At 33.3% G+C, this 69,483-nt stretch overlaps 10 protein-coding genes, 1 long non-coding RNA gene and 2 pseudogenes across 14 annotated transcripts; 5 read left to right on the top strand and 8 right to left on the bottom strand.

The window, feature by feature from the left end:
* Positions 1-7,069: 7,069 nt before the first annotated feature.
* On the top strand, positions 7,070-7,885 carry LOC114367656. The gene has a single exon (XM_028324844.1). It carries the CDS (start codon positions 7,414-7,416, stop codon positions 7,771-7,773), a length of 360 nt encoding a protein of 119 aa, XP_028180645.1. The 5' UTR covers positions 7,070-7,413; the 3' UTR covers positions 7,774-7,885.
* A 2,032-nt stretch (positions 7,886-9,917) lies between these two features.
* LOC114367664 lies at positions 9,918-11,843 on the bottom strand (annotated as a pseudogene).
* A 571-nt stretch (positions 11,844-12,414) lies between these two features.
* On the top strand, positions 12,415-15,795 carry LOC114367673. 3 transcript variants are annotated; one of them, XR_003657257.1, is made up of 7 exons: positions 12,415-12,720; positions 12,885-12,990; positions 13,152-13,196; positions 13,288-13,396; positions 14,106-14,355; positions 15,392-15,696; positions 15,729-15,795. XR_003657257.1 is itself a non-coding variant. In XM_028324867.1 (6 exons), the coding sequence occupies exons 1-6, from the start codon at positions 12,670-12,672 to the stop codon at positions 15,596-15,598; spliced, it is 768 nt and encodes a 255-aa protein (XP_028180668.1). In that variant the 5' UTR covers positions 12,415-12,669; the 3' UTR covers positions 15,599-15,795. The 3 variants fall into 3 exon arrangements, 2 of the variants coding, with proteins under 2 accessions (XP_028180668.1, XP_028180680.1); XM_028324867.1 differs by having other exon boundaries at positions 15,392-15,795; XM_028324879.1 differs by lacking the exons at positions 15,392-15,696; positions 15,729-15,795 and adding an exon at positions 14,455-14,809.
* A 3,526-nt stretch (positions 15,796-19,321) lies between these two features.
* LOC114367687 lies at positions 19,322-20,039 on the top strand. Its single transcript, XM_028324888.1, has one exon. The coding sequence runs from the start codon at positions 19,389-19,391 to the stop codon at positions 19,803-19,805; it is 417 nt and encodes a 138-aa protein (XP_028180689.1). The 5' UTR covers positions 19,322-19,388; the 3' UTR covers positions 19,806-20,039.
* A 1,300-nt stretch (positions 20,040-21,339) lies between these two features.
* Positions 21,340-24,422, bottom strand: LOC114367697 (OBERON-like protein). Its single transcript, XM_028324898.1, has 5 exons — positions 24,332-24,422; positions 23,746-24,106; positions 22,489-23,051; positions 22,321-22,387; positions 21,340-22,086 (listed from the first exon to the last, which is right to left on the bottom strand). The coding sequence occupies exons 2-5, from the start codon at positions 24,089-24,091 to the stop codon at positions 21,671-21,673; spliced, it is 1,392 nt and encodes a 463-aa protein (XP_028180699.1). The 5' UTR covers positions 24,092-24,106; positions 24,332-24,422; the 3' UTR covers positions 21,340-21,670.
* Positions 24,423-25,041: 619 nt separating this feature from the next.
* LOC114367718 lies at positions 25,042-25,964 on the bottom strand. Its single transcript, XR_003657260.1, has 2 exons — positions 25,822-25,964; positions 25,042-25,721 (listed from the first exon to the last, which is right to left on the bottom strand). It is a non-coding gene; the product is annotated as an uncharacterized LOC114367718 (long non-coding RNA).
* Positions 25,965-28,098: 2,134 nt separating this feature from the next.
* On the bottom strand, positions 28,099-31,843 carry LOC114367708 (pre-rRNA-processing protein TSR2 homolog). Its single transcript, XM_028324906.1, has 4 exons — positions 31,605-31,843; positions 31,358-31,449; positions 30,612-30,734; positions 28,099-28,251 (listed from the first exon to the last, which is right to left on the bottom strand). The coding sequence occupies exons 1-3, from the start codon at positions 31,840-31,842 to the stop codon at positions 30,678-30,680; spliced, it is 387 nt and encodes a 128-aa protein (XP_028180707.1). The 5' UTR covers position 31,843; the 3' UTR covers positions 28,099-28,251; positions 30,612-30,677.
* Positions 31,844-39,070: 7,227 nt separating this feature from the next.
* LOC114367724 (preprotein translocase subunit SECE1) lies at positions 39,071-39,938 on the top strand. Its single transcript, XM_028324916.1, has one exon. It carries the CDS (start codon positions 39,153-39,155, stop codon positions 39,618-39,620), a length of 468 nt encoding a protein of 155 aa, XP_028180717.1. The 5' UTR covers positions 39,071-39,152; the 3' UTR covers positions 39,621-39,938.
* Positions 39,939-45,386: 5,448 nt separating this feature from the next.
* On the bottom strand, positions 45,387-47,313 carry LOC114367732 (putative inactive cysteine synthase 2). Of its 2 annotated transcripts, none has more exons than XM_028324928.1 (5): positions 47,110-47,313; positions 46,506-46,567; positions 46,280-46,389; positions 46,088-46,145; positions 45,387-45,816 (listed from the first exon to the last, which is right to left on the bottom strand). In XM_028324928.1, exons 2-5 carry the CDS (start codon positions 46,545-46,547, stop codon positions 45,541-45,543), a joined length of 486 nt encoding a protein of 161 aa, XP_028180729.1. In that variant the 5' UTR covers positions 46,548-46,567; positions 47,110-47,313; the 3' UTR covers positions 45,387-45,540. The 2 variants fall into 2 exon arrangements, with proteins under 2 accessions (XP_028180729.1, XP_028180736.1); XM_028324935.1 differs by lacking the exon at positions 47,110-47,313 and adding an exon at positions 46,725-47,087.
* Positions 47,314-48,039: 726 nt separating this feature from the next.
* Positions 48,040-48,737, top strand: LOC114367762 (ferredoxin C 1, chloroplastic). Its single transcript, XM_028324958.1, has one exon. The coding sequence runs from the start codon at positions 48,121-48,123 to the stop codon at positions 48,562-48,564; it is 444 nt and encodes a 147-aa protein (XP_028180759.1). The 5' UTR covers positions 48,040-48,120; the 3' UTR covers positions 48,565-48,737.
* On the bottom strand, positions 48,537-49,989 carry LOC114399095 (annotated as a pseudogene).
* Positions 49,990-51,459: 1,470 nt separating this feature from the next.
* LOC114367748 lies at positions 51,460-59,163 on the bottom strand. Its single transcript, XM_028324945.1, has 8 exons — positions 56,406-59,163; positions 55,786-55,915; positions 55,566-55,654; positions 55,021-55,259; positions 54,340-54,426; positions 53,399-53,498; positions 53,056-53,263; positions 51,460-52,972 (listed from the first exon to the last, which is right to left on the bottom strand). The coding sequence occupies exons 1-8, from the start codon at positions 58,644-58,646 to the stop codon at positions 52,125-52,127; spliced, it is 3,942 nt and encodes a 1,313-aa protein (XP_028180746.1). The 5' UTR covers positions 58,647-59,163; the 3' UTR covers positions 51,460-52,124.
* Positions 59,164-60,464: 1,301 nt separating this feature from the next.
* Positions 60,465-68,113, bottom strand: LOC114367756 (increased DNA methylation 1-like). Its single transcript, XM_028324951.1, has 8 exons — positions 65,514-68,113; positions 65,173-65,302; positions 64,962-65,050; positions 64,361-64,599; positions 63,438-63,524; positions 62,487-62,586; positions 62,154-62,346; positions 60,465-61,913 (listed from the first exon to the last, which is right to left on the bottom strand). The coding sequence occupies exons 1-8, from the start codon at positions 67,761-67,763 to the stop codon at positions 61,078-61,080; spliced, it is 3,924 nt and encodes a 1,307-aa protein (XP_028180752.1). The 5' UTR covers positions 67,764-68,113; the 3' UTR covers positions 60,465-61,077.
* Positions 68,114-69,483: the final 1,370 nt, after the last annotated feature.

Here is a 69,483-nt window from a genome sequence, read left to right on the forward strand (position 1 = left end):
TTTGTTAGTAGTTGAAATCAATAATTAATTTTTATTTTGTGGGTTTGGTTTACGATTGTGCCGGATCCTCCTACAATTTCCAATCTGCTTAAAGATATTTGCATGAATTAAGTTTCAATGTTTGAGTGTGGGAAGTCACACTTACGTTACAGGAGTTGCTTCTATTAACAGTTCCGTTGCAGGTTGCAACCGGCGTGAGGGTGTTTATTTTTTCTGATAAACTTCTAATTGACTCAAAATCTTAATTTGAATTTCATTACTGTTGAGCTAGAAGCTGACTTAACCCCTTCAAATCAGATTTTTATTTACTATTTTGGTAATGGTTTTATTTTTTTAATTTGCAAATTCAATCTGTTGACGTGATATTTGATTTTTTTTAATCATTACTTATGTTATATACTTATGCATTTAATCACTTATCTTTAATTATTACTTACAAATTTTCAATCTTTTAAAGCTGTCCGAAATTAACCTATTATTTATTGAGTTGGTTTGATTGAAGATTATAAAATAAAAAATGAATAAATCCAAGACAACTCAATTGAAATATTTTAATCAGTTTAGACTTTAGATAATGAATCTTATCAACAGAGAATGGGATGTAAGCTTCTGTCATGGTCCTGCTTTTTAGGTTTGGAAATTCTAGTGCGGATTGGCTTCTGCTGTTTTTGGAGCTAACCATGAAGAATCTCTCCATGTTTGGGTATCTTGCCCATTGCAACTTTTGACCCTCCTGCTTGTGAATTGCATGGGAGTAGTGCATTTTAGACCTGTATGATTTAATTCCATTTGAGTGTCTTTGAGTAAAAAGTTTAAAAAATTGACGTGGATCCCACATATTTACATTTTACTTTAATTAATTCAAATATTTTCTTTTACTTTTATATCTTTTTCATTCCTTTTAACCAAATGGTGTTTTAGTGTTTTTTTTTTTTTTTTTCTGAATCCTTGGTGTTTTGTTTGTTCTTTGTCTTTATATTTCTGATGTAAGAAAAAAAAAGATAATGAGTTTATACGCAACTCCAACAATGACCTTTGAATATTTCAATTTTCATTCAAGAGCCTGCATGGGAGCCTTACCGCGGGGGAGCTGGGCTTTCTCAAATGAGGCCGGCCCAATTATTAAAGCTGGAACTCAACTAGCCTACTCCTAAGTATTTATTGGGCCGATTACTGATTGGTGTGTGGATTAATATAAAATTGTATATATACCATCTAGGTGAAAGAAATTTTCTATCCAACAATAAATTTTAAAAAAGTATTATCAGTTAAAAGTTATAGAATTATGTAATAGTTGTCAAAGCTATACGATATAATTTGATTTGATTTCTCCTTTATATTATATATATATATATATATATATATATATATATATATATATATATATATTAATAAAAAAATATTTGATATGAGATCAAATGATATCGATAAAATATACATCAACTATTACACCATTTAGTAACTTGTATATGACAGAATTTGATGAATAATTCAATTGTTAAATTATAACTATATATTACCTTGAATATTTGTGTTAAATTTTATGAAAATTAAACATCCATAAAAAGACAACAAAATGATTAACATTTTAGTCTATTTTAAAAAGTATATTTTACTTATATGAATGAGGTATCAAATATTTTTTTATTAATATGAAATTTGGTAAAGGTGATCTATATGAAATAAACTTTCAATCTAATGATATATTTTTTTTAAATAAACTTATTCAATTGAAAGTTATTGAATAATATAATAGTTGATGAAAGTTATACACAATACTAACAGACTTATACCTCTTTTTTAGATTGATAATGTTAGCTGTCTACACAACATAAAAATGGACAAAATAACCAATCAACTTTCTTTATTTAATAAATTTAATTTAGGAATCTTAAGAATCATTTGATACTATTGAGGTGTTTGGATACTTTTGAGGCCTTGTGGAGTGACACCTTGTATGTTGTTAGGCTCGTTAATTATTTTCTTCTACATATATGATATATTTTTATAATTAATTATTTTCTATCACATATATTTTTTTTGAGTTACTATGATATTAGTGTGAAATATTCACAAGTTTTATTGATAACTAATCTTTGTCAAAAAATTTAATTGGTCATCTTTAATGAAATATTTTTTCTTAATCATATTTTTTCATCCATAATACTTGAACCCAAAACCTTCTTTAAAAGGATTAAATTTAATATCATTCTAAATAATAATTTTAAAATATATATTTCTAATTAACATGGTCAGATTTTACAACTATTTCTGTATATCATTGACATTAAAGGAGAATATTTTGTACTAAATAGGTAATTTATGAGTAGTATTAAATATATATTTTTAACACAGTTGCACATATTTTTATACCAGTTGTAATCTGTACTAGCCTGTGACTCCCCCCCAAACATTACTAGGACACAACATTTTGTGGTCCCTGCATGGAATTGCCGGACACCTAGCAGACAACATCTTTGGACGGAATGAAAATGATCCTGCGGCATTTCATAAGGAAGGACAATGCTTTACTTCTTCAACTAGATGTTCCAGAATAATAAAGAAAACCAAACTCTCTCCGCCTCAAAAGTCTCGTTTGCATAAGCAAAGAGTTTTGTTCTTATTGGATGGTTCATGCATTGTGTGTCCATTTCCAGCTTTGAACCGAACACATGCATCTCAGTATGTACGAGTGTGATTGTAGTCTTGTAGCGAGAAAAGCTTCGAGATTTCTCTTAACAGCATGAGCTCATATCAGCATTTTGTATATCTATTTGAAAATAAAAATGAACCCGAATTCAAAATTCAGTAAAATTTGATAGTTAATTCCTGCTCAAAGATTATTTTGATGTTTAAATGTACCTAAATGATTGTTTGTTAAGAAGAAAACAAAATGGGAGGAATGAAGTTGATAATGAGCTTAAACGTGATATATGTTCTGTGAAATAAAAAACGCGGTATATGTTATACCTTATCATGCATATTCAGATTAATTTATTTTGCGCTAAGAGAGAGAGAGAGAGATTTTAATCAAAAGCTTCTTAAAAAAATTATCATTGAAACGTACATTAAATAAATTATTAGTCTTTTTTTTCGCTCCATTGTTAAATAATACATATTCGTATATAAAAATAAGGGTTTAAGGCACAAGAAGGAGAATATATATATTCGAGGTGAGAAATAAATTTGCAATGAGGGATTCCACAGTGTCCAGTTATAGAATACAAATCTTCGTGGTGAGAATAGCCGTGAGATAAATACTGGATCTTCACAAGTTCTACACTATTTATTTTGTAATTTTTTGTCTAGATGCTACTTTAAATTCACGTGTCCTATTATGTTCGTAATTTTTACTTAGCTAAAGAGATTTTCCCTGTCAACTGAACTTGATAAACATGCCTAGTTGAGATTACTTAAATCTGAAAATATATGTGATTCCATTAGTCTTTGGTCACCACTCACCAAAGGGTCCTAATTTCCTAAAGGACCTAAACTAATTATTACCTATTTGTTTGGCATTATTGTTGCGAAGTTTAATTACCCTCTCAGCTACGATATGATTCCTCGTATGCATGCCATGAACCAACTAATTAATTTTGATTTTGTGTGATTTAATAAATGATCTAAGCCGTCAAGATCATATCTGATGAAAGCCTGGTAGATCTTAGCCGAGTGGAGAACGACATAAACCATGCTAACGAATAATCTTCTAAAATTTTGGGAAAAAAAAGAGCAAGTAATGAGTAAAATGTTTTTATGACCATCAAACCTAATAAAATTAATTTGCCCAAATCTTAAGGGATAGCTCGATGGTTTCAAACTCTGGGCAGGGCATGCACATGCCATGTTTCATTTCACATATTCAATACGCACCAACTCGATCTGACTTTGAATTGCTTCCCTTTTGTCGTAAAAAAAAAATCAAGGTTTTTGAGTTCGTGGGCAATGACAGACCAATTACGATCTTACACGTGCACCTCCGAATTCGAGAATACCCTCTATATCTATTTGCTTGTGAAAATGAATCAACAACTTAGACCCAACATTGTAGGTGAAAGCAACGTTGAAGGAGGATAACGAGCTTCCCTAAGCCACACACAATATATATAGATTTATAAATTCCAGGAAATTCTAGCAGTACGATCCTCTAATAATTGATTAATTTCAATTAAATGATGTTAGGATACAGTCAATGTCGCGTCACATAAAAGGAGACCCATGAAAGTGAACTAATAAGAAATTGGAGAAATGGTGCAGCATTCTGAAGTGGGGTCCTGCATTATGTTAAGTGGCAAGTTTTGCTAGCGATATTTTTAAATATAAATTGAACGAATATATGTATAGATAGGTCGCTAACTTGCTAGCATTTGCTTAAATTCTTGCATGCTAACAAGGCAAACTTGATTTGCCAAGACAACCAAGCAACGAGGTACATTTGCCATGTGCTGGCTAACTGGCCAAGCAGCACTGCACTTACGTTTTTGACTATAATCACTAAGAGTTTTTGTTCGTTGGACACAGCAAAAGAAAAAATAAAAAAGACATTATTGTTTCCGGGAAAAGAAGAGAAAAAAAAAAAAACAATCAAGAAAAAATTGTTGTATTATTGCAACTTGCAACACCGTAGAAATTTCGGCATTATGTCGTCAATTTATTGTTGTCACATTCATTTGTCAATTAAATTTTTTTAGTTATTTAGTGAATAACAATAATGTTTAGTATCAAATATTAAAGTTGTTGAAATATACAGAAAGTCTCGCGCAAATTGAAAATTAGAGAAATAAAAAGAGATTAAGCAGGAGGTGAATCACTAAGGTCTGTTGGTGATGAGAAGTTTGAATAATTTGTACAAGATTTTAAGTTTAAACTTCATTGTTGTCATTGTTCAAACATACAAAATATATATATTGTGGGTGTTTAAGACAAAGTAGCAATATCAAAATCAATCTAACAACAAGTAAACAATTTTCCTACATTGCAAAACTAGAACCACTCTATAAATTACAACATAATATTAGAGTTCATAGTCTCACGGCCAGTTGATTCCTTCCAGGTTTGGTACGTTGAAAACAAGGGTTCTCTGTTTAAAAAACTGCGAACGGATTTACAAACACAGCGCAGCCCTAGTCATTTGAAAAATTAAGTCCCACAGAAATTGAAATTGAGAGAAGTGAAACAAATATAAATAAGTGATGTAGTAGATGATAAAATAAAAGTGATGTACTAGTTCAAATTGCATTATACATTTTGGATGAAGTATTCATCTGAATTTTGAAGCTTAACTCTACAACAAGACCAACCACTCTCCCTACAATGTTAGAGTTGGATCAGTCTTGTTACTGAAATTCAACATAATTATACTTTTTGTTCCAATGGAGTTATATGAAGTTATAAGGTTAACTTGGTGATTGGAAATGAAAATTTAAGAGTTGAAGGGAGAAAGTGTTGTATTGCAAAACTTATGGTTAGAAAATCACGATGTCATCAACCTGTGAAAATAGGAGAACCTTCAAGAACAAACATATTTTCAGTATCAAATTAGTTTTAATTATCTTCTTTCTGGCTTTCCCCCAAAACTTATCCTTTTGCTTAATGAAAATATATACAAATCCGTTTATCAGCTAAACCAACTATCCCATTCCCCATTCCTTATAGCTCACTAATGAAAATTTATACCCAACTTTCTCTCCTATAAAGCCATATTAACCTTGAATAAGCAGAAGATCAGGGTAATCAAATATTGATACTGACATTGCATAAACATGATTACAACACATTCAATTGATCAACTGAAGTAGGTACAGTTCAGCTAGGGGACATTGCCATCTTGTCAATAAAGCAAGAAGATTTTTCTTAGTTGTGAATGTCACTTTTTCACCCACTATTTTGATATTTGGTTCAAATTAGTCAGTTCGATCGAGAATCGGTCAGGTATCCAGTCCAATACTTCCTAAAAATCGGTGCATTTTTAAATTGGTTCAAAATTGTTAAACCGGTCAAAAACTAATAAAACCCGTAGAGTTAGCCAATTTAATCGATTTTCGTTTAAAACTTAAAAAAAACTTTCAAAATCATGTTGTTTTGATTTTAAAAAAGAGAAATATTATAACTTATTTTTAAGTGAAGTTTACTTTTTATTTTTATCAATTTATGCCCATTATATTATTTTTTGTTCAATAATTACTAGGATATTATATTAAAATACTAAAAAAAATTATTTTATTAAAATTGGTTTGATCGCACTTGAATTATTTATTGACTCTTAAACCAGTATTTTCATCGCTCGACAAGGCATCCGATTATAAGAACATTGTTCTTATCATACTAAATGCACATGATTCTTTACATGACGATTGGTAGGAATATAATTAGTCAGCACTCAAAATTCATAGAATTAATTAAGCTAACTTGACGAAAAAAGACTAGCCTTTGTAGCCATGTGCTTGGAGCTTCTGAGAGTTTTCTTCCTTTATTTCTCAACAATGGAGGGGAGAAAAGAAAGAAGGATTAGACAAACATAGTCAAGTAAAGGGAAGCTAAATACAAAAGCATTCAACTTTTAAACCGAAAGCAAAGGTCAACAAAAAAAGAATAACGAGAGTCATACAACTCATATCCATAGACCATAATCATGCACCATTTAGAAGGTGCTTCTGTGTCTCAGTTGAGTAGAATTGTCATTAGTAAAAAAGAAAGAAAGAAAACGAATCCCTCATACTGATAATCATAAAGTTGTGAAAATGAAATTTGCGTAACATCAGTAGAACTACTGGACAAACTATACCAAAAGCGACGACAAAACAACATGAATAAACATGCCATAAAAGAATTCATCCACACATAGTATAAGCGGCCCCCACCTTCATGTGGTTTTTGGCCCTTGCTTAGTTCAATTTATGAGTCTTGGAGATTGATTAATAACAAGGAATAGGATAGATATTAGATACCAGAATATAGTTAAGTTAATTCATGTGTTTGATTAGATGCTGATGTGTTTGACATTATTAATTGTATATTACATGCAAAGTAGGGCCATAGTAGAGGCCCCTCCGACCACTCTCGTCTTATATTTCCACATCCCCATGTCCCTTAGAACATGGAGGAAATTATGGTAGTCTTCCCTACTTAAATTCCCATTCTCTCTCTCTCTTCCTCATCTCATCTCATCTCATCTCGAACACCATAAAAGCTCTCGTTGAACAACAGACACTTTCTAGTTCTTGAAGCAACAACTCCATCAATCCCAAGTTAGAAACCAAAGCAACATGCCAACATAAAGTAAATAACCAAGACTCGCTCTGTCATCATTGCGCTTGAATCCAACCAAAACAAAACCACTCGTGGCTTCCATTATCGGAAGATTCTCATTCTCCTCCCTATAAGACCTTATCTACACAGCTTGCTAGAATAGATATGGAAATTGAATCGGTCAAGTGTGAGTGCTGTGGCCTCAAAGAGGATTGCACCCAAGAATATATCCGCGATGTGAAGGCTAAGTTTGACAGCAAATGGTTATGTGGTTTGTGCTCAGAAGCAGTGAGAGATGAAGTTAACAGAGCGAAAAGGCCTTTTGCTATGGAGGAAGCTGTGAAGGCTCACATGTCATTCTGTGGGAAGATCAAATCGAATCCCGCAGTAAGAGTCGCTGATGGCATGAGGCAGATGCTAAGGAGAAGGTCAACTGACTTGTCTTCATCGTCAAGCAAGTACAGTGGCAGGTCAAACACCACTTCTCAAGTCACTGATTCCTCCACGTTCCCATTGCACCCATGAAAACAGAGGAGGCTGGAAGTTGGGAACAGGGAAAACCATATAACTCTGTTTTCTTTTCGTTCAAATAAAAGTTTATACTTAGCTTTTTGTGGCTAAGCTTCTCATTTTGTCTTGTACAGAGCGTGCTGTTTCACATGAACCGTCTTTTTCTCCTCTTTTCTCTTTGTTTTCCTTTCTTGGAAGCAGACATCTAGTTTTCAAGAATAACTATTTAATCCCAACTTTATTCTGCATGAGACAGATCAGCAAAAACAAAAACAAAAAAACCATTCTCCTCCAAAACTTCTACTAGTTCACACAATACAACGTTTTCTGCTTAAGATGAAAATAAATAAATTATATATCAATCAAACTATATGACTAATCCCCTTGTTAATTAAAAAAGTTGTTTATCTGTGAGTTATCTGCTACTTTGCTTTCCATGCTTTGTCTTCCTTCTAAGAAAGGGTGCAATCTGCAATAGTAACCTGGGAATGATTCACATGAAAACAAAATTTTGCATCCATTTTTTCTTTCCAAAAGATCTCAAAGAAGCTAACGTACTTTGCAAGTCAAGTGACATTTGATGGTAGGTTTAATGTGCAGTTTTTGAGCACTCTTTTTCATCTCGGTTTTACTAAATAATAATAAGGGACCACACTTTTAGTGCGGCAGGTATTAGATTTCACTCAATAATATTCGATTAAAAAAACTGTATAAAAGTTTGACGTTATCATTTCTTGTCCATAAACATATCTGAGCATTTGATTGATATATTAATAAAGAAACTCCTATAGTCAACTTCTCACCCCGTAATAGTAATACCGAATTAGTTTATGTCACAACTCTCAATTTTCAAACACAAAAATGTGAATTTTAGCAATGCCCTATGGCTATAATGAAGAATGTCATCATCACAACTTGCGTTGAATAATGATAATATGCATTTTTTTTCCTTATTATCTTACTACGTTATGTTATGTGGCTGACCATAGTTTTCTTGAGGTTGAAGCATAGAATCTCCATACAGCTTCGTTCAACCAATAAAAAATCAAGTGGTGAAGGCACTAATTCCATTTGTTGCAGCTAAATATGGTTTATGAATTGTGCTCATGAAGGTACTGAATTAGCATTAACATTTGTCTGAATAATGTAACCATGATTAGCCTACTGCCATTTAGTAGTTGGTGGTGTCGTGCTGAATCGTAGTCCCCACTAGGCAACAGAGCATGCATTCCAACTCTTGGAAGTGCTTTGATTTTCCTTAGGCAACAACTTATAAACTACTGATGTTAATCGAGGCCAGGCCTTCGAATGATATTGGAAACTCCTTTAACATGCACATCTTCTCTCTATTTATGTAAATCATTCATCAGGGTTGACAATTTTTTCTCTTCTTTGTGGTCATGATTTATTTTTTAAATAACTTGCTTCATGAAAAGAAAATCCATAAATAATAGAAAATTTTCAATTCATCTCATTCATCCATGACTATTAAGCATAATTTTGTAGTATTTTTTATAAAATAAATAATTTTACTAACTAAGATCACATTTGAAAATGTCACTGTGGAAGTACTAAATGGCTACAATTGTCGGACATGATATTCACAAATGACCTGTGGGAGCACCACCAAAAGAAATTCCAACTTAAAAACTTCGCATTGATCTTTAATGGAGCCATGTGTGCACAAGTCTCGCTATTTAGTACTTCTGTCACGCCAATTAGCAGCCTGAAGTTATTGTTCTGCCACTAGCATTGACAGAGTCTGAAATATTAATTTAGCCAACCCCATTTGACTATTTTATTCATCTTATCCATGACACCCATTCGGTCAAACCATATATGATCGTTGGGAAAATATATCATTCTCAAATCAAATGGAAAATGAATATTTATAGTGCAACTATAGGCGGAGTGCATAAAGAACTCTGGCAGTTGGATCACGTTTGATGACAACCTAATGGTACGAACAACGGGCATGGCGTCTGTAAAAAACGTGGTCAAATTTTCAATGAACAAAGTATCAACTGCCCAATAAATTTATGAAATTTTCAGCAAAACTAGAAATAATGATCAACTTTATAGTAGTGAAGGGTGAACCTTCACCAAGCTCAAGTACGTGCTGTAGAATCTATATGGCAGGCCCAAAAATAAGGAATTGCTAGTGTCATTCAATTTACCAATAGAAATAATTCACCAATAGTCTCTACAAGAACAAATTCCACCATTAAAATGGTGAAACCAAGTCCTATCTCTCATGACAATCTCTATTCGATACAACTTTGAGACCAATTTCATAAAGGAATGGCAGTCCTCACATATTCTAAGATTTTTAACTATGCGAATGCATGATTCTTTTCTCTCACCAATTAGCCCGTAGCACAGTGCTAATTTCTCACTATGCCAGAGAACTACTTTTTTCTCTTCCTCTTCCAAATCAACCAAGATGCCCAAAGTACTGGGTGTGTAGCCAACCAGCTTCAGTTGACTGACTACCGCATCCAACATTTTGTATATTTCATCTGATTGCTTATGATATCCATCTGCCATCATAAACACATGCACCTCTTTGTTCACTTCAATCTTACTACATGCCTTCTCCTTTGAGATTCCTTTATGTTTCATTAATTTCCTGATCAGCCCAACATCCTCCCACCTTTTTTCTTTGGCATAAATGTTTGACAAAACCACAAGGGCCCCATCATGATCAGGCTCCAACTCAAGAAGTTGTTTGGCAGCAAATTCTCCTAACTCAACCTCACCGTGATTTTGACAAGCAGACATAAGGGATCCCCAAATGATAACATTTGGCGGGAAAGGCATTGTCTCAATAAGCTCCATGGCTTTTCTCAAGTGATTGGCTCTACAATACAGGTCCACCATGCAACCATAGTGCTCACGTTGGGGAGAAATGCCATGCTCATTGATCATGGAGGAAAAGAATTTCTGGCCCTCCTCAACCAAACCTGCATGACTGCAAGCATAGAGGACACCTATAAACGTAACCCCATTGGGCTCAATATTTTGTTCTTTCATCCTATGGAAAAGAGCTATGGCACTGTCAGCATCCCCATGCATGGCAAAAGCATTGATCATACTGGACCAAGATATCACATTTTTTCTCGGCATATTCTCAAATACCTCTCTCGCTTTAACCAAATTTCCACATTTAGCATACATATCAATCAGGCATTGTTGATAGGCAGAGCTCTTCCAAACCCATTTTTATCTGCGTATGTATGAATCCATTTTGCTTGAACAAGTGCACCAACATTAGTACAAGCAGAGATGACACTCAACATCGTGATCTGATCAGGCACTATTATTCGCCGTTGCATTTCATTGAACAATTGAAGAGCCTCCAGAGGCTCATCACTTTCGGCATAACCAGATATCATAGCCCTCCAACACACCAAGTCCTTTTCAACCATTTGGTCAAATATGAAGCGAGCATCTAGGACCATTCCAAGTTTCGCATACCCCGAAAGCATCGCTGTGGAAACAACTATATGTTTGGACGGAAGTTGATCATAGACCTCCCTAGCCAAATCCATAGCACCACAATTTGCATACATGTTAACAAGAGCAGTCTGTAGATGAGAGTCAACACGAAAACCATTATCCATAGTGAACTGATGAATTAATTTGCCATAGCTTAAATTTCCAGCGTGGCCACAAGCAGAAAGCACAGTACAAAGGATAATAGCATCTGGCTCCGTACCAGAAGTCTTCATTTCTTCATAGAGCTTTAAAAGATGGGCATAATGACCATTCTGGGAATAGGCATCGATCATAATATTCCAGGTAACGACATCTCGATGAGACACTTTATCAAACACCAAACGGGCATCCATGATGCGTCCACATGCATCATACATGGCAATCAAGGCAGTCTGAATAAATGGGTCAGCGTGGAAGAAGCCGAACTTGGAAGCGAGGCCGTGAATCTCCAAGCGGAGACTGAAGGCAGAAAGTTTAGAGACGGACTTGAACAATGGGGGGAAGCTGAACCTATCGAGAGGGCGGTGTGGGGCCGCGAGAGAATTGACGGTTGGAGAAACGGGTGGGAGAAGAGGGAGAGGGCGTAGTCAAGGGCTGAAGGAGAAGGGAGAGTGCAACAGCAAAGGAGGGACTTTGAATTCTCCATTTTGGAACCGAGGATTTGAGCATCAACTTGCTTCACGTGCCTCTGTGTTTTGCATCATGCCAACACAGCCTTATCATATAATAAGTAGATAACTTTATCACTTTAAGTATGTTTTTTTTATAAAAAAAATAAAAATTAAACATATGATTATTAATTCGATTTATAACTTATACATGTAAAAAAGCATGTGACCAAGGAATATATCGATTCACACAAAAAAAAGTGTTAAGTAGTTTTTTAATTTTCCCAAAAGTCATACATAAAATGATTTTTAATAATCGAAAATATGAAAGATTTATATTGATAATGTATGAAATTAAACTCAAAATATAATAAAATTTATATTATTTTATGAAATAAAATAAAGTAATAAAAATTGAAATAAAATATTATATAAACATTAATGAAATTTGAATTGTGTTATTTATACAACAATTTATTTTAACCTAACTTTTTTCTATTTATCTCCCTATGAGGCTATTGCATCAATGACATTTTACACTCTTCTTTTTCTATCTACTATTTTTTTCTCTCTTTCTCTTTTTTATTGCAAAATGGGTCTCGTTCAAAAATATAAAAATAAAATTTCTCATTAAACGTATGTGTAGAAAAAAATTAGAATGAAAATTTGTGCTATACATTAAAAAGAAAGTAAAGTCTAAATAAGAAGAAAGTGATGAGAGAGGAAAGGTGTGGCGTGGGTAGATAAAGAGTGTATCTGGATTCTGATCTGAATATATTGGCACGCATAAAAGGGAACGAACGTAATGGCTGCAGCAGCGTTGCTCGAACTTGATCGAGTTCTCAAGTCCAAGAAGGTGCCCTTTTACTCTTTTCTCCCTATTCGCTACTGCTAGGGTTTTTTATTTTCACTGCCATTTCAATTGGAGATAAATGCTTTCACATTTTGAATTAAAACTAACTTGATCATGGAAGGGCGTGTTTTGATATCCGATTTATGACCAAATATCTGCCTTTCTAGGAAATGTTGACGCCTCGGGAAGCAAATATTCTTCTATCGTGGAAATCTAAATCTCTGATGGATCTCGCTGCCGGTGCACTTGGTGGGACCGCAGCTGCAGGGGCTGGTTTGTCATTTCCGTATCCTTAATGAAAGAAGATGCTTTCTTCTTTCTCTTCTAGTTATTGGCTTAACCTGGGAGATTTATATGTATTTTATTTAGTCTACCATAGTTACAGCAGATTATCATCAGTGCGTATGACGATAACCATTATACCTTCATTGCAGCAACTTGGAAACTCAATGGACTATTTCGAATATGCCTTTCAGCAGGTATGAGAAACCACTTGTTGTATCTTTATTCCTACAGCTATACTAAGGCCTTCCTCCCTTAGCCTTGTTTGTTGTCTTATCCATTTTGCAGGATTTGGTACTTACTGTGGACCGTGGATGTTTAATAGATCCTCGTATTCTCATGCAGATCAGATTCTTACAATGGATGGTAGTATATTACAGAAGGAGTTAGCGAATATGTATATTTTCTCCTCTCAGTTGCTCACACTTGTTAAACAGTTTTGGTTTGCACAATAAGTTCCAAGCACTATTCTCTGGTAGTCTTGAGTAGGCTCTAAAACAAATGCTCTGTCATAAGCATAGTAAGTCAACTTAGCTTTGGTTCAATGTGCTGTGTACAATAGGTGGTTGGGGAATTAAAACTACAAAAGTTTTTGCGTGACAAGATCAATGTGAAGTCACTTATTCTGTCTGAATAGAAGTAGAAAGTAGCTTATTAAATAAAGGGATACTGGCAACCTGTTTCACATAAGATCAAATAAAATGTAGGATGCATTTGATAGGAATGATAATGAAGAGTTACTATTGCTTAGTAGAGGAGTATTTAGGGTAATTTGAAAATGGGGTGATTGTTATTTAGAGTTGAGATCTGTTTTGGCAAATTTGTCACAGTAAGCAGTTGAAGTTTTATGCCTCTCACTAAGTGGTTATTTTGCTTCAAAATATGATTATCATCTCTGCAGTTGGAATTATCTTTTTCCCCTTGAAATTATGTATTTGTCCAGTCCAGATTGCTTTGTCACTGACTACATTCCTAATCTGGGAAGAAAAGTTGGGGTGACAAGGGAGAAAAAAGAACTTCATCTCCTGTGGACTCTCCTATCTATACTTATTTTCATACAGTTGAGTTTATTTATTTTACATATTTTAATTGTTGTTAAATGACAGAACGGTGACAAAATACCAGAATGATCCTTTGCTAATGCGGCTTATATCTAAGCATTTGTACTTGGAGAGGATTTTTGATGATTCAACCTCTAATAATCCTACATTAAGATGGAGATACCGGAATTTCTTTAGCGATAATGCAGTCAATGGTCATAGGACACATGATCGTGAATCTAATGATAAATCCCAAGGCAGGTCTGAAAATGTCACCGACAGCAAAAGAACAAATCTTAAGACCAAGCGTACTTTTGTAAGTATTCTTAGACTTTTTCTTTTTTGTTCTTTAATTAAATGAATTAGGTGTTTTGATGGAACTAAAGCAACTAATTACTTACTAATTTAAGGATAGAAGGGCATGGACTGTGTTGGGGGACACCAGGGGCCATTTTGTGCCTTGGCCATCTCAAATGTCTTGGGGAAGGGAGTGTTAAACTTCAGTTGTGCATGCTGAGAAAGTTACTTACATGCCCTCCTTGAGTACTGTGTATTCAAGGAAAAATAAAGTTGATTTAAGTCCAATTTATCATGTTAATGGTTTCAAAATGTCTATCTATGCTTTGTCAATTGTTTTCTTTAAGGAAAAAAAATAGTAGCCTCACTAGCTGTCTCACTAGTAGTAAATGGTCATTACTCCTTACACATGTAGATATCGATCAAACTGGTAGGAAATAAATTGGCAAAACTTGTTTCTGGTTTCAGTTCAACTCGATGCTAGGAAAAGTTTAAGGAGATGCTGAAAATTAAATTATTTCTGAATGAGAATAAAAAAATTGCTGATTTATTATAACTTAAATGGGTGCAGTAGCATAAAACGACCACAGGAAATATATCATTTTCTGCCATATTTTCTCCTATGGTTACTTAGGTAATATTAATAAATTCAATCAATTATGAATTCATATGGTTTCCTTCCCACCGAATTAAGCAAGAAAATATTAGAATATTATTATCACATTCAAACTGAACAAATGAGTAGTTGGTTTAAGTTATACACTTTCGATTCCCTTCAAGGTCTGAAAGTTCAAGCCTTTATAAAGGATATTTATAATCTTAGTTAGACCAAAAGAATATTTGGCAAACGGACGCCGTTTTGAGATAGTAATGTGATCGATAGACATATTTTTGATAAATTTATCAATGAATGGTGATTTCTCTAACTTGATTTCTATATAACAAATTCTTGTGCCTAAAATAAAAGGTTTTATGCCCATATGTCTTATGCGAAATGATCGAATCACAATGTGATTTTCTTTCACACAATTGTTTCCGCACACATTTCATTGCAGAAAAACGCGAGTCCTGATATTATGTCGGAGGGTGACCCTCTTGATTGTCTTTTTGGTTATGCTCCTCCGGTGGAAGAGATCCATCATTCAAATTTCCCAAATAAACCATCAGGAATACATAATCGGGCTCGTAGAAAATCTCACCGTAGGCGTCGGATGCATAATCATGAGGACCTTTCAAACTCTGAGTCTGCAGCAGCTGTTTGACTATCATTTAACATTTGCAGACGTTGATGTTAGGATTATGCAAATTGTGGTTTTCTTAATAACGTAGGATTATGTAAATTGTGGTTTTTTTAATAACGTTCTGATCAATTTCCTTCTTGTCAAACAACATTTCAGAAAAGAACAGTGTTATTATTATGATAAGTACCATTTAATATGCCACATTATTATGCGTCTGACTTTCTCGGGGTTTTTTATGCTTTTCCTGATTCGTTTCATACTTCACCGGTCAGAAAGTGTATGTATTTGCAGACAAAATTAGCTAGCAAGTTGATTTAAAGTTTGTAAGTTGTGAGCTGAAATTTTATAAGCTAATTGATTGAAGTAACTAGTAAATGTATAATTACATAAAATGAAATATTGTATAATCTTCAATATAAATTTTATTTTCTAGTTTGTAGAGAATATCTTTTTGGATAATTATAGTTTTCAATTTTTTGTTAATTTTAGTATTTTTTAAATAATACATATATTTAAGGTAATCCCCAATATATATATATATATATAAAATAAAAGGCAATTAGGAAAGAAGAAAAAAGTGAAGTGTATTAAAATAATAAGGATAAAATAGAAGAAAAAATATAAGTAGGAAGCTCATAAGTTAACTCAGTAACATGTAATTACAATAAATTAGTTAAATATATTAGTTTATGTTATGAATTAAATAGATATTGCACAATGGTATTGAAAGAAAGGAACACCTAGACTAATCAAGAATGTTTAGAGAAGATGAGAAAATGATTGGGAGAGAAGCTTTTTTGTATTTTTACATGTCAATGGTTAGTTACAAGCCTTATAAAGGCTATTACACTTCCGCGATCACATACGAATGAGAAGTAACATTACTATTTCCAAAAAATATAAGGAAAAAAAAACGAATAGTTGTTTAAGGTAAAACCAATTCTAATAGTTTACTATTTTTTGGCAGGAAATATACTAGTTTACTAAACACTTGATCTAACAGGCTTATTAGTCACATTACGTGATAAATTAACATTAAATTAAAATAAAGAAAAATGGGAGGGGGAAGTTAAAAATTAGAGAATAAAATAATATACGTTACTTAGTATAATTTTGCAGATGACTATGAATTATACAGACTTGAATCAATAATACTTTTATCATTTGGAGCCACAAAGTGGTACTCTGTATGTGCGGTTGTTGAGGATAAATGAGTACTTTCATTTTTTGGTGGTCAGGGTAGGATATGCAAGTAAGTGCAATAAAAATCATATTAGTTTCACCTTCAAATTTAACCTACCTCTACCACGACAGTGGTAAAAAACGACTCAAAATTCTTTGATGTCCATTATTGGGTACACATGAAAAAATTTGCGGATTTGCATCATATTAGGTTCACGAGACCCAATCTTATACAAGTCAACTCATGCCTCATTATAATTTGAAAGCCTTTAAGACAAATAAATATATTAATATTAAATACTTAAAAGAATAATAGACCAAAAAACCCAAGACAAGTAAGTTTCTTTTGAAATGCCCAAAAAAATTATAAGAGTAAAGATTATCTCAATCAATATACTCATTAAAATATTAATTTTTTTTGTTTATAATTAAACTGTTAGTTTGCACATTGTGAGTTTGTATAAGAATATAATATAATTATAATAACAAATAATTTTGTTAACACAGAACATTGATATAGATTATCAATATAGAAAATATTAATATAATATATCATATTGTTATATTAATAATATATTAATAAATTAATGTTAAAAATAATTCAAGTTCATATCAACTAACAATAAATTTTTGAAGTTGAGTTAAGCCCAAACTCACAATTCTAATTCTAAGAGTTAATTCTTGTTAAACAAAAATTATACTACTAACAAAGATAATTCTGATATTTTTTATTTGTTAATAAATAATATTTTTTTATAATGTTAATTTCAATCGTGAGTAAAAAGATGGTACTAGCACAGGTTGCAAGGGCAGACCTAGGCATGGAAGAAAACGTCTTCTTTACATTTATCTCTGTGCTTTGTTTTTGGTGAAGTGGAGCCCTTTTTATTTTCTTTTAGTTTCCAGGGAAGGATCATAGCACCTTCCTTATCTGTCTTTAGTCTTTACATATGAAATCTTTATATATAATTCATTTTTCAAATTTTCTGAAAAAATAAAAAGAAGTATTAAATGCTAACAAGTTTTATGTTTCATTAACAGACTAAAAAAACATTTTTATCTTTCAGTAAATTATCTTAACTATTTATTTTAAAGTAAATTTTCAAATATAAATTTTGTTTAATAATTTAATTTTCTTTATTTATCTTAAGACGTGTACTTATTAGACAAATCAATAAAATGTTTTCTTTCATGAAAATATGTTTTCCCAAAATTATAATTAAGGGAGGACAAGAAACGTCAAACTTAAGGAAACCACACAGGAACAAAAATTTGGAATGGTATGCAATGCTTTTCTCTTCTTTATTCATAATTCAAACAAAATCTGTCCGTAACTTTCTTCCTTTGTTAGCTTAGCTCCATCACTTTTTCTTTTTTTAGGGGATATCGGATTTGCCTGTTTTAAAATACAGAAATATGTTTAAAAAATACACGGAATAAATATTCATTTTATAAAACTAAAATTTATAATAAATAAATATTTTTTAATATATAAATTACTATTATAATTTTAAAAATTATATATTGATAATATAAAATAGTTTTATATTGTATCATGCTAGTATGTTTTTATTGTTACAAAAAGTATCTTAAAAATTATATTAATTTTCGTTTTTAATTCATAGATGATGTAAATTTCGTTACACTAATATTATATGGCATTAAATTTTAATTAAAATTCATTATAAATAAAAAATTTATATTTATGATTATATATTACTTTACATTAAATGTACAGTTTCAATATTGAATTTTACAAATATTTTATTTCTTGTTAACGCACTGACGATTTTGATTTGAAATTTTATTTTTTAAGAAAATTATTTATTATAGTTGTTTCTATAAGGTTTTAAAGATAACACATTGTGAAGTAATGTTAAATGCTTCTCTGTTATATTTAATAGGTTAAATTATAATTTTCATTCCTTATTAATTTCTTATATACAAAGATAAAGTTAATTTTTTTATTAAATTTTATAAGAAACATTAGATAACTTTTTAATATATTATTTATCTATGTAGTTAATAACTCTCTTTTTTTTACTTAACGCTATTACTACTAAATATCGATTAAGGTAGTGTTAAAAATATTAAATTTAACATTGATTTTTGTAAATTGACATCTATTTTGAAACAATTTTTTAATCTAAAATATCATATAATTTGAAACGGAGGAGTATATAATATTTATCTTGTGATCCAAGTATTCATATAATTTTTTATAATTATTTTAGAGAGAAAGGGAGTTGTGATTGATAACAATATATACACGTTAAACTCTATTGTTTCATATGATATAAATTTCCATTCTTATAAAAGTAAATATTAATGCCTCAGATAAAGTTTCTCATCCCTTAGTAATATATTATTTTATATTCATATATGAATGAGATATATTATTTTATATATTTGCTTTTATAACCTCAACAACAACGCGTATCGATAAATAAAATACTATAATATTTTAATTAAATTAAAATTATTTTATTAAAAAATTTAACCCTATACATATAAATATTAATATTATTTTCGTTAAATTGAAATTTTGCTCTCTCGTTAATTTATAATTCATGTTTTCACAATCCTCCAATTTAAAAAATTGATAATCTAATCTTGATTGAATCCTCCAATGGCGAGAAAGCGCAAGCCTCTCTGGGGTCTCTCCACCAAGAAGCTCGGAAGACTCCCTCACGTGTTCAGCAGGGTTCTCCAACTCCCCTTCCCCGCCGACACTGACGTTTCCGTCCAGGAAGCTCCCCACTGCTTCCGATTCGTGGCGGAGTCCCCCGCCGCCGGCCAAGTGGAGGCCCACATCGTCGAAATCCACCCCGGGGTCACCAAGGTTGTCGTCAGAGAAACTGGCTCCACCGCCTTGAACGACCTCCACCTTGATGTTTGGAGGATCCGCCTCCCGGAATCCACGCGCCCGGAGCTCGCCACCGCCGTCTTGGCCGCTGGGGAACTGGTCGTCACGGTGCCCAAGACCCAGGATGTCTGGGCTGCTGTACCCTCTTTTTGCAGCATAGCAACTAACTTACACTGTTGAGGGTGTTGTTTCCTGCGTCTTTATCAATGCTAGTATTGGCTAACGTGCGCCTTCTGTTCTTCTATCCTATTCCTTTGTGACTTTCTCAGTTCTTCCATTCTTGTTCTTATTCTCCTTAGAACCTAACCTCCCACAAAAACTTCTCTACGGGGTTCTTTCGATAGGAAATAAAGCCAGAAAAAAATATGGAATTTTTAATTGAAGATAAAAAATATTTTTTATTTTGTTTGGCTATTTTACTCTTTTTTATAACGATATTTCATCTTTTTAATTGCAATCAATTTCAATTATTTTTTTATCTCTATTTTTAAATTAATTTTTAATAGTTTATTTTAAAATTTATGATTAATTAAAATAAATTTATATCAGCATTTAGATTATGTAATATAAATTTAAAATCATTTTATATATTTAAAGATATTTATTATGTATTTTAGACATAATATAATATATATTAAAAATATTTATTTAACAATTTAATTATTCCAAAAATATATTTATCTGATACAATTAACAGACTTAAAATACTAATATCACAAATGTGAAAAAAAAAATATTATGGTGCGTTAAGTGAGAGGAGTTTAATTTTAAATAGATGTAAACTATCATCTTTTTTACATTTCTCTTTAACTTTATTTTATTGCTATTTTTTAGAGAGATAAGTTATTTTATGGTGGAAAGTTATCAAAACCTTGGCGAACAAATGGTAATTTGAGTTTTCTTTATGATTAAGTGTAAATACAAGTTTAAAAACTTAAGAGACACAGGTTGAAGACTCTTGTTTAGCAATTGATTTTGTTTGTTCTTAATGGTTTTATACGACTAAAGTTTACTCATTGCTTAGTTTTAAAAGGATTCAAGAAAAATAAAAGAATGAATTGGATTGAAAATTAGTCAATTGCATGCACTTGTGTTTCGATGTTCTCAATTCCTTTTTTATTTAATTGTTTACATGGGGACAAACAAAGGTCCAAGTTTGGGTTGTGATAAATTCATATTAGATGAATTTATATGCATGATTTTAAAGGAAGATTTGGATAAAAGAAACCAAAAAAATAAAACTTGGGAAAAAACTAGAACCAAAATAGTATTATTTCGAGCATAAGGAAGAAGAGAACTAGAAGAAAACCTAGGAAATAAAAAATTAGATCGATATTGGATAATTTATTTTGGGGGGGGGGGGGGGGGGGGACTACTTTTACAACTGAATTTCAATCCTCAAGGGTTAATGTGACTGCAAAAAAACTAGTAGTTATGCTTTAGAAGACTAGTTCAAGAAAAAAAAATCTAGAAGGAAATCAAGAAAATACAAAATAAAACTATATTTTTTTGGTAAAATACATAATTAAATATAAAAAAAAACATTTTTACAATAAAAACAAGTTAATGAATTTCATGCTTTCAGTACTTCAAGGGTAACTTAAGTGAAAAAAGCTAGCAATTATGCATTAGAAGACTAGCCACAACGGGAGATGAGGACAAGAATTTTCTGGTAGACGGATAAATATGTTATGCAGGGCGTATTTTAAAAAAATTATTTTCAATGCAACAGGGAATTTACTACTGAAAATGAAGCCACTGTACAAAGAGTGTTTGCTGCTCAGTTTTAAAATCCTTATCAAAATGTTTCGAGAGAATATTTTAGTAGCTGACATATTACAGCAGCAAAGACCAGCATTGTGCTTTCTACAACACTGAACTTACTACATCTTGTTTAACAGACCAACTTCATATAGTCCCTCGAGCAAATGTCACTTGATTTTGCTTGGCAAAATATCCATGTGGGCCGCAATGAATAAGGCTAAGAATAGGGAAATCGGTGCAAAAAAAAATCAAATTGTCACAACCTCGAATGATTAGTCAATTCAATCTATCACTTTCAAGCCAAAGTGTTCCTTTACAATATCATTGGATGTCCTGCCAAAACCATTGGCAACCTTTTTCATGATTTCAAATTTTGCCACCTCCCGTCTTATCTGTTTCTTTCTTTCTCTTACAGCACTAGACGAGACATCTGAGGTAGATGAGTTTTGACAAGCCAATTCATACTTCTCACAGTCCAGTTGCTGATACAAATTTTTTAAGTAAGTCTTTTGGTCTTGAAGTGTTTCTTCCGCTACCTTATATTCAAGCTCCTGTGACTTTCTCAGAGCCCGGAGAACCTGATCAACCTCAGACTCAAGTTTTATCGAACGAGGTAGAAAATCATAAGATTCCAACCCTGTCCTAACTTCAAAAGGGTCGTCATAGACCATAACTTCCATCACATCATTGCCGTTATCTGATAAATAAACATTCAATATGTTAAGTTAAATGCACCCAATTAACTGAATGTACAAGATTTGTCAGAAGTCAGAGATGATAAATGGTCACTGTGTTTCTAAGGTCTATCAGAAACCAGACATCTGCAGTTCTGCGACTGCACCTCTAAAAGCATGTAACCAATGCTATGGTATTGGTAGCCGTGGAAAGTAGTTAAATTAGACAAGTACAGATAATAGGAGAGGACATTTACCTGCAGAATGAGCTATAAAACTGTCATCTTCCTTCCAGATATCTTCAAGATTAGTTCCACATTTAAGCTGATATAAACTATCAAATTGGTCATAAGCCTTTACAATATGCAAGAGAAAACAAGCAAGATGATTTTTATTTCTATTACCCTAAAACCATTCAAAAATACCTTTGAGATGGCCAATTCAATACGACACAGCAGCTCCTTTGCAACAGGTTTCTGTGAACCACGCAGGAGACAAGCACCAAGATTCAAAATCTTCTTCCGAATTTCATCATCCAAATCAGCAGCTCTACATGTTTGTAGAAGATTATTAACATGCCAAATCATATCAGTCCGCCCATCACAGCGTCGGCAGTGGTACTGGGCATCTAGCCCAATATTTCCTCCAACTTTGCCAGCCAATAGACATCGAAGAGCGCATTCCATATGAGCAACATGGCCACAGATGCCCCCACCAGAGTTCACTTGGCACTTGATATAATTATAGCCACCATAAGCTGAAGAAACAGTTTTGCAACAAAGAATGCAACAACAATCACGGCAAAACCCAGGTTCAGAACAGCAGATATCACAATGCATGGCTGGTGAATATTTTTCTATTTCTTCTAACACCAGACTTGTGCACTTCTTATTTCTTGCTTTACACTTGACAACATCCCCAGAGTCGGAGTCATAGGCTTCTTGTGCTATCTGTTGAAGTGGTACAGCAGCTATAGGCAACGCATTGCCTGTGATACAGAACAGTATAGGTAGTTAATTAACAATCTGATATCATCTTAATAAGCAAAATAAACATAACAGTCTGGTGCTGCATGCTGAGGGTCACTGAAAAATATGAGAAAAGAAAAACACCATAACAACTAAGATGAAAAATAATGGTTTTAAGAACCAGTTGCAATTGCATCTAGACCGCTAGAAAGCAAAGGTTTTTTATAACTCACCATGACCGTATCGCAATTGCAGCTGCATCACCACAATTTAACACCAATACATTATATTGCATATAATCTCGCACGTCCCTTGTAAGACGTTGGTAGCAAAAATCGTTTAACTATCGCATAAATAAAATTCATATACCTGTACACTATCATGTCAAAAACTTTAATCTTTATTCTTAAGTGTTTTGTAGTCAGATTTCAGCTCCTAATTAAATAAATTATTATCTGTATGCATTCATGACTGCGTGATCACAATTAGAATTACACATATAAACTCAGTTCAGAAAAAACGACAGGGCAATTGAACTCAGCAGGGAGCTTATTACCATGAAATCAACATCGTGAAAAAACGAAACTCACGCATTTTAAAGCAAGAAATGAGAAAACCTCAACCACAAATGAAAATGAAAATGGCGACATGTCCTGGTGTTAAACTAAAAAAGAGAAAAAAAGTCAACATCTGAAAAGAGAGAGGAGAAAGGACCATTGGATCGTAGAGCGGGAATCTTCCAGGAGAAGGAAGCAAAAAAGGCATCAATATCAGCATCAGGAAAATATGTCTTGATGTAACGTTCAACAGCAAGCTTGCTAGCAAAGATGTGTTGTTGCCTGCGGATTGAGCTAGAACTAGAGCCTGAGTCAGCCCCTGACCCTGGGTTCTCTTTCTCCTTTTCCTCTTTCAAGGCACGGATTAGTCGATTCGGCAGATAAAGATACCGATCCTGAAAGTGGGAACGATTTGCGACAATTCTCCGCCCAGTTCTCCATCCCCAAATGTCACCATCTTCCGGCCAATTTTCCGGTGCATATGGAAATCCCTCGCCGGACATTTCCGGTGCCACTGCCTGTAAATTCAGGAATCCATTATTCTCCATCTCCATCTCGAACGCTACTTAGCTAGCTAGGGTTTATGGTTTGATCGAATCAAAACAGTAATAGGATCAGATCAGGTCACAGGCCAAATTATATAACGGACAGCTGAAGTGAAAATAAAAAATTGGGTTTTCGTTAATTGTTTTTATTAGTCAAACATTGTTAATAAAAAAATGTTACAATCAAAAATTACAAACACTTGGGTCCGAAAGTTCCAGAAAACGCTGCCGTGAACGCCTAGAACGGGAGGGATGTGAAACAGGAGTGGGGATATTCTGAGATACAAAATTCTATACCTGCAGCAATCTTAACCTTACATTACATCCAACGGTCCAAATAAGTCAAATTACAATCAGCTCTTTAGTGACTTTTCCCTTATTATCTGTTGTGATGATGGAAAGTATTATTGCAATTTTAAAGAACCAAATTCTACAACAATGATTATCCTAATTCATGAACCATCTTCAAGAACCCCGTGATTGGAAGGAGGACAAATGAAAATTACTATTTACTTGGTAAAAATAATTTTTAAATTTGTGAAAGCCTTTACTGTTATTTCTCTTATTTCTATTCAATCAAATACCATTGTTTTACTTTATTTCTTACATATTTTCACTAATTCATTTTATTTTCATCTATACTATTTTTTTCGTCTCTACCAGACAGTATTTGCATAGGTCCGTGATATAAAACTCAAGAAAATCAGCAGATGTCAATGTTAATTAAAATGCCCCATCAAAGTCAGTATTTGCATACATCCATGATATAAAACTCAAGAAAATCAGCAGATGCCGATGTTAATAAATTTGACTTGTATAGACCGTTAGCAGTGCTCTACTGTTCAGCTTGTTACAGGAAAGAACCATAAAGAATTTTGTGCGGTGGAGGAAAGAACCATAAACAGTACTTGACTCAGAGATATTAAAGACTTGATAACACAACTACAAGGATTGTCACGAGGTCTAGAGCCACAACTACAGGGATTGTCACCAAGTCTAAAAGCCACATTATATAGATGTAAACCCATTGGTTAGAAATATAGATAACACGTAAATCACTGCCGCAACTAGCTATGTTTCTATCAAAATGATAATAACCTCTAGAACTGTTTGATTAAAATGTTAACCCTCTTAAAGTGATTAACTTTTCTTCTATCTCAGCTACACGCTTGGCATTGCTGGCTTTCTCCTGCTCCCATTTTGATATTTGAGATAATAGAAGCTGAATCTCGTGAACAAGGGTTGGAATTGAGTTGGCAGTATTTGCTAGCTTAGAGGTCAGCTCAGCTTTTCTCTTCTGCACAGTTTCAAGTGTACTGGATTTCTCAATCCGTTTTGATTGAATTTGATCATCAATTTCTTGGATGGTTAAAGCCAATTCGTCCATTTCAGCCTCTCTCCGCGTTACTTGCATCTTGATCAAGTGTTAAACGTGGATGAACACAAAATAGTCTTGAGATTTTTGAGTTGGTTGACTGTAGCTTTGTGTTTTTTGCTTTAACTTTCTTTGGGTGCCAATCTCTTTTGTGGCAACTTCTTCAGTCTCCAGTGACTTCACTAGAGGGGGTAATGGGCAAAGATCGTATAGCTAAAAGGCCACATACATCAAACAAGAAGAAACATATAAAACGAAGAAGGGACAACAAAAGTTGCAAGGATATGAGCTAGATGAGAGAGAGGATCCCAACTTATCTCACAAACTTCAGACCAAAAATATTCTTGATTTGCTCCCTTCTAGGACTTAAATATTCATCCCATCACCTCCATAAGTGATCACTAGCATACTGTTGCTCACCCTCATACAAGGAGAAGTATGAAGGAAGAGAGTCAGTCAAAAAATAGTAAACGTCTCGAAATAAAAAAGTAGAAAACTAACTTATGGGCTCAAGACAGTCATGGAGGAAAAGCATCAACAAAAACTAGTTAAGTGAGACAAATAAAAGGACTTTAATGTAGGGGGAAAAATAGAAAAACTTATACAGCAAATCAAGACAACCTCAAAATGCAAACAGAATAACAGGGCAAAATTAATGAAAAAGTAGCAAAACTGGAATGAAAAGAAACTGTTTGGGGCTAACCTTTTGTAGGAGTTTGCTTAGTTGTGGGAACCTTCCAGCTAAATAAAGCAAAGAATTCTTCAATTTTGATGTTGGGAAAATTTGATTCAATATACCACTTAACATCAGGCTTGCTTTATGAATTATAATGACTGTTATGATGGAGGAACTAATGTTAGGCGCAGTAGTATTACCTTTCTGCACAGGTAACCAGCAAAGTACAAATAATTACGTCTCGAATGGGTAAATTATTATTGATAATTTAGGTTATGATGGAGTAGTCATTTTAGTTAGTTTTTAATTTTTTTATTTTTAAATTATTTATTGTTCTTTTTAAATAGAATATAATTTTTTGAATAATTTTATATTAAATTATTTATGTTTCTATTATTGTGTTAATTAACATAATAAAAATATAATATTTAAGTGTATTTTTTACTCTATTTTAAATTTAATTAAAAAAATTTAAGACACAGTATAAAATTAATAATAAATACATAATATGAAAAATCAAATATAATAATTGAAACTTAAAATACAATGAAAATAATTTATTTATAAATAATTTTTTACAAAAGCTTAAAATTAATTAAAAAAATTATAACACCTCAAAATATATTTTTATACGTAAAATAAAATTAAGATTTATATAAAAATGTCATATAAATATATCTATTCTTTTTATTTTTAATAAGCTAGCTTGATATCTGGTTTTAGCTATTAGTTAACTTTTTAATTAGTTTTTTTTTACATAGTCTTTAAAAAATGAAAAATTATAATTTAATTATTTAATGTATAAAAACTATAAATTACAACAATTACATCATGTTGTTAAGTTTCATATAATCATTTTGTTATTAAAATATAATGTTTAAAAATTAATTTCACACTAAATTAAAAAGTTTAGAAATTAATTTGATATTTTATATGACAAGACATAATTATTATACTTTTTACACATTTAAATATTTAATAAAAAAATAATCATTTATAGACTAATGAAAATTTTCATTTTTCAGAAACAAAATATCAATTTGACGTTGTGTGACAAGATATCATCCTCACATTTTTTTACCTATCGAACGACTTAATAAAAAAAATCATCTTTCAAAGACTAAATAAAAAAATCATTTTAGGGACTAAATAGTCAACAGTATATTATTTTAGGAATCAAAATAATCATTTATCCTAGTTATTGCTAAAAAAAATAAGTAGAAAAATACTAATACACTTTATCAAATACTATCTTTATTACTTCATTTGTTTCATAATAATCGATCTATAAGAAAAAAATAAGTCTTAAAATAATTATTATTTTAATTTTTAATTTAATATTAATTACTTTTTTACTTATATTTCTTATAATATTAATGATGGAAAACAAAAACTAAAAAAATTAAATTAATGAGGATAAAATTAATTTTATACTCTTACTTAATTTTAAAATGTTATTAAAATTTAAAAAGTATAGCAATTTAATACGTACTTAATTAAATATATTATGAATTTTCAAATTACTTATATTTATTAGTTCTCATCTGTTTTTTTTTTTTCAAGAGTAAGGGAAATTCTTCTATGTTGCATATTCTTAGACATTTAACTCTCATAATTATTTTACCAGAAAAAATCTCATGATTAGATGAACTGATACTATAAATAGATTAGAAATAAAATATTGATGATTTAATACACATTAATGTCATGTAATGTATTGATTTAGAAATTGTTTTAACAAATTTAATTACTTGTGTTGTGACATGTTTATGTTCTCAATTGTGTTTTTAGTTTAGAGGAAAAATATTTCTTAAGTATGTTGTAACATAACATGTGCTCTTTGATAGTTCTTAGAATACTAGGTTTCAAACTTTTTACCTTGTTAGACAAATATTTTTAATTTCAAATTTATAATTTGTTACCAATAAGGCCACACTTGAAACCAATCCATATTAACTTTGAAGCAACACTTGTTTGTTTCACATACAAGTTCTTTAAAATTACTCTAATTTTTGTTAAACTTCAATCTTCAAAGCATATAGGTGTCCAAAAGGGTGGTTTTGCAACCTACAAAAGCACAATCAAATTAATTATCATACTTATATCAATGATAAAAGTATGCAAAAGGTAATCACAAGATAATTTCAAATTAAATGATAATTTAATATTATTAATATAAAAGCAATTTATCTTATTTTATCTATTGAAGTTTAAGTTCCATTTATTTATGGAAAGTTACATTACATCAATACATTGTATGCCTTTTTAATAGCACAACAATTGTATGACCATATGAATGAATTGAAAATAAGTGACAATGTGAATACAAATGTACAAGATGACTATGACATTATTTGCATTTTATTCTAATGAATTGTTGGAATTGAATATAAAAGAAAAGCTTTTACCATCATCTAATGCTCATGAAACATATTGGACCTCTTATTCAATCTTAATATTAATTTAGACTGAAATTTTGATTGCTATGTTACATAATCATATATAGTTTTTATTCTCTATCAATAACATAAACACAACATGTGACTAACTTATTTGTTCATATATTATTCCCCTCATTTTATTTTAAATGATGTTTAAAGTTTTAACACATGTATTAAAAAATGTAATTAATATTTTGAATGTTATAAAATATACACAATAAAATCTACTCCCACTAAAAATATTTCATGAAAAAAAACAAATGTTTATTGATTCATTGATTTTGTAAAATGACAACTTGTTAATTCAGAAGTTTTATTAAAATATTACCTAAAATGGGACAGAGGAAGTATTTGAAAATGGTGTGTGACAATCAATTTTTGAACTAAAATTTACCTTTTCATAGAAAAATTTAGTTGAGATCATTTTGAAGTTATAATATTTTTTTAAAATGAAGTTATAATAAATTATTCACTAACTATGTATAACAATGTTTTTGACTAATAAATTAATTAAGATTAATGCTAGTAATATTCTCTATAACACTCTTTATAATACTTTTTTTGCTATTGGTCAAGATTTACTAAAAATCATAATTTTTTCATGGATCTCACTTCTTATTTAAGGAGTCTCTCTCTTAGCTAGTTTAGAAGTTGAACCACCAAAATTTGTGACTTTCAATAAATTATAGTTAATAATAGAGAGAGTATTAGAAAAATTATTATTGGGACTCATCTTAAAAGTACATGACTTACCCATCACCTATAAATTATTTCATTATCTTCTATTTTGACTAAAGTAATTAATTTCTAGTACTACAAAAATTATTTTTTACGACACACCAACAAAGACAATTAACATAAATCGATTTTTGAAGACAATGTGGTGGCAATTTCATAATCAAGTTCATTAATAACGAAGATGATTTTCAAATAATCGTTTTTACTTTTGGTAGAAAAAATGTAAAAAGAAAAAGGTATTTTTTGACCAAATCATAAATTAACCAAGTAATTGTGACAATAGTCATTCACAATTATTGGGTTTGTTTACAATTGTCTAATACTTGAATCATTATTTGTAGTAAATATTAGATAACACAACTATTTTATTTTATAGGTTTAAAAGGTACAAGTGGAAGTTCCAGATTGCCCGAGAGACTACTATATGAAGAGGTTGGTATTGGTACTATTATTGGCTACCATTTGCTCCTTTGATTGTATGCACATGCAATGCTTTAATTAGCTTAATTAATTATAGCCTCTCCTAATTAAAATGCAGATTGTTGTATTGAAATGCCAGAATATTCCTACAGATTGATTCTTTAATGATATTGTTCTTATCAAATCACACGATAAATAAAAAAGACACTAGATACATGAGCATTTTGTGTCTTAGTTTCTTTCACACAAAAAAAACCATTTTTATTTTTATTTAAAAAAAAACATTTTGAGAGGATCCTCTAAAAAACTATCTTAGAAAGTCTACTTTCTAGAATCCTCAATTTTTAATTTTTTTCAATTTTTTTTAAATAAAATTTTCTAAGATGATTTTCACGTAAAAATCATCTTATAATCTTCATTTTTTCATTTTTTAAAAAATACATTCTAAAACGGTTTTATGTGAAAATCATCTTAAAAAGTTACGCTTCTAAGACGTTAAGGAACTTTCGTGGGAAGTGTTGACTTTCCACGATATTGACTTCAAAGACAGTTTAAAATCGTCGTCACATGCCTCAAATAACTGTCGTCAAATAGACTTTTTCTAGTAGTGTTTGCTCATGTAAAGTGACATAATGGTCTAACTTAACTTATGGATTAGTTTGACTAGTATTAAAGGTTAATCTCACTAATTCAATGAACAACAATCATTCATAAAAAGAAACCAATGAAATAATATATTAAAAATATTATTTAAAAGTCAAAATTTCCAATTGGTCACTATATATATAATAATAAAAAAATAAAGATAAACAGTTTAATGAGATTTACCAAAGTCATGTGTTTGTTGAGAAGGGGAAACCTTCTAGCTACTTCACAATCTAGCTCTTTAAAGTACTATGACGATTGACGAGACAAATATTCTTCATGGATAGCTAACAATTGTTCTGCTACCTTTTTTTATCATAATAAAGCATTAGCAAAATTCAAATGATGTTAATCTAACAACATAAAAGGGCATAATATTTTTTCTACATCAAATTAAGCACATGTGATATAGTTAAATTGTATTAGATTCTTAAGAATAAGTTTTATTTACTTAATACTCCTAACAACATGACTCTACATGCAAAATCCCAAGAAAAAGTATCATTTCTTAAGCTTTTCTTTGGCAACCTTTATAAGACTTGCTGAAATTCATATATCATAATTTAAACAAATTTTGTACATGAGGATGTCATGTATGACTTATTCATGTTTATGCCTTGTCAAGAGACATTATGGAATTAGTGATGTATAATTCTATCAATTATTTCTCAAAATAAATGAAAAGTATATAAGGTTTACAATAAACCAATATGCAAATAGAAAATATTTATACACACAAAAATATTATAATACAAAATATGAGTTCTTGGAAAAAAACTTCAAGAACATGAGAAACCATGTCAACTGGTTAAAAATGTAGAAGACAAGAAGCCATAGTTATTAAGTTTAGTATAAATGTGGATTTGACATTCAAAGACATTAAACCAAACATACACAATGAAAAAACTAAAAGACATATACATATATACCTGTTCAATACTGCCATCTTCTATCTCTGTGTTAAATGTAAGCAACATACATTCATGGAGTAGGCTTTCTAAATCTTCAATAGGAATCAATGCTGCAATTTAGATATTAAATCATATTAAAAAAAAGACATTGGTGAAAGGTTAGAACAACCAAGGAAATTGGAAAACAAAATGTGGCTAAATGAATCAACTAATCATGGAATTGAAAGAAAACGAGAAAAAATGAATTGGAAAATTAGTCTACAACCATTGGATTTGGAGAGCCATGAGAATAAATCAGCGGCAAGTTGGTGCGATTTTTGGAGGGAGTCATAACCCCCCCATTGGTTTTCGACAGCCATTTGAAGGGCATACCAATGAGAAAGAAGCAAAATGATACTCTTTTGCAAGAAAATCTTAGGGTTTATTTCTTTTCTTTCAAAATGGTTCCTATTGATGAAATCCATTGAAAACACCTCTGTGTGTGTTGACAAAAAAACATTCATACAACACACAGAGGTGGGTGATGAACAAAAATACATAGCCATATATATATGTGTGTGAAATTTTTTATGGGATACACAGATGCAAAAAATAGTGAAAATGATGAAATAAATTAGTTGGAGATAGAACTATTATGAGTAATTGCTTTTATTTTTCCATATATAGAAATCTTTAAAGAGAAAAAATAGTTTAACATTTATTATGTTTTTTCTTTTTATAATTAATAAGAGACAGTATATTGATAAATTTGATTATGAAACCTCTTAAAATAAATTATAAAAAAGCATACTTTTATAACCTTGTCTATGAACTTTTTAAAAAATAAGCTAAAAAAACCTCATGAGAAAACTATAAGACATATATAAAAATACAAACAATATAAATATCTATTAAAGTAAGTTTTCAAATAAAATTCCAAGAGACAAATCAATTTTTTGAAAAGATAAAAATATTTCTTAAGAGAAAGGTTAAGACATTTTAAAATTAAAGTATAGTGGAACTTAAACTAGTGTTGTCGTAACGTGGGCCACGACAAAATGACGATAAAAAAGATAGAGGTTTCCCAAAAAGAGAAAAATTAAGAGAGTCGCTACCAACATTTATTTAAGAAAAATGTCAAAAAAAAAAAAGATAAAGAATGGTCTACGATTTAAGAAAAAGGATTCGGGAATCATTTATACACAAGGAAGTTGTTAACACCTCATGCGTCTGTCATGAAGATAAACAACCTTTAATTGAGTGTGCTAAAAATAAAGTGACTTTTAATTATTTATCTTTCTTTGAGAACATGAATTATGTTTGTTATATTTTTGTTTATTCAAAAAAAAAAAATTATTTTTTAGAAAAAAGGATTTTATTTTTTTAGCTTTTGTAGGTCGATAAGGGGTTTATCCTCACTCCTACGTACATTGAGGTGCAATGAGAAAATAAAACTTACATAATTATTTGGGTAAACAATAACTTGTGTGTTGTGTTGATTTTATCTTTTTTGAAAAGATTTATTTTAATTGTGTGAAAAAGAGTGATTAAGGCGTTGAACCTTGAAATGATCTCAAGTAATGTGTGATTTTTATGGAGAAAAAAAGGAGAATTGAATGATCATTTGTTTGAATATTTTTACATTTTTTAGAAAATATTTTAGTTTTGTGGTAAATTTTGTGAAGTCCAGCGAGTTAGAGACCCAATATGACATTTACAAAATTTTACTCACACGTTATTGAAACACCACCAATCAAGTCGGAGATCCAGCATGGAATGCACGAAATTTGAAAAAGATTTCGAATTTGCGATAAACTTTATGAAGTCAAGCAAGTCGGAGACTTATCATGTGATTCAAGAAATTTATCCACTCATTATTAAAACACCACCAAAAAAGTCAGAGACTCAGCATGGAATGCACGAAACGTAAGCACGTACTAAATAATACTAACGTACAATTACAAAATAAATGAATAATTGACGTAGCATTACACAATTAATTAAATGGATAGAATGTGTACAAATAAATTGAATGGGAATAGAAATGGATAAAATAAATAAGTGACAAAATATTTACAACACATTACTAACTAATTACGCAATGATAAATCAAATTGGAGAATAAAATAAACAATAAAGCCATGCAAAAAAAGGTGATGTAAATAGAAATTTTTATTTTATTTTGGCTATGCCCAAAAGTAGTGGGGTTTGTGCCTAAATGAGGGATGTGACTAGTAGTATTGATTTTGTAGTTTTTTGAAAAAAAAGGGTCAGGCCCAAAGTGGAAAAGACATATGTGTAAAATTGGTGGTGTAAATAACATTTTTTTATTTTGTTTTAGGCTCACAATATCATGCCCCTTTCAACTCTTTCTTTTCCTCATTTTTATAATATATTTTTTAAAAAATGATGCGCAACAAACATTAATTGAATACTCTTAAGGATCTTGTCGACGAGCCAGGGGTTCACAGGCAAGATGTAACGAATCAAAAAGCATACCCAAAGAAAGAATGAAAAAAATGAAAGAGAAGAGAGGAAAGAAAAAACCAAGGAGAATAGAAGGGAGAAAGAAAGGGATTAGAGAGGATACATAGAGATGTCACCGTTGGCTCATTTTATCTTCTCGGGATTCATCTCTCTTCTTATTTTCTATGTTTATGTGATTTTTGTGTGTAATTATATGTGTAATTGTATGTAATTTGATATTCAGACCTCCTCTTGTGTTTCTTCTCCTCTTGTCCTTTGTAATTCTTTCCTTTCTTATTATTAGTTTTTTCTATTTTATTTTTGTTCTTTCTTTCCTTTTGTTTTTTTCATTTTGTCCCTAGATTATGTTTCCTTTATTATTTTTTTGTTTTCCTCTCTTCTTTCTTTCCTTTTTTATTTCTTTTTTCTGTTCTTTTTTTTTTTCCTGTTTTTCATTTTGTTCTTACTTTTTTTCTTTTCTTTCCTTTTTCTTTTTCTCGTCTCTTTTTTTTTTTATTTCTTTCCCTTTTTTTTAATAACTTGTCTAGACAGAATTAGGATCTCACCCGTGTTATTCCTACACTTATTAGAAATAAAATCTCTTTATGACATTTACTTTCTATTTAAATAAAATAAAAGGAAATGAGAGATTAATAAAATAGAAAACAAGAAGCATATTTTGTTTCTATTTAAACAAGAAGCATAGAAAAATGTTAATTTTGTTTTCTTTATCATCTCTTTTTTGCTTACTTTCTATCTAAACATAATATTAATGAAATTTTTAAACTTAATCGTTTGCTATAATAATTGTACAATAATGGGCTAATGACAAATTCTACTTTATGGTTCGTTGGAAATTTTTATTTTGAACTAAATTCGTTAGTAATCTTCTTATAAATGGAAAATGTGCAGTTTAAAAAAGATTAATAACTTCTAAATGAAGTCGTTATTTCTTTATATGGAATACGTACAACTCATGACTAGATAAGAATCATAAATTAGGCCAACCGTATCAATAAAAATCGCAAAGCCAATAAGAATATATATAAAAAACCATCACGTAGGATAAGAAATCAGATAATTAGTTTCAAGCGTAACTCTCTGAAATCTGACAGCTTAAGTAACTTTCCAGCATGCAATATCCAATACTACACCCATCTCACATTCAAACTTCATAATTGTTAATCTCTTTTGGAATAGGCTGTCTAGGTTTACATGAATTTGCATTATATCAGGTTCTGCATTCACTGCATTGTTTATATATATTTTTCTCAGTCTCTTCTACCTTACATTTTCGTTGAGGGAAAAAACGCAGCCAAACCCATCTCTTGCCTTATGCAAGCGTCACAGTTTAAATATGCTCCAAGAAATTTATAGAAATAAGGATATTAAGCATTTAATTAAAAACTTGTCAAGTTTGGGTTGGCTTCTATCTTTTTTTTAAGGAGTTTACAATTAAAAATTCCAACTTCGTAAACTAAATGTTCGAACTAAGCTTTAAATGTGAATTGTGGAGCATACAATTTCCACAGATTTACCATAACATAACTCATGCCAGTACAAGGGAAATAATGGAGAAGGAAAATTGAGACTAAGGAACTTTCAAACAATGTCTATATTGAAGTATTGCGGCCTTTCGTCAAGATTACATACCAAGTCCTAACTATGCTGCATAATGTTGTCCTCCAGAAGGGAGATTTTACACTAGCACATTGTGCCAATCTATTCTTGTATAATATAATTTAAGGAGACAATTCAAACTCGTAATAATTTGACTCAACTAAAGAATTTACACATACAAAGAAACAAATTTCTAGTTCTATGTTCAAACTCAGGCCATGCTTGCACTATATAATGTTATGTAAATTAGAGGAATAATCACGAATTTAACAGTATGGGCAAATCATGTATTTGGCTCTGATTCTTCAGAATTCATGAATTTGCAAGGCAATTGACTTGGTGTACACCATAATAGAATTTGTTTAGATTTGGCTTGTAGTAGCTGAGACATAAGAAGGTGATGAAAACAAAGTTATATATGCACAATCAAAAAAATAATTAACGAAAGAAATCTGTATGAGAAGCACAAGAAAGGAGAATATCCCTTTTTCTTTGCATTTATGACTTCATTGAGTAGAAAACTCACTTATGCATTTAACGAATAAACTAGATAGGTTGTCACCATAATCAGTCTCAGCTTCTCACTCCCGGTTCACCAAAATGCATTATAAAGAAAAGGCACAAAATTTGATATTTTCCCATTGATAAAAAAAAATTAACACAAATATGGGGGAAATGTTAGAAAGCCCAAAATAGAAAAGATAAAAGAAATAAGCAGAGGAATGAAACATGATAATAACACATATGGTTAGAGGAATGGCTTAATGGTGTATAAAGTAATGATTTTTATGCATGATTGTGCTGTGAAGGAAGAGGGTCAGAGATTTAGGTAGAAGAAATGGATTCAGAATCAGACGACAATGAGGACGATGAGGATGAAAGAGAAGGGTGTAAGTCGAGGTAGGAAGGATCATCGGCAATAACATCAACTCAGACAGAGAGACATGCAAAAAACAAGAAAGGGAGGCTCAGAATAAGAGAGTGCGTTCGTGGATGCATTAACATCCATCACCGACAAGCATTTCAAACACTCCCCACTCATCGATCGGAGACGCTGGGAAGAGCAAAAAGGACGGTGCCAATAGCACCCCTATTCCACATTTGCTAGATCAGCACCATCAATCCCAACATACAACAAGACTTAGCATGCATGTAACCCATACATTCGTATGCAATCCAAATAGAATTATGCTTTTGTTGTGCTACTATCCATTTCGACCATTCATCAACTTACACATTCTGACAGCACGAATCGACATACAACACTGAAATATTATTGAGGCACTGCATATTTTATGCAGATCAATGGATTGGACGACCACTCAGAAAGAAAATTTAATTAGTACCACTCATCTTGGCATATTTATCCAACTCCATGCTTTTACCTTTAAGCAGCTCAAACACATCTTCTTTGTGAGCCCTCTGATTTCTAAAATAATTTCATTCTTATGATTCCACAAAGCCCACACAATTGCTATCCGTACTACCTTCCAAGCTCTATCACTGGTTCGGTGATAGTGATAGCCCCCAAAGTATGCTGCATAAAATGATTTAGGATCCTCTGGTAACACTGTTTGGACCCCTACCCAATTATAATCAGCAAAATTATAATGAAGCAACAAATGAGATGATGTTTCCTCATGTTCTAGACAGAATGGACGAATCGGATTTCCACTTTGAATATTGATACCCATTCTCACCTATAAACAATAAGAGTATAATTGGAAAAATATACAATTACATCTTGAACTCTAAAATTATCAAAGTTTTGAAAAAAAAATGCTAAGCAAGAATAGTGGGAGTATAATATTACCCATAAGTAAATATATTTAATGTTTCGGAAACTTAATATTCATTCAAGTTTCTTTATCTAGTAAGGAGGAGGATTATAGTAGAAAGATTTAGAATTATACTTACATAAATGATTTATTATACTATACAATTGTATCTACTACTACATTTACTTATTAAAGATATTATTGGGGGAAAAATTAAAGCGTTCTGGATATAAAATGAGAGATAATTTGAAGAGAAATAAAATGAAACGAAATGAGTATGAATAATATAATCAATTGATTTTTTTTCATAGTTGTTAAATTTAGTTTGAATTTGTATAATTATAATGTTTTTCAAAATTTCATATAATTTATCAATTGTGTTATGGAGAAATGACAAGAATGAACACGTGGCTCGTTCCTTGATTGTGTAACTCAATGATCCACTTTGATCACCACCCGCTCAATTGTCCTCGTCACAAGGACCGCCTAACCACACTGTCATTGCCATTATCTGATAAATAAGCAAAAAATATTCAATATGTTGACTTGAATGCACCCAATAACTTAATGTACAAGATCTGTCAGAAGTCACAGATCATAAATGCTCGCTTTGTTTCTAAGGTCTTGTAGAAAACAGACATTTGCAGTTCTGTACCTCTAAGCATGTAAATAATGCTATATTTCTATGGTATTGGTAGCAGTGGGAAGTAGTAAAAATAAACATGTACAGGTAATAAGAGAGGATATTTACCCAAAGAATGAGCTATAAGACTGTCATCCTCCTTCCAGATTTCTTCAAGATTAGTTCCACATTTAAGCTGATGTAAACTATCAAAATGGTCATAAGCCTTTACAATATGCAAGAGAAAACAAACAAGATGATTTTTATTTCTATTACCCAAAAATCATTTAAAAATACCTTTGAGATGGCCAATTCAATGCAACATAGCAGCTCCTTTGCAACAGGCTTCTATGAACCACGCAAGAGACAAGCACCAAGATTCAAAATCTTATTCCGAATCTCATCATCCAAATCAGCAGCTCTACATGTTTGTAGAAGATTATTAACTTGAGAAATAATAACAGACCTCCCATCACAGTGTCGGCAGTGGTACTGGGCATCTAGCCCAATACTTCCTCCAACTTTGCCAGCCAAGAGAGATTCAAGAGCGCATTCCATATGAGAAACATGGCCACAGATGCCCCCACCAACGTTCACCTTGCACTTGATATAACTATAGCCACCATAAGCTGAAGAAACAGTTTTGCAACAAAGGCTGCAAACACAGTCACGACAAAACCCAGGTTCAGAACAACAGATATCCCAAGGCATGGTTAGTGAATATTTTTCAACTTCTTCTAACACCAGACTAGTGCACTTCTTATTACTTGCTTTACACTTGACATACGCTTCTTGTGCTATCTGTTGAAGAGATACAACAGCTATAGGCACTTCATTGCCTGTCTGTGATACAGAACAGCATAGATAGTTATTTAGCAATGTGATATCATCTTAATAAGCAAAATAAACACAACATTATGGTGCTGGAACATCTGAAAAAGTGGTGATGTGGGTCTTCAAAGTGGCCTTCCTGTTACACAAAGACTGAGACTTTTCAAGTTGTTCTTGTCAAAATAAACAACTAAAGTGGTATTTTGTTGAGAATAATTTATTGTGAAAAATGTTAATTAATATATAATGAAATTTTTTAACGATAATAATAATAATAAATCATTTAGAATTTTTAATTATTATATAAATTAAATTTTATTTGATATTTATTTTTCAAATGTAGATATTTTAATTTTAGAAATTTCATCAAATTATAGAATTGGGTTGGGGCTAAGTCTTAATTTATGGGCCTATGAATGAACTGTGTCCTTATAGAGGAGTAAGTAACATAGAGAACAGAGCGTGAGTCACAGTCGTATGTTATCCACAAAACCAACAGCAACACAAATCGTAATTGATGGCTGTGCAAGCTTTCTATCACTTAGGGTCACCGCTGACGTCACAGTCACACTTTCCATCACCCCCTCTCCGACTCACACTCACTGCTTCCGCGCCCTTCAAGCCCCGACCCCTCGCTTCCATCGGAATCTCGCCGCTCCCGGAGAGGCGCCGGATGCCGGTGGCCGGCGCCGTGGAGGAAAGCCAAGAGAGTTCCGAACCGGAAGCGGAAGCGGATTTGGCATCGGAACTGAAGAAGGCGATGGCGGAGAGGAAAGAGAAAGAAGAGGAGAACATGTTGAGCGGAGTGGCGCGTGAGATCGACGAGATTGAATGGCCCGCGTTCGGGAAAGTATTGGGTACCACCGGCGTTGTCCTCAGCGTTATTTTTGGTTCCAGCGTCGTTTTGCTCAGCGTCAATGCCGTTTTGGCCGAGATTTCTGATCGGGTTTTTGCTGGCAAAGGGATCCAGGATTTCTTCACCTGAACCTCGTGCAATTTTTGTGACTAACCTTTCAATTGCTACAATTTTACTCATTATGTTCCCAAACTGCTTTCACCAAAAGCAGCTCCTGCTCCTTTTCTACGCATTCATAGAAATTTTTATTTGCTTGTCTGTAACCTATAATGCTAGAGTTTTGATCTTATTGCATTATTTTTCACCAACAACAATGTAACTAGCTTATGTTAAACCCCTTGCTGTAAGAAATGTTCACATTATTTACGTTCCTGCACTGTATTTATCTTTGAAAAAATATATCTGTCGTGAATAAAAAAAAAATACATTGCTTTTTTCCATTCATCATTTCCTTAATGCACATCTTTCCCGCGAATTCCCCTTCACTTGTGTTTGTAGAATACTCTGCTCATCGTAAAGAAGCTGCACTTTTTTCGTAGGCTTTGATTTAGAGCATTACTAATAGATTTTTTAAGGTGCACGCCGTACTTTTCACATAACATACACTTATTTATTCCCTCTTTCTTTTGATACAATGTTGTCTGGTCTGAGTCTTTTGGAGCAAGTTTTATTTTAGAAATCACAAACAGTACTCTTTTTTTTTTTTTTTTTATCATTGAGAAATAAACAGAAACAAAGCAAGAAAGCTAAACTCTCAAGGAAGAATTCCCAAGAGCTTCAGCTAACGTTTTCCTTTATTCATTTGCAATCACTTTTGATTGTGCTTCATGTGATTGCTGTCTATATAATTTCAAAATCAAATAATGATGCATATATATATATATATATATATTTTTTTTTTTGAAGGGCATATATATATATATATATATTATAAAAGATAAAGATAAAGATTTGGCCCCTCCAAAGTATAGGATGCACCACCTTTGATAAGAAGGTATTTGATTTTTCCAAATTCATACTAAGCCACCATATTGCTTTGTTGATTAATAATAATGGAAACTCTTTACTTTAGAGGATCCTAATCTTAATACAAGGGACAATGTATAACACCCAAAGCAGATCACATCTAGTCATCTGAATTGAACTTTAATGGAACTGATCTTATAGAAATATGGCGTCAGAATTAATACCATCTTGATGATGAGGGTTCTCAAGCTAAAAAAAGAAAAGTTGGAATTTATGTTTTAAGTTTTTAACTCTACTGGAGTTTGTTATAGAGAGACTTTGAATTTAAGATGTCATTGTACTCTGAGAAGTTTCAGCTTCTGTTGGTTTCAGCACCACTGCTTCCACCATATGTGTTAGAAATTTGAATATATGCTCATTTCTTCTTCATTACATATTTGACTGATACAAATCTGTTCAAAATAATGAAGTCTGAAATGCTTCAATTTTACTGAATAATACTAACTTTATTGGTGGTTCTGCACTAGTTCGCTGCTCTTTTCTTTCTTTGGATTTGTTATTCTTGTGTTGTTGCCATCATCATCATCATCAATGTGATTATTTGCTTCCTTGACTGATACAAATCTGTTCAAAATAATGAAGTCTGAAATGCTTCAATTTTACTGAATAATACTAACTTTATTGGTGGCTCTGCACTAGTTCGCTGCTCTTTTCTTTCTTTGGATTTGTTATTCTTGTGTTGTTGCCATCATCATCATCATCAATGTGATTATTTGCTTCCATCATTAAATTTAATCAATTAGGAATCTTGTTCCACTAACATGATTGCAGCATATTTTAGCAAGATCCTTATTTTTCTCCCACTGAATTGTGGGAAATCTTTATTTGAAACAAGCAGGTATTTTCAAGGACCTAAATCTGAGGGAGGTGAACATAGTTTCTTGTCCAAAACTTTAGGAAGGAACAAGGTTCTTCGCATGGAGTCACAGATGGATAACACTTTGATGCCACCTGGTGGAGTTGCAGGGTGATTATCTGCAGCCTTCTTTCTTATTTATTGAGTATGCCTAAGCAGAAACTGTGAAGCAAGAGGGTCAGTCCGGTCGACCTTTCTTTGATGAATGGCCTAAAAGCAGGGACTCATGGTCTGGTCTGGAAGATGAGAGATCCAACCACACTCAACTCTCAATATCCATTCCTATGTCAGCATCAAATTTCTCTACAGCTAGCTCTCATTCCCCACATGATGAGATTTAAATTAGGCCATGTTGAATGAAGCATGTACCAACCACCTGAATCCTGTAATTATATTGTTGCAGACAACTAAGAACCGCACCTTTGGGTTCTGAAAGTACCAAAGACACCCGCTTTGTTGTATTTTCTCTAGTTTAGACTCTAGCTCCCGGGTTTTAATAGAATCCCGTTTTGTGCACTTTCTGTTGAGCAAGTTGTCCTCCACTGTGGAACTTCATCTAGTGGGTGGATTTTAATAGAATCCATTAACTTCCTTGTTTTCCATCTAATGAACAAACAACAGTATTTTGTCCTGATTTAATGGATGTTGAATGAAGTTACTGATTTTGTTCATGAATTAACGCATCCCTTGGAGTTCTTTTTATGAGTTTGAGATGGAGAAAAACCTTGAAATTTGGTACTAGACTATTAGCTGGCGGCATAAATAAGAAAAATTTACCATGATGTTTATCAATTCAATTGAACTTAACAAAGTGTTATGGAAGCTAAATATGTGCCATGAATACATTTTATATAATATTATAGACCATTGAACATTTGGCTTTCTCAAAGAAAGAACATAAACGCGTAGAAAATATTCCTGGCTTAACGCCAGTCTCTGGGAGGCCAATGGCCACTAATACCATAAAAAGTAAATTGAGTTTTTGGGCCAAAAAAAGTGAATGGGGTTAGATAACTTTCAAGGCCCATTGGCATAGCCGCAGCGCAGCTTGCATTTCAACGGCGAATTTTAGTTATATCTTCTACTCCGTTGCTATAGAAAATGAGGATTGAGTTTCTTAAGTGCCCGTTTAATTTCAAGTTTGGATAGAATTGTTTCTGATCAAATTAATTTTAAATTCTTAAATGTGATTGAAAAACTTGTTCAAATTAATCTTACATTCAAGTTATTTCTTCTAGTTCAATCCATTTTTTTACCGTATAGTAGTGGTAACAAAGGTTGAACATAAGACTTGTACAAGTACAAATCATACAAACTCCTCCACTAAGCTGACCTTAGTGGGTTTAGTTCAATCCATGTTTTGGTTGGCTTATTGTGGCTTAAGGCTGGAGGTGTTGAAAGTGCTCAAGCATTGTCCTAGACTTCAAAATATTGTCATTGTCCTCTTCAATGTCTTAATTATATTTCATGTACATTGTTAACAGAGATATATAGCCAAATTCTCCTTTTACGATGGAAAGAGAAGAGATTGGAAAAATCCACGATGTGTTCCTAGATGCATCTCGTCGCACCTTAAAACATGCCGTATTAATATGTATGGTGGTACGGAAACAGAGTTGGAATTTGCAAAATATATTATACAAAATGCAAGACTGTTACAGGACATGGCAATCAGCTTTTGTGACAAGACAAAAGATTGGCAAAAGCATCACATGATAAAACATTTATAATTGAGCACAAGGATCTCTTCAACTTGTAAATTTTCGTTTAATTGATAAAAAGATCTGAGTGGCTGGTTGCAAGTAGTGATGTTTCCAATTGATAGATTGTCATGTAAGTGTTGTTATTTGTATTGGAAAGTTGGTTAAAGCTTTTGTTATGGCTTTAGTATTGGTTTGACCTCTGGCTGTTGCTGTATTGCGGTCTTGTGCTTTGTCCTTTCACTTGTTTATTTATCGATAAAATTATGTTTGCCTTAAAAACAAAATAACAAAGTTAATTAGTCGTAGTTTAAGAAACACAATATCATGACATATTGCATGCCAGTGGCCAGTGGCCGAGCTTTCTGATCGGGTTTTAAAACACTGCGGAGGTGGTTTCTTGTGTGCACCGCTTAGAATAAGTTTAATTAGGTGATTATGATTCTGATTATTATCAAGACTTACCTTGCTCTTGAAGCTTAAGCATACATTTTAATAATTTAACAATCTATTATCAATTCATCATTATTATAAATAGTAAAAAATTAAATGAGTTGCATAATTATCACTGTTATTACTCTGTCAAACAAATCACTGTTGTTATGATCCTGTGGCTCAATACTTCTCTCAGCCCATCACGTGGCTTCCGTAACCACCACGTTCTGGATCATGCAACTCTACCTGATGTAGAAACGCATCATTAAGAACTATTTTGGCTCCGTTGAGAAAACGGAGGAGGCAAGAATAAGGAAGAAAGAACCTATATTGGCTAGTATAGGTGTTATCCGTGGATTAAGGACTCAATTAGAAGCAAAAACGTTGGATATGAGATAAATCACACACCTTTGCTAACACAAGAAATTTAATAAGATTCTACCTAAGTCACATGTCTTTCAGATGAGATATTAATTTTAACATTATACTCGTTCAAGGTGTTGTTGAGAAGTAAATGAAGAAGAAACACAAGCGTAAGAAAGGACGGATGTAGCAAACCAAACTTTGTAATTCCCATTACATATCCGAGATGAAAAACCACGTTTACTGAAATTCATTAAGTGATACATACATATTACTGGTATATAGTTTTTCTAATTCGAATTACATATTCAAGAATTGATGCAGTTGTTTTTGCCAGATTACTCGTATAGTTTTTCTGATTCAAAAAAATGTCGGGTAATATAGGTGTATGCTATGTGATGGCTTTGATGTTGTGGTTCATTTTAGTTTTGCTCTGTACTTTCTCTAAGTCTGCTGCTTTGGAACAACTTGTGACAAAGCTCAGCCTTTACATGTAACTAGTGTTCTATCCCGGTTATGCTTGTGTTTTTTTCTCTTTGTTTTTAAAATATAAAAAAATCTGTATTTAAATAAAATTCAAAAGAGTTCATATAAATATTGAAAGATTTGCAAAGAGAGACCCACATAACTTTTAGGATTAATTTAGAGAATAAACATACCAGCTCGTATTATAACATGTTAGCCTTAACGAATAACTTCCTGGTACTGCAAGGTATCATCTATAACATTTTTCTGATTATTTCCTTTTCAATATTCATTAATTTGGTACTGCAAGTATCTTCTTTGGTCCTTGTCGTGTTTAATAATAATTCTCGTTCATTCTTACTTGATAGCACTTTCTTTAATAAAAATTCTAAGTTGAAAGCATTTTAAGGCTTTGTCATGTTTGTCTTTGACTGTATTTTATCATTTTGTTGGCTTATTTTTTGTTTCTACACGAGGTATAAGGTATTTGTTATATTTATGAAGTTTAAGATGGTAAATTAGAAGGATGAGTGACAAGGTATCTATAAACCGTAGCAAGAGCAATAAAGTGTTTTATGTTGTTTATAATAATAGGATAAATAAAAGAATGATTAAATTTATTATGACTACTTTGTTAGGCTTATACCTTTATATATAATATTATTATTAATTTTCTGCAAAATATAATATTCTATAATAAGCATGATTATTAAATAAAAAAATGATATAAAAAAAATAATGATGGAATTACCGATGGATATTTCTATCGGAAATATATAAGTTATGTTCGTTCAGCTCCAAATCCGTTGGCAAATACCAACTGAATGTAAAAATTACCAACGGAGTTTTTTCCCACAATCAAATTACCGACAGATCTTTATTCTCGGAAATTCAAATATACCTACGGATTTTCATGCTTACCAGGTTTTGGCCCATTGGAAATCAACCTTTTTCTTGTAGCGGTAAGCTTTTCAAGGTTTTCAACGAAAAGAAAAAAAACAATTATAACATGTTCTATTTCAACTAAAAGGGACAATTGATCAGAATGTGTTGTTGGAAAGATCATTTGGTTAAACTAATTTTAATATGTGAAGTTTTCAATAATGGTAAAAAGTAAATTATAAAAATAAAAAAGAAAAGGAATCTGCAATGACAATGACAATGTACATGTGTCAAGAATCAGTTGTACCAGTTACAGAAAAATTTACTTAAATACCTTGGGATTGGCAGGGTTTTCAAATTGTTGAAGTATGTAGGCATTGGGTGTCTTAGCCAATATCTCTTCAGCCTTCTGAACAGCACCTTTCATTCCCTTAGCAGGATCTGTCAGAACCAACTCAGCTCCAAAAGCTAACAGAATGATTCTTCTCTCGAGACTCATAGAAGCAGGCATTGTAATTATGAGCTTGTAACCCCTGGCTGCTGCCATAAAGGCTAATCCAATGCCAGTATTACCACTTGTCGGTTCAATGAGGACACTCTTCCGTAAAATAAGATACTCAAATATCAGTATTATAAATTAAATTGCCAACTCGGAGATACACTAAATTAATACCAAGAATTCCTTTTCTCACTGTACCACTTCCAAGTATTGTAAATATCAGTTTACATGCCCAGGTTTAGGAACATCATGATTCACACAAACACAAACAATGAGTTAATCATGATATAACTGTTTATACCATTCCAATATGACACCTTACTAGTCTATTACTAGCTTCACTTCATTTTAATTATCAAGGTATACCAACCTTTCCAGGTGTGATAAGTCCCTTCTCTTCTGCATCAGCAATCATACTATACCCAATCCTGTGTGTCAAAAACAAGAAAACAAGCACGAAATAAAAATAAAAAATAAAAAAAAGCCATGCAAAGCATAATGCTACTGAAAGCATTAACTTAAACTCAAAGAATCAATAGTCATGACAATGGAAAATAGTTACCTGTCCTTCACACTAGAGCATGGCTCCATCAACTCCAGTTTAGCAGCAACTCGGGCAACACAGCCATCCGCAAGTTTATTTAGATATACTAAGGGGGTTTTACCAATCAACTACATAAAACACACATCAGACAACAGTACATAATCTAGAAAGAAACACTATCAACAGGGGCAAAACACAGAATGAAAAAGCATGCAGAAATGGGCATCATGGTACACAAACTCACTTCCGTAACATCTTTGGCAATTCCAGACCTTTCAACAGCCATTATATCTGCTCACTACAAAGCTGACAAACAAACACAAACTATTAGCATAGAACCTACAAATTCCATATCCCCAACCACAAAGCTACCAAAACCCACACACCCAAAAAGAACTAAGAAGAAGAAGAAAATTCAATCGTAATAAAATTTCAATCTTGTATGGCTAGAAAGAAATACTACATTTCAACATTTTCTTGACATCAACTTTCTCGGAACCAAGTAGGAGGAACACAAAAACGAGAAAATCTACTGCTTTTTTGCGTGAAATATCAGTGCCTAAGTGAAATATAAAGAACAGTAAAACTAAAATAGGAAAATGACAATCTGAATAATAAATTAAAAATATTCTAAATTGGGGTTTGCATTGGCCATCATCAAGCGTCGCCGTTTCAACTCCGACAGCCGTCATACAAAAAGAAAAAAAAAATATTAAAAAGAACTAAACAACCACTGATATTGATGAATTAAGATTGATTAGAGGCAAATAAACCCTAATTCAGATGAGTAATTAGCAAACAATAGTTTGATTAATGGAGTGGAGGATCATAAAGAAACAAAAAATGACCTTGAGGAACAGGAATGACGATAGTGAATAACAAACACACTAAGACAAACACAGCAGCGATCTATGAACAACAAAGTACTGCGAAGCTAACGACACTCGCATTGCAGTCATATATTTACCGAAAAAGAAAACAATAATAATGATTTTTGGACCGTGCTAGTCCCGCGTTTATCACACGCAGTGTTTTTTTTTTAATTGTTTTTTCGGCTACACAGAGTTATGTAGCATAATAAGAAATAAAAAAACTAGTCGGACACCGAGAGGTATTTAATTCGAATCCTAACTAAATTTTAAAGTTGAAAAAACATTGCATAATTTTGTAAAAAAAACGCATTTAATTAATTAAATTAATTCTTATCCATATTAATTTAAGAGTATGTTTGGATAGAGAATTTTAGCTGAAGAAAGTATTTTATCAGAATTTGAATTTCTGTAATATAGAATTCATTGGATATATTTTTTTAAAAAAAATTAAAATTTTAAAATTTTAAAATTTTAAAACAGAATTTTAAACAACAAATTTCAATTTCCTTCTAAAAGGTGAGAAATTGAAATTCTCTTCTTACAGTCTTCTTCCTCAAGAAACAAGAAACCACCGATTGAGATTGTAGAATGATCGAGTACGTAGAGGAATACGTATAATTAACACACCAATCTAATTTTTTTTTTCACCCTCATAATTTTAACTTTTTTTAACCAAACACAAAATTTTGAAAATAAAAGAATTTTAATTGAAGTATTTAAAATTCTTAAAATTAAAATTTTTTCAAAATTTTAAATTCCTCCATTCAAACACACTCTAAGAGTTAATGTTTAACATGATAACATTTACATTTTAAATATTTATACAATATTTTTTTATTTATGGAAAAAATATTAAAATATGAATCTCTCCATTTAGCGTGACTTATTTTTTGTTGAAAAAGGGTCTCCTCATCTTTCCACCACAAGTCTTATCCATTCATTTCATCCATCCAGCACGCGCACTTCCTTTGGAGTCTCTGCCTGAAGATGGCAAGCCTTCAGTTAACAACAACACCCTTCACTCTTTTGAGACAACAAAGGCAGCACCCCACAAAGAAGAAGTCCACTGCTTCTCAGCTGAACCCTCCTCGGCCACGTCCCCTCAGAGTGAGTGTGAGGTCCTATAAAGTGGTGATTGAGCACGATGGAGAGTCCACTGAGGTGGAGGTTGAACCTGACGAGACCATTCTGTCAAAGGCATTGGACTCTGGCTTGTCTGTGCCTCATGATTGCAAGCTTGGAGTCTGCATGACATGCCCTGCTCGCCTCATTAGTGGATCTGTTGATCAGAGTGATGGAATGCTAAGTGATGATGTGGTGGAGCGTGGCTATGCTCTCTTGTGTGCAGCCTACCCTCAATCCGATTGTCATATTAAGATTATCCCCGAGGATGAGCTATTGTCTTTGCAGTTAGCCACAGCCAATGACTAGTCTGTTTTTGAGTTTTGAATCTAGTGTAATTAATTCCATGCTGCTGCTGAGTCTTTGCTTGTTTCTTAAAAATATTTGCTGATGTCGCTCTGGTTTTATATATACTACTTCTGTTACTATTATGTAGCATTTTATTGATGCTTGAAATACAACATTTGACTCAAATTAGAATAGACACCAACTGCCCAACACTGCTGATAAATGGTTATCTAGCACAATGAACTAAATGTGGATACTAGTTATCATTTTGCAATTTTATTTAAAAATTCTTAACTTTATCCACATATTACAAGGGTGCAATCCAAAATGGAAGTAGAATTTCACAGCTGCCAAATGATTCAAATCCTACCTAGGCTAGCCTTACCAAGGTTTTAAATAAAAAAAAGAAAATGGTGCATGAACATGATCTCAGCCGCAACGTCAAGGTTTGGTCACTGTGACCGCACCACAGCCACATTTGTGTCCGTAATTTCTCACACCATCAAAGATTGCAACGAAATTACATTACAATCGCAACTGCAATCTAAAACCTTGAGCTTTAAATAAAAGGACCGAATTCCCCTTCCATTTGTGTAAAACGTAAGCTGATATGCATCTCATATGTATAACCATGGGACTATAGACAATGCCAACTGAATGAGCACACCTCAGGTCAAATGGGTTGAATGACTTCTTGGGCCTCTGCTTAATCTTTTCCTTTACGTTGATGCCATTATCAATGATAAACTGAAGAACAATCTAAAGCTTCCCCTCCACCCTTTCTTTCCTTGGAGTGTAAATTACGTCATGGATATCATCAGCCAATGCTCTCTGAGCCAGAATTGCCCCCACAGCAGCACAAGTGGTTTTGTTCTTGGTAGAAGCCAGGTCAAACTTGATGCCCTTGGAAATGGAATGTGCCACAGCGACAACCTTGCTAGTTACCCTATGAACAATGCAAGCACGAACCCAGGCTTTTGATACGAAAATGTCCAAACAAAGCGGTTCATGATAAGGCCCCGTAAGCTGGTTAAACGTGGGTGTCCTCTGCCTCTTGTTCACAGTAGACCCATCATTGATTTCTTCCACCCGGGGCACAACACTTTTACTTCTTGTCAATTCATTAACTCTGGGAAGCTTGTGATCTTTGGAAACCACATTTGGAGTTGTTTTAGCTTTGTTTACCTCCTCTTTTTTCTTGAAAGATTTCTTCCGGTGCAAATCTAAATTATACTCTTCAAACTCCTTGGAACTGCGTTCAAACTTGTAGAATAGATCGCCACAAACTCTCATATTTTCTATGTCCTCAAAACCTAGTTCACCCTCCACACGGTCATCAAGGGCTTCATCAGTCACTTGCGGACCAAAAGAAGTAATAGCTCTTGATGCTAGTTCTCGCCAGGCTTGTGCAACCCCAGATGAGACCCCCCAAGCATCATGATGTTGTCATTAAATCCAAATACTAGTGTGGAAATGGCATGCTACCTAACATTCAAACTAAGGCTACTCAATTTAACTTCTGGAAAGATGTTCAAAATGGGCTTGTTTGGCACCTAGGGAACGACCTTAGTGTGCATTTTTTGGGTGGATAAGTGGTATTCTTCATCATAAGGCTATGATTGCGCTGGATTCTTATGAGTTGCAGAGGAAAGTTTTTGAATTCAAGGTGGTTGATGGAGGCTGGGATTTTCAGTAACTCCAACAAGTGTTACCCCATTATGAATGTAGATGAGGTGATTGATCTGTTATTCAAGGGTGATGACATCCCCGCTTGGAAATACACTGCCAACGGAGAATTCACCGTCAAGAGTGCCTCCTGTGCTATTTCCTCAATAGATGAGGTGATTGATCTGTTATTCAAGGGCATTTGGAAATGGCAGGGTCCAGAGAGGATCAAGATTCTTTTATGGAAAATGGCTAACAAAGGGATTCTCACCAACCAGGCTCGTCTTCGAAGGGGCATGACAGATACTGCATTATTCCCGATCTGCAATAAGAATGATGAATCTATATCCCACTGTCTTAGGGATTTGAAATATGCTCGTGAGTGCAGAAGCCCAACCTGATTTTTTTCACTTGTGAGTTGTGTTAGTGGCTGTGGAGCAACATCGAGAATGCTAGACCAAGTACGAAAGATGTTTGGAGTATTATTTTCGGTGTTTCCATCTCGGTCTGGTGGAGGAATAGGAATGATGTGGTGTTTAACAAAACCAATTCTTTAGCCCTTAGTATTCATCGTTGGATTGGAAATGAAGTGTCTGATATCCTGCAAGCTGAGGAGTTTTTTAAAGGGATAAAGAGGCAAGTTGTTTCTAACGCTAACATGGAGTCCATTTGTTGGGATCCCCCTGCCGAATCCAAAATCAAACATAACTGTGACGGCACAGTTGCCAGTGATGGCAGTGCGGCTTATGGCAGAGTTTTAAGGAATAATGCAAGTGAGGTGATCCTTCTCCTTTGCTTATAGTTTGGGAGTCTGCTTGTTTACTCAAGCCAAACTTCATGCCATTAGAATTAGTCTTAAGATTGTAGCTATGAGAGGCTTCTCTGATCTTGATATTGAGTCTGATTCGTTGACAACTATCAACCTTATTAAGTCAGGGTGCCTCCCTGAGCATCCTTGCCATTGCATAGTTGACCAGATGAAGGATATGGCCACTTGCCTTGCTATTTCGTCTTGGAAGCATGTTTTTCGCAAAACTAATCAAGTTGCAGATGCTCTTGCTAAATATGGTTTGTCTATAGATAATGGTTGTATCTTTGATGTTAATCCGTCCTTTATTACTCTGAAAATCATAGCTGATGTAGCTTCGACGACCTTTTTTAGAGGCTTTTAATCTTTCTCGCGGGGGTTTCCCCCCTGCATCATAAAAAAAAGAAATACCAAGAGACCCAATATAGAGCCGACCAGAAAAAAGCACATTAAGACAAAATTCTATAGAGAACTTTGGCAGAAATGGACCACGAGCCGAATACAAGGAGCTCAGATTGGAATGAAAGAAACAAAATTTCTTGCTTCCCTCAATTACTCGTTAAATATAGTCAAGCCAGATTAAACACATGCTACAAATCTATGTAAAAAAGAAAGAAGAAAACAGAAGAATCTATGTAAAAAATTGCTCAAAGTACAATCGCCTATGTCATATGATGATTGATGAATTACTGGGGACATTGAGTGGCACAAAGGGATTGAGCAGAAACCCGCATCTACTCTACCAGATTCAGATATATACAATAGAAACAGCACAATCAGTATTTGCTTCTGTCGAAGAGCCGCTGTATATTCCCCCCAGTAACTTCAACTATTCTGCTACACATGATTATACGGCAACAGGTCTGGTGCCAGATGCAGTTGAATCTTTTTGGCAGAAGAAACATTCACATAAAATAAAATTCACTTCAATGACACGGGACAAAATAATATTTCCCTCAAAATCAATAGACCTTATTCATAATACCCAGATGAAAGCACATTGCAGCAGCTTCAAATGCCTTGAAAATTGACTTGCATACAAGGCAATGAAGCTCTGAAAAAAAACTTAAGGAGAGTATCACGAGAAGTACAGGACTCTGTCATTCTGTTAGACCAGAACAGTCTCGGAACTATCACCGAAAGCATTTATGCCACTTTCATCAAAATACATTTCATTTGAAGCAACTATTGGGTTCAAACTTAAATCCTTTTCATTCTCACATCCAATTTCACCGTTGGAAACAGATCCTACTTGCAACAAACTTTCATTAGCATGATTGAGAGCAGAACTGGATTCACCTACATTTCGATTATTCCCCTTTATAATATTCTCTTCAGATATATTTCCTGAAGGAACAACTTCAAGAGTGTCATTCATACAAACCTCTTTAGTAGGCAGAGTATTGTTCGCCATTTCAGAATCCAACACTGGATTAATGTCAAGCTCCGATGAATCACAATTCATAGCAGTGGACGAGTGACACTTCTTGTCAAGGTTTTCTTCTGCTGGACATGGATCAGAACAAGTAGTTTCCTGAACCAAAGTTTGAACTTTCAGAATATCTACTGGGTGACTACTAACAGAAGTGTCAATCGGAGAAATGGATTGACATTTGGCCGAAGAATTTAATCTATCGACAGGAGGAGCAGCCACTACTTTATTCTTCATTTCTAGTTCACTGTGACTAGTTCTAGAAAGAGAAATACATCTATCTGAAACTGGATCAGACATCATTTCCCCAGAATGAGATTTGGAACAGATAATGCCATCAACCAAAACTTGGTTGTTTAGTTCTTGAGAAGCGTCACTGCATTCATCATTCATCTCATTAGCAAGACTTGAACTAATATCATCACTTCCATGAGGATCTTGTGGAGTCGAAGAACCCATATCTGACTTATTTTCCATTTTGGTCTTGATAAAATCATTGTCTCCATTTTCCAATTTCTCAGAACCTATAAGGAAATAAAGAAGTAAAACTTAAGTACTGGCAAAAGTAACTTGCTGAAATTTAAATAAACAAAAACAACATAAACACCTGTGGTTTTATTACCCTCATGGTTTCCTTGTTCCGCTAACGGCTTCATTAACATATCTATACCGGGGAAGACCATCATATTCAGTGACTTCATTTCTTGCCTGAGTGATTCGTCCAGATGTGTGAAGCCAAAAACTGTTGTCCATGTATTTGTGAGTTCAGCAATTGCAGGAATAACTAGTTTTTCAACCTTTAGAGAGCAAAGTGTCTTCCGATTGAGGAGGAACACATAAGTTAAGAACAAGTCAATGTCATTAAAAGATGCATACAGAAAGGCCCCAATCAAAATTTTAAATAGATCTTAGGTGCAAGGAAATCACAAAGCCATAGCTTCAATGTTTACCGATTCAATGGCAGAAAAAAGCCGGCGGCACATCCCCTGATGCCTATACATATGGCGAGTTCCGATAAATGGCATCTCTGCTATCTGAGTTCCATGGAACCTAAGACAGAAAGTAAATACTTACATTATACTTCCTTTATTCTCACTAACAAGATAAACACATAGCAGCATAGATATAGATTATGAGAATGAGAGTGAGAGAGAGAGAGAGCAAGAAAACAATCATATGACCTTTTACCATCCTTTTAAGCAAAATCATAAAACTGAATATTATTTTCAAGAAAGTTAGAAACCAGAGCAAGTGGCTTCACAATGTCACACAAGCTTCATCGTTACAAGTAATATAGCATCTTTTATAAAGGCACTGCCAAACTTGTGAATTCTTTATCCTTGCCATTGACAACTTGGTAATTTCTAACTCATTTTAACAGACTTGTGTATGGAAAGGAGTTCTCTCCAAAGTAGTCACACTAGAGTATGACAGATGTTAGCTAATTCAACAGACTAGTCATATGAAAGGAGAAGCTCTCTAAAGCAATTGAAGAATGGCTGATGTACATGTATATGTGTGTGTGTGTCTGTGTATATTTTTGGTTCCCCATAAGTGTCCTCCTTTGGAAGCAATTTTGTTTGAGGCATTGTAGGACACTAGATATTTACATAATTAAGAATTTCATTCCCTTAACATGATCAAAACAAACTCTCAATAACTACAAAAGTTTTCTTCTTTTTTTTTTCCTTGTCAAGTGTCAACAATTCTTTTCAATTATTTCCTTAGTTCCCTCACTTCTCTAAGGTAGATCTGGAAAGTGGGTGGACTTTCAATCCAATTGCAACTGAAAAACCTTTCACTCTCCCAACTTCTATTGTTTCTGCAGTTTGCCCTAAAGAAAAGGTCAGAAATCTCAAAAAAGAGTCAGCAAGGAAAAGGGGCTTAGAACCTGATAGATGCTGAAGCAATGATTTCATCCCCTCTCTCCAAAGTAGCAGTGTAAAAGCCACTATAGTTCAACCGACTAAAGTTTGATCTGAAAATGAATAGAAAGCAAAAAAAAAAATATAATTAGGAATTACTTTTTTTTTACTTCTAAATATAATTATTACTTAGAAATCCAACACTTTTGCTTACCTCACATCTAGTAAAAACTTTGAAATTTATCAGGTTTCCTCTAATTTTTTTACTTCTAAATATAAACCCCAAAATATTTAAATTAAAATTACTAATTTGACGGTTTTATGTAGAAGAAAATGAACAAGGGGATCAAATTTGCTAATTTTAAAAATAAAAAGACTTAATTAGCTTAAAAAAACTTGGGAGACCAAAATCAGACGTAGTCCAAATTAGAGGGACCAAGAGTGAAAATGTGCAATTAAACCTAAACTAATCATTTCCATTTCTACCAACTTAAATTATCAAGCAGTCAACATCATGAAGTAATTCAGATATCATTAAAAGTCAAAACAACAAAAAGGAACACATTTATCAATTTGTAGCTTTATAAATGCTGAAAACTATAACATACAGAATCAGACACGGCATTCATCCACATAATTAAATGAGAGGTCTCATGAATCAATAATTGGGTATTATGGTCATGCATAAAGTTTTAACTAGTGCTTACCCACTATTATATAAAACGTTACGGATTAAATTGATCCCACTCCTTCGATCAATAACAGGTAAAAAACATTCATCCATCACAGTCAGTGCAATAGCCAACTTGGAATTGCATTCTACCCTCTGGCTAATACCCCTGCAAGCTGCCTCTGAGTCTTCGTCTATCCTATGAATGAGAGACCATGAAAAACCGGCTTCCAGCTCATGCTTGGTACCAAGGTATTTCTTCAAGTGTTCAGAAAGCTGTAAAAGTACAAATAGTAATAATTAAGAATCCGGTATTAGCACAGCAGCACTACAAAGTTCACTTCTATTTCTATTATTCTTTGGAAATTTTTCAATTCAACAAAACATTAAAATTCACAAGTTCCTAAAAAAAGGAATTCTAAGAGTCTTGAAAGAAACACAAATTTCATAGACTAGTGCACAACCATAAGAGGTACTCTGATGAATGCTGAATTGTAAGGTAGAAAATGGTTAAGGAAATACATATACATTTGTTAAGTTATACTTCAAAACGTTGAAAAGCAGAATAACTGTAAGAGGTACCTCTTTGCACTCTTTCCCACAAAAAGAAAGGCTTGATGTATTGATGTTATTAGGAAGGTTATCCATCTCCTTAGTGCAAGAGTCATGATCTATGCAAACAGAAAGTATTTATTAAATGAAGTCCAAGTAATATATAAAAAGAGAGAGAGAAAGGAAGTAATGGCCAAAAAATATAAACATATCAAAGAAACATCAAACGTAAACGAGAGAAAGTGAATACATTTTTTCTCACATAAGTTGCAAATTTGTAGGACATACACAGATGCATCATCTTTTTCAGAATTCCCACTGGCTATGCCACAAAATTTACAGGTGCAATTTGGACAATGCCATTCACCCAGAGGAAGCATCTGCAATAACATAAATGAATTCCTATTGAAGAAAGCCATCCTCCTATAATAATTAATAAATCAATTATGTGGCTAAAATAAAGAACAGTATGCAATTGCAACTAGTCAATAACACTTCTACCAAAGTGTCAACAATATATTATTCTAGTTTTTGTGTACAGGGACACTGACTCTGCTTCTATGAGAAAACCTATTCAACTTGCCTACTATAAAGACATTGGCAAAATCATAATAACAAGAAAGTATCTTCAGTCCCCTTGACTTCATAACAACTAAGCTCCCAACACTGATATATAACCGCCCCCCTTCCACCACCCCAAACAAAAACTAGAAAAACCAAACAGCATCGGAAAGGGAAACATAAATTTAATATGCCACAGTTCACTGAGAAACAATGCAAAACATTACAGAGAACAAAATATGTACTAACCATATGTTGAGAAGTGAGAACCATAACACACCATAAGGAAAATAAAATATGCAACCATACCTGTATATCCAAGCAGCTCTGATGAAATGTGGATGGACAACCATCACAACAGATTAAATCCCCTCCATCTCCACATATACCACAAGTATCATCATTTGGATCATCGCCATCAATATCCACTGAATGGAAACATATTTTTTCAGAATGCTCTTGTCTATTCCATGCCTCTATCTGGCACTGTAGAAGAGAAACTCCAGATTCCAAATATATATTTTGATATGGCTGTGGCAATTTGCTTCCTGCGTGAAGCTCAAACTTTGAAACTGTGAGGATCTTACTACAGCAGCCACAATGAATGCCATCTCTTGTGATCCACCCCTCCAGCATGACTTTCTTCCGTCTGCGGTACTGAACCTTTTGGCTTAACTCTACTGTTCCAGAGTCAATCAACCATGAAAGAACCGTTCGTTTGCCCATATATGGTACAAAGCCATCAGATTCTGAATTTGATCCTTTCTTAGAACTGCGAACTAACAAGGTACATCTTCCATGTTTTTTACTCTTCCGTCCGTGTATCTGAGGATCACATTCAAATAATGATTTTTCTATTCCATCACCTGAGTGATTGGTAGCATTCTGGATTTTAGAGGAAGCACTCATAATGGTATCTTCAAACATTTTATTTTTCATTGACTTACTCCCCTGCTTTATAAAGGAGCTTAATTTCTCCTCATTGTTATCACTATCTGTGCTATTCAAATCACGCTTGTTGCTGGCAGATCTTCTTATTTGAGGCTCTTTTTCATTATCACTTTCACTATCATATTTTTTCTTCTTTTTCAATTCTTTCTCCATTTTCTTCCTAGTTTTCCTTGTTAGCTGATTGAGCACCTCATCTGCAATAGGAGCAAAAGAAGAACTATCCCCTTTGGGCTTGGCCTCATTAGCATCTTCATTCAATTGCTTTTGAAGTGCTTCGTAGGCCTTGATGATAGACCAATAAGCTGTACCTGCTGGATTAATGTAAACTGCATCCAGATAGTCCCTGTTCCTTCTAGGTCGATAGTCTATGGTCCAACCTGAATTCAGCAGCATCTCCCTTATTCGTTCCCGCAGTTTCTGTTTTTCTGTACCACTTCCACGCTTGATTTTTCCTTCTTTTGTTCTTGTGGTTGGGAGTTTTTCATGCACAGGAGTCTGCTCATCCTCAGACATTACATTTTTTGCTGGCTTCCGTGCTTCAGTATTTCTTATTCCCAAATTCAATGATGTGTCACTGTTATCTGAATCCCCCTCATCACCCTTACTGTCCTTGCTTGACAACGATTTTCTTGATGCTATCCTTTTATTCTCTGGCCTCTTGAGTAATCCTGGTTTCTCAACAGGTTTTGTTTCCAAGTATGACAAAGGACGAATTGGAACATTCCTCTTGGCAGCCTTTTCAGTCTTCAACCTCTTGGCAGTCTCTTCAGTCATCAACCTCTTAGCAGTCTCTTCAGTCTTCAACCTTTGCCTGCCTTCCACAGGTTTGTGATGATCATAATCCTGTTCTGATGGACCACCCACCTTCTTCTTATTAACCATTACCTTCAAAACACCATTCTTCCCCTGAACCCTAATCGACTCATCTGAATTAAACTTATCCCTCTGCAAGCGTAGAGGTACCCAGACTCCATCCCTGTTTATCTTGTACCTACTGTGATCAACATTATCTCCCAGATACAAGCCACTAGGTCTGTCACCGTAAGAGTTCTTTCTCTTATCAAGAATTCGTCCACTTGAACCTGTTATGAATTCCCTATCAATGCCACTTCTAGCAGCATGCACTGATCCCATAAAGCTTCCTCCTCCATGACCATCCAAATGCCTCCTCCTCATGTTCTCCAAATCCATGCCATCGTAATCATCAAAATCGTACACACCCAACTTACTACGCTTTCTTTCCCACTGCTCCAACCCTTTCTCCGCAGCAATACCCTCCCCATTACCCTTAATTCGTTGTACTCTATCCCTCTTTCGACTAATTTCAGTCCCACCCCGCTCAGAGGCAGCCAAACCATTGCAAACTCGAATAGTCTCGGGACCAAGCCTTCTACCAGGAGGTATTAGTGACCCCTCGCTTGATCCAGAATCACTCAATGACACGTTGATGTTTGGCCTTTTCTTGGATTCATAGAGCTTGCGAGAGGTGGAAGCAGTAGCACCCAACCCATCCCCTTTCTTTCGCACAATTAAACAACCAGATGAGCTTCTGCTCTTCACCACAACCCCAGAACCACCCGATCTCAAGCCGGATTCCATCTACCAAAGCCTCTCCCCCAAAATTAACATCACCCGCAACCAAAACTAAACCCTAATTCCCAGATCTGGAGCCAAATCGATCCTAATTCCACAAAGTTCCACCCTCCCCCTCGGACCAAAGCAAAATTTCAACGGAATCTTACCTCGCCGGAAAATTCACGGATTCCGTACCTCGCAGTAAATTGTTGCCTGCGAGTGCGACGCAAGTCCCCGCTGAAAAACCAGAAGTGATCCGAGAGCGATGCGACTCAGAAGGAAATTAAAACGAAAATTGGTATAAGAAAGAGACAGGGACCGAAAGAGGGAGAAATTTTTGGGTTGTGATTTGCAGATGCAACGCCTAAGCCAATATCGATTATAAATAAATAAATAAAAGTTAAAAACACAAACCGAAAACTGTGTCAGCCTTTACCCCCATATTTTATTTTCCCTCCAAATTTTCTCTTTTGTTGAATACCAAGCTTCCGATGCTGCCACCTTGCATATCATGGACGTGGCAATATCACAACGGCTTCCGCGACTGTTTATTCAGTTTTTTCCTACGCATGTGTACTACTAGGGTTCTTTATGTGCATTCTGACAATTTATAGAATCGTGATCGTAAACTAGGGTTATTTGTAAGAGTTTAACAACGGTTATTCATCTTATATTAACATTTAATCACAAATCACTCACTCTTTGTAGGTAAGACTTTTAAAGATAATTATTATAAATATTAATATGTAATATATTTATACGGTAATTTATAATTAAAAAATTCATAATCTTAATTCTCATTTTGTAATTTAGATATTATATTTTGCACTTTTAACAAAATTCACAATTTTAAATATTGTCAACATACTTCTTTAACGAACGTATGTGTTTATTTATTATTCACATGATAATAATTTTTTAAAATTATTTAAATACTAACAAACTTAATTTATTAATAAAAGGATTAAAAGATATACGATAAGTATGAAATTGACCACAAAGGCTTAAATTTTATTTTTCTAAAAAATAGGATATGAAATATCTTAATTAATAAATGAGAAGATTAAAATCGTAGAATTTTTAAAAGTGATAATAAAATATCTCAATTATAAAATAAAGAAATTGATATTGCAGAATTAAAAAATAAGGAGGCAAAATTACATTTTAGCCTAATTTATAATATAAAATTTTTTACATGGTCATTTTATTTTTTTTCTTTATTTATAAATTGATCTAATTCAATAAAGAACGAAAACATCAATCTAAAACTGAAAAACAAATAAATTAAAAGTTGGAAAAGTTTAAAAAAATGAAAATTTTATTTGATTGGATCAAAATTTGAATTTGATTTTAAAAAAATACTCAATTCATTAATCAATTTATGACATCATTCTTGTTTACATACTTATCTCTCTGTATATAAATTGAAATGATTATGTTTTTAGGTACTATTCTTTAACGAGGGTGAGGGTGATTTTTAATGTTTTTGTATTTTTGTATACTGTTTTTAAGTATCGAAAACGAAATATATTTCAATCATGATTATTAGATTGGAATCACCTTTTTTTATATTTTTCATACAGGTCACCTGAGTTCCACTGGTGATTGCAATCCGATTTTTGAATCATGCTTGAAATATTTGAAAAATGTGGACTTAATTACAGAAAGTAAAAAGCACAAAATAAAAAGCTTTACCAGAAATACAATTGTCAGTTGCTGAACAGTGTACATCAAGAGACCCAACATAGGGCCACCCTAAAAAACCCACATTATGACAAAATTCTATGAAGAACTTTGGCAGAAATGGGCCACAAGCCGAATACAATGACCCGGATTGGAAGGGAAGAATTATAATTTCTTGCTTCCCTCGATTACTCATTAAATATAGTCGAGCCAGATTAAACACATTATACATGCTACCAATCTAGTCTAGAAAAAAAAAAGGAAAAAAATCTATGTGAAAAAATTGCTCAAAGTAAAATTGATTATGTCATGTGGTGATTGATGAATTACTGCGGACATTGAGTGGCATAAAGGGATTGAGCAGAAACCCGCATCCACTCTATCATATTCAGATATATACAATAGGAACAGCGCAATCAGTATTTTCTTCTGTCGAAGAACCGTTGTATATTATTCCCCAGTAACTTCACCTATTTGGCTACATAACCATACGGCAATAGGTCAGGTGCCAGATGCAGTTGAATCTTTTTGACAGAAGAAACATTCACATAAAATGATGTTGGCTACTTTTAACCTTAAAAATCCACTCATAAATAACAAGGGACCAGACAATATTTCCCTCAAAATCAATAGAACTTATTCATAATACCCAGATCACAACACAATGCAGAAGCTTCAAAAGCCTTGAAAATTGGCTAGTATACAAGGCAATGAAGCTCTGAAAAGAAAACTTGTGAGAATATCACGAGCAGTACATCACTTGGTCATTCTGTTAGACTATGACAGTCTCGGAACTATCACCGGAAGCATTTACGCCACTTTCATCAAAATCTGTTTCATTTGAAGCAACTCCCGGGTTTAAAAGTAAATCCTTTTCATTCTCACACCCAATTTCACCGTTGGAATCAGATCCTACTTGGAATAAACTCTCATCAGCATGATTGAGAGCAGAACTGGATTCATCTACATTTCGATTATTCCCCTTTGTAATATTATCTTCAGATATATTCCCGGAAGGAACAACTTCAAGAACATCATTCATACAAACCTCTTTAGTAGGCAGAGTATTGTCTGCCATTTCAGAATCCAACACTGGATTAATGTCAAGCTCCGATGAATCACAATTCATGGCAGTGGATGAGTGACACTTCTTGTCAAGGTTTTCTTCTGCTGGACATGGATCAGAACAAGCAGTTTCCTGAACCAAAGCTTGAACTTTCAGAATATCTACTGGGTGACTGTCAATTGGATAAATGGATTGACATTTGGTAGAAGAATCTAATCTATCGACAGGAGGAGCAGCCGCTACTTTATTCTTCATTTCTAGTTCACTGTGACTAGTTCTAGAAGGAGAATCACATTTATCTGAAATTGGATCAGACATCATTTCCTCAGAATGAGATTGGGAACAGATAATCCCATCAACCAAAACTTGGTTGTATAGTTCTTGAGAAGCATCGCTGCATTCATCATTTGTCTCATTAGCAGGATTTGAACTAACATCATCACTTCCACGAGGACCTTGTGGAGTTGAAAAACCCATATCTGACCTATTTCCCATTTTGGTCTTGATAAAATCGTTGTTTCCATTTTCCATTTTCTCAGAACCTGTCAGGAAAAAAAAGAAGTAAAACTTATGTACTGGCAAAAGTAACTTGCTGAACTCAATGGGTGTGACTAAACACGGGACCAAGGATTAGTCTTGTAGTCGGCCCAAAAGACTGAAGTTTGTGAAGATACCTCGAGTTCCACCGGGGAGCCAAAGGCCTTAATTACAGTGGTTACCAAAAAAAAACTTGCTGAAATTTAAATAAACAAAAGCAACATAAACACATGCGGTTTTATTACCTTCACGGTTTCCTTGTTCCACTAACAGCTTCTGTAACATATCTATACCAGGGAAGACCATCATATTCAGTGACTTCATTTCTTGCCTGAGTGATTCATCTAGATATGTGAAGCCAAAAACTGTTGTCCATGTATGTGTGAGTTCAGCAATTGCAGGAATAACTAGTTTTTCAACCTTCAGAGAGCAAAGGGCCTTCCAATCAAGGAGGAACAAATAAGATTAGATCATGCCAATGGCAATAAAAAAAGCATGAAGAAAGGCCCTCAAAATTTTAAATATATCTTATTCTTGGGTGCAACGAAATCACAAAGAACCATAGCTTCAAGGTTTACCAATTCAATGGCAGAAAAAAGTCGGCGGCACATCCCCTGGCGCCTATATATATGGCGTGTTCCAATGAATGGCATCTCTGCAACCTTAGTTCCATGGAACCTAAGACAGGAAAGTAAATACTTAGATCCACACTCATTTATTCATACTAACAAGAGAAATACATAGCATTGTAGACAAAGATTACAAGTGAGAGAGCACAAGAAAACAGCCATGGCCTTTAACCATCCTTTTAGGCTGAATCAGTAAAACTGAATGTTACTTTCAAGAAAGTTATGAACCAGAGCAAGTGACTGTTCAATGTCACTCATGCTTTCCTCATTACGAAGTAAAATGGCATTTTTGTATAAGGCCCAAGGATTAGGACACTGCCAAATTTATGAATCCTTTCAAATTTATGAATCCTTTCTCCTCGCTGTTGTCAACTTGGTAATGCTTTAACAGACTAACAACAATATATTTTTTTTTTATTTTCCGTAGTTCCCCTCACTTCTCTAAGGTAGATCTGGATGGACGGACTTTCAATCTAATTGCAACTGAAAAACCTTTCACTCTCCCAACTTCTACCCAACATAAAAACCTTTCAATCGAAATCCCCCCCCCCCCCCCCAAACCCTTTATGTATATATATGAGAGAAAAAATACTAACAAAGGAAAATGTATAATAAAAATAGGTTTTTGAGTTGATATTTGCTAAATTTTTTTCTAGTAGATCATATATCTATTTTTTGCATGTAAAATTAATAATAAATATTTTTTAAACTTATTATTTATTAAATAATTATTTATCAGAAGTTAGAAATTTAAATAATTGTGTAAAAAAAATCCACACCCCCCCCCCCCCCTTCATACATTCTTGGATCCGTCCATGCTTCTACTGTTTCTGCAGTTTTCCCTAAAGAAAAGGTAAGAAATCCAGAAAATGAGTCAGCAAGGCAAAGTGGCTTTAGTACCTGATAGATGCTGCAGCAATGATTTCATCCCCTCTCTCCAAAATAGCAGTGTAAAAGCCACTATAGCTCAACCGACTAAAGTTTGATCTGAAAATGAATAGAAAGCCAAAAGAAAAAGAAAGAGAACAGAAAAAAAAAAAACTGTCAAGGCTAGAAATTATGCATCTCACAGAAAACAACATGCAGAAAGACTATACTTTGATTTTTATAAAATTAATGTACTTCGACCACAATGCCGAAGTACATGATACACCATTCTATTAGCAAGTTCAAACTTTGAAGTAACCCAAATTAACTAGAATCAGTAAAACGATGCTTATAAACACGACATCAAATTTCACCCCAAAAATAAATAAATAAATCAAAATGCCCCTATTCAAACCCTAACTCCACATCTTAAAAAAATCAAATTTAATGTAGTTTCCACTAAAAGTTTTTCTTCTAAACTTAATTATCTCATATTTCAAATTCTATCATAAACCACAAAATATTTGGATTAAAAATAATAATTTGATGGTTTTGTGTAGAAGAAAATAAACAAGAGGACCAAATTTGCATAATTTTGGAAATAAAAAGACTTAATTAGCTTAAAAAAAACTTGGAAGACCAAAATCAGACGTAGTCCAAATTAGAGGGGCTGAAAGTGCAAAATGTGCAATTAAGTCTAAACTAATCATTTCCTTTTCTACCAACTTCAATAATCAAGCAGTCAACATCATGTACTGAGTTGAATACTGATAGCAATAAAAGTTAAAACAACAAAAAGGAACACGTTTATCAATTTAAAGTTTTATAAATGCTGAAAACTATAACATACATAATCAGACAATGGCATTCATCCAACATAAGTAAATGAAAGGTTTCATCACTCATGAACAAAATATAGGGTATTATGGTTCATTCATAAAGTTTTAACTACTTACCCACTATTATATAAAACATTACGGATTAAATTGATCCCACTCCTCCGATCAATAACAGGTAAAAAGCATTCATCCATCACAGTCAGTGCAATGGCCAACTTGGAATTGCATTCTACCCTCTGGGTAAGTCCCCTGCAAGCTGCCTCTGAGTCTTCATCTAATCTATGAATGAGACACCATGAAAAACCTGCTTCTAGTTCATGTTTGGTACCAAGGTATTTCTTCAAGTGTTCCGAAAGCTGTAAAAGTACAAACAATATAATAATAATAATACTTATTCAGAATCTAGGCTTAGAGCAGCAGCACTACAAAAGTTCACTTCTATTTTTATTCTTCTTTGGAAAATTTTCATTTAACAAACCAGTTAAAATACAAAAATTCCTCAAAAAAATATCTAAGAGTCTTGAAAGAAACACAAGTTCCTAAAAAAAAAAATTCTAAATGTCTTGAAAGAAACACAAATTCTAAAGACTAGTGCAAAACCATAAGTGGTACTCTCATGCACGCTGAATTTTAAGGTAGAAAATGGTTAAATAAATACATATACATTTGTTAAGTTATACTTCAAAACGTTGAAAAGCAGAAATAACTGAAGAGGTACCTCTTTGCACTCTTTCCCACAAAAAGAAAGGCTTGATGAATTGATTTTATTAGGAAGGGTATTCATCTCCTTAGTGCAAGAGTTGTGATCTATGCAAACAGAAAGTATTTATTAAATGAAGTCAAAGTAATAATAAAAAGAAAAAAGAAGGGAAGTAATGGCCAAAACAATATAAACATATTGAATCAAATGTAAAAGAGAGAGTGAATACATTTTTTCTCACATAAGATGCAAGTCTGTAGGATATTCACAGATGCATCATCTTTATCAGAAGTTCCACTGGCTATGCCACAAAATTTACAGGTGCAATTTGGACAATGCCATTCACCAGGAGGAAGCATCTGCAACAACATAAATGGATTCCTAATCAAGAAAACAATCCTCCTATAGTAATTAATAAACCAGTTATGTTGCTAAAGAAAGGTACAAACGTACAGAATGCAATTGCAATGAGAGACGGTGCAAAATAATACAGAGAACAAAATATGTACTAACAATATGTTAAGTAAGAACCAAAACACACCATATGGAGAATAAATATTGCATACATACCTGTATATCCAAGCAGCTCTGATGAAATGTTGATGGACAGCCATCACAACAGATTAAATCCCCTCCATCTCCACAAATACCACAAGTATCATCATTTGGATCATTTCCATCAATATCCACTGAATGGAAACCAATTTTTTCAGCATGCTCTTGTCTATTCCATGCATCTATCTGGCACTGTAGAAGAGAAACTCCAGATTCCAAATATATATTGTGATGTGGCTGTGGCAATTTGCTTCCTGCATGAAGCTCAAACTTTGAAACAGTGAGGATCTTACTACAGCAGCCACAGTGAATGCCGTCTCTTGTGATCCACCCCTCCAGCATGACTTTCTTCCGTCTGCGGTACTGAACCTTTTGGCTTAACTCTACTGTTCCAGAGTCTATTAACCAGGCAAGAACTGTCCGCTTGCCCGTATATGGAACAAAGCCATCAGATTCTGAATTTGATCCTTTGTTAGAACTGCGAACTAACAAAGTACATCTTCCATGTTTTTTACTCTTCCGTCCATGTATATGAGGATCACATCCAAATAATGATTTTTCTATTCCATCACTTGAGTGATGGGTAGCATTCTGGATTTTAGAGCGAGCACTGATAGAGGTATTTTCAAACATTTTGTTTTTCATTGACTTATTTCCCTGTTTTATAAAGGAGCTTAATTTCTCCTCGTAGCTATCACTATCCATGCTATTCATATTATGCTTGTTGCTGGCAGATCTTTTCCTTTGAGGCTCTTTTTCACTATCACTTTCACTATCATGCCTTTTCTTCTTCTTTTGCAATTCTTTCTCCATTTTCTTCCTAGTTTTCCTTGTTAACTGACTGAGAACCTCATCTGCAATAGGAGCAAAAGAAGAACTATCCCCTTTGGGCTTGACCTCATCAGCATCATCATTCAATTGCTTTTGAAGAGCATCATAGGCCTTGATGATAGACCAATAGGCTGTACCAGCTGGATTAATGTAAACAGCATCCAGGTAGTCTCTGTTCCTCCGAGGTCGATAGTCTATCGTCCAACCTGAATTCAGCAGCATCTCCCTTATTTGTTCCCGCAGTTTTTGTTTTTCTGTACCACTACCACGCTTGAGTTTTCCTTCTTTTGTTCTTGTGGTTGGGGTTTTTTGGTGCACAGGAGTCTGCTCATCCTCAGAGATTATTTTTTTCACAGACTTACGAGCTTCAGTATTTCTTATTCTTGGATTCAATGATGTGTCACTGTTATCTGAATCCCCCTCATCACCCTTACTATCCTTGCTTGACAATGATTTTCTTGATGCTATCCTTTTCTTCTCTGGCCTCTTATGTAATGCTGGTTTATCAACAGGTTTCTTATCGATGTATGAGGAAGGACGAATTGGAATATTCCTCTTGGAAGTCCCCTCAGTCTTCAACCTCTTGGCAGCCTCTTCAGTCTTCAACCTCTTAGCCATCTCTTCAGTCTTCAACCTTAGCCTGCTTTCCAAGGGTTTGTGATGATCATAATACTGTTCTGATGGACCACCCACCTTCTTCTTATTAACCATTACCTTCAAAACACCATTCTTCCCCTGAACCCTAATGGACTCGTCCGAATTAAACTTCTCCCTCTGTGAGAGTGGAGGCACCTGAGCTCCATCCTTGTTCATTTTGAACCTACTGTGACCCACATTATCCCCTGGATACAAGCAATTAGGCTTGTCACCGTAGGAGTTCTTTCTCTTATCGAGAACACGTCCACTTGACCCTGTTCTGAAATCCCTATCAATGCCACTTCTAGCAGCATGCACTGATCCCATAAACCTTCCTCCCCCATGACCATCCAAATGCCTCCTCCTTATGTTCTCCACATCCATGCCATCGTATTCATTGAAATCGTACACATCCAACTTACTACGCTTCCTTTCCCACTGCTCCAAACCTTTCTCCGCAGCAATGTCCTCCCCACTACCGCTTATTCGTTCCACTCTATCCCTCTTCCGACTAATTTCACTCCCACCTCGCTCAGAGGCAGCCAAACCATTGCAAACTCGAATGGTCTCGGGACCAAGCCTTCTACCAGGAGGCATCAGCAACTCGTCGCTTGATCCAGAATCACTCGAGGACACAGACACGTTGATGTTTGGCCTTTTCTTGGATTCATAGAGATTGCGAGAGGTGGAAGCGGTAGCACTCAACCCATCCCCTTTCTTTCGCACAATTAAACAACCAGATGAGTTTCTGCTCTTCACCACAACCCCAGAACCACCCGATCTCACCCCGGATTCCATCTACCAAAGCCCCTCCACCAAAATTAACATCACCCGCAACCAAAACTAAACACTAATTCCCAGATCTGAAGCCAAATCGATCCTAATTACACCCTGCCCCTCGGACCAAAGTAAAATTTCAACGGAATCTTACCTCGCCGGATATTTCACGGATTCCGTACCTCGCAGTAAAATGAGTCATGCGAGTGCGACGCAAGTCCCCCACGATAGACCCAGAGTGATCGGAGATCGACCCCAGTCGTAGAGAAATTAAAACGAAAATTGATAACAGAAAGAGAGGGAGAGAGGTAAGAGATTTGGGTTGCGCTTTTGCAGTTGCAGCGCCTAAGCCAATATCGATATAAATACTTCCTCCCTCCCTATGCTATTATAAATTAAACTCCTTTAACTACTTTATAAACTTGTTTAACTTATGTAATAACATTAAATTTATTAAGCATTCGTATTAATTTTTTAAATGGCCATTAAAATTAGAGTTTAATTATCATGAAATATTATTACAAAAAATATTATTAATATAATTTTTAAATATTTATTATAAAAATAAACAAACTTATTATATAATTATTAGTTATCTTCTATTCTTCGAAGAAAATGATCAATTTGTCTTATTAATTTATAATTATTATTATAAAATAATTAAGACTATTTCGAGTAAAATTTAATTAATGCTTTCTGTCTAAAATATTATTTAATGCAAGAAAAAATTTAAAAAAATATTTTAAATAAACAAACAAATTAAAAAAAAAAACACACATGTCGTAAAATGTAAACCGAAAACAGTCTCCGCGTTCTCTCCCTTTATGTGCTGTTTTTTCTCATTTTATTTTCCCTCCAAATTTTTCTTTTGTTAATGTTGTCACCTTTGTGATGCTACCACCTCACATATCATAACATATCAAATGAAAACATTATTAACGTCAATATTCATTTTGTTCCTTAAAGTGTGAAATGATGATAAATTAGTTTTTAAAAAATAAAAAATATAAATTTAATTTTAAAATATGTAAAAAATATGATAAATTAATCTTGTTTATTATTAAATTTGTGATATCAACTTGTCATTAGATTATAATATTTAAGAATCAATTTGATAATAAGTTATGTTTTTTAAGATCAATTTATAGCTAATTTATAGAATTTAGGGATTAGTGTATCATTAAATTTTGTTTTGTTAACAATCAACCAACAATGAAAGAGAAAAAAAATGGAGCTAAATGCACCAAAAAGAATTGAGAACAAAATTTGTGAGATTTTAAACCAAAACGATTTATTTGATCCTTTATGTTTTTTTTTCAATTTGATTCTTTATCTTTTGTAAGTTTATTTTAATCCTTTATATTTTGAAAAAAAAAAGACCAAAATGATTATTTTGCATGTGAAAACTTAACACCATTAATGAAATAAATGTAATGATGGTTAAAAATCATCACAAGATGTGAGTTTTTTTCCTCTTAATCTTTCTCCTTTTCTTATCTCTTCCCCTTCCTCTTCCTTCATCTTTGGCTATCTTCATTTCCAACTCAATAGCATACAACAAAAATCATAACACCACCATTATCTAAAGCATGTTGTTCAACTTCTAGCAATTGGTGCTTTGAAATTCCCCACATTAAAGTGGGTTTCAAGGACCAACTAGCTTACATAGAAGGTGTTTGTGGAAATGTCATAGAGAATGTTGGCATTTTGGAAGATGCCCAAATGGGAAATATTAGTGAGG

This window comes from Glycine soja, chromosome 1, assembly GCF_004193775.1.
Source record: "Glycine soja cultivar W05 chromosome 1, ASM419377v2, whole genome shotgun sequence".
NCBI classification, from domain to species: domain Eukaryota; kingdom Viridiplantae; phylum Streptophyta; class Magnoliopsida; order Fabales; family Fabaceae; genus Glycine; species Glycine soja.

Bases quoted from the DNA above. Each gene is read 5' to 3' on its own strand.
- LOC114367656 (XM_028324844.1), top strand. From the start codon at position 7,414: ATGGAAATTGAATCGGTCAAGTGTGAGTGCTGTGGCCTCAAAGAGGAT.
- LOC114367673 (XM_028324867.1), top strand. From the start codon at position 12,670: ATGGCTGCAGCAGCGTTGCTCGAACTTGATCGAGTTCTCAAGTCCAAG. The intron at 12,991-13,151 runs GTTTGTCATTTC...CCTTCATTGCAG, and splicing joins GACCGCAGCTGCAGGGGCTG to CAACTTGGAAACTCAATGGA. The intron at 13,197-13,287 runs GTATGAGAAACC...TCCATTTTGCAG, and splicing joins TCGAATATGCCTTTCAGCAG to GATTTGGTACTTACTGTGGA.
- LOC114367687 (XM_028324888.1), top strand. From the start codon at position 19,389: ATGGCGAGAAAGCGCAAGCCTCTCTGGGGTCTCTCCACCAAGAAGCTC.
- LOC114367697 (XM_028324898.1), bottom strand. From the start codon at position 24,091: ATGTCCGGCGAGGGATTTCCATATGCACCGGAAAATTGGCCGGAAGAT. The intron at 23,052-23,745 runs GTCCTTTCTCCT...TCTGTATCACAG, and splicing joins TCCCGCTCTACGATCCAATG to GCAATGCGTTGCCTATAGCT. The intron at 22,388-22,488 runs GTATTTTTGAAT...AGTTTATATCAG, and splicing joins TTGAATTGGCCATCTCAAAG to CTTAAATGTGGAACTAATCT.
- LOC114367708 (XM_028324906.1), bottom strand. From the start codon at position 31,842: ATGAATGTTTTTTTGTCAACACACACAGAGGTGTTTTCAATGGATTTC. The intron at 31,450-31,604 runs GTTGTAGACTAA...TCTAAATTGCAG, and splicing joins ATGGCTCTCCAAATCCAATG to CATTGATTCCTATTGAAGAT. The intron at 30,735-31,357 runs GTATATATGTAT...TGATAAAAAAAG, and splicing joins AAGATGGCAGTATTGAACAG to GTAGCAGAACAATTGTTAGC.
- LOC114367724 (XM_028324916.1), top strand. From the start codon at position 39,153: ATGGCTGTGCAAGCTTTCTATCACTTAGGGTCACCGCTGACGTCACAG.
- LOC114367732 (XM_028324928.1), bottom strand. From the start codon at position 46,547: ATGGCTGTTGAAAGGTCTGGAATTGCCAAAGATGTTACGGAA. The intron at 46,390-46,505 runs GTGAGTTTGTGT...TGTTTTATGTAG, and splicing joins TTGCCAAAGATGTTACGGAA to TTGATTGGTAAAACCCCCTT. The intron at 46,146-46,279 runs GTAACTATTTTC...TTTGACACACAG, and splicing joins TGCTCTAGTGTGAAGGACAG to GATTGGGTATAGTATGATTG.
- LOC114367762 (XM_028324958.1), top strand. From the start codon at position 48,121: ATGGCAAGCCTTCAGTTAACAACAACACCCTTCACTCTTTTGAGACAA.
- LOC114367748 (XM_028324945.1), bottom strand. From the start codon at position 58,646: ATGGAATCCGGCTTGAGATCGGGTGGTTCTGGGGTTGTGGTGAAGAGC. The intron at 55,655-55,785 runs GTATTCACTTTC...CTGTTTGCATAG, and splicing joins CAACTTATGTGAGAAAAAAT to ATCATGACTCTTGCACTAAG. The intron at 55,260-55,565 runs GTACCTCTTACA...GTACTTTTACAG, and splicing joins GTGGGAAAGAGTGCAAAGAG to CTTTCTGAACACTTGAAGAA.
- LOC114367756 (XM_028324951.1), bottom strand. From the start codon at position 67,763: ATGGAATCCGGGGTGAGATCGGGTGGTTCTGGGGTTGTGGTGAAGAGC. The intron at 65,303-65,513 runs GTATGTATGCAA...ATGTTGTTGCAG, and splicing joins AGAGCTGCTTGGATATACAG to ATGCTTCCTCCTGGTGAATG. The intron at 62,587-63,437 runs GTACTAAAGCCA...TTCCTGTCTTAG, and splicing joins ATTGCTGCAGCATCTATCAG to GTTCCATGGAACTAAGGTTG.